General features: G+C 44.5%; 3 gene segments (V, D, J or C); all 3 read left to right on the top strand.

The window, feature by feature from the left end:
• The first annotated feature begins 8,853 nt into the window (after positions 1-8,853).
• On the top strand, positions 8,854-19,325 carry LOC121580043. The segment is given in 3 exon segments: positions 8,854-8,940; positions 15,229-15,541; positions 19,237-19,325. Coding segments are annotated over 3 exon segments (489 nt in total).
• A 3,478-nt stretch (positions 19,326-22,803) lies between these two features.
• Positions 22,804-38,823, top strand: LOC121580045. The segment is given in 3 exon segments: positions 22,804-22,945; positions 37,479-37,577; positions 38,275-38,823. Coding segments are annotated over 3 exon segments (558 nt in total).
• A 27,432-nt stretch (positions 38,824-66,255) lies between these two features.
• Positions 66,256-66,552, top strand: LOC121579034. The segment is given in 1 exon segment: positions 66,256-66,552. A coding segment is annotated over 1 exon segment (243 nt).
• Positions 66,553-68,924: the final 2,372 nt, after the last annotated feature.

Raw genomic sequence — 68,924 nt, 5'->3', positions numbered from 1 at the left:
ACTGTTAACCTGGGAAAAAGAGAAAAAGCAAGTGTCCAGATGAAGATGGGCGATAAAAGTGATGGATGTTGTTGGTTCTGTTGATGTTCTGTTGTTTACAGTCTCCTGAGAGTGGCGCAGTGGTTGCAAGGCACTGCACACGCGGCGCTAACCGGTCCACTCAGAGATCCTGGTTCGACTCCAGGCTCTGCCGCAGCCGGGCCGTGACCGGGAGACCCATGGGCGGCGACACACCGGGGCTCGAGCGCCGGCCCAGGGTAGGGGAGGGAAATGGCCGGCAGGGATGTAGCTCAGTTGGTAGGAGACATGAGCGCAGTTTGCAACGCCAGGCCTGGGGGTTGGATCCACGGGGGCCAGTGATAAAAAAAAAAAAAATATGTATTCACTAACTGTAAGTCGCTCTGGATAAGAAAGCTCTGCAAATGACTAAAATGTAAAATGTAAATGTAAGGACAGCTCTCAGTCATGGAGAGTTTAACCCACAGGGATATAAATACTCCCAGACCACTGAAGCAAGTGCTACCACATACAAAGTGTCTTATATGTAAATATTATTCTAGGACAGTCAGACTTTATTAGTAAATGTTGTGTGATGTGACGACAGAAACATGATATCTATGTAATCACTGCATCATTTCTGATGAAGTCGAATGGGGACTGAGTATATTGCTTCCTCAAGCTCTTCCAAAAGTTCTGTGTGATCAATCCATTGCATATTTACTCTTTAACATATTCCATGTCCATCCTTTTTTTCTAGTCCATCATCTTCAATCTTCACCGGGGATCTTCCAGAAGATAGCTCAATTCGTAGAGCACGGCGCTTGTAACGCCGTGCGCTTGTAATCGCCAGGGTAGCGGGTTCGGAGACTAAAAATGTACGCACACATGACTGTAAGTCGCTGATAAAAGCGCCTGCAAGTAAATGGCATATTATATTATTATTATATTATTATAATCCTCACTATATATTTATTCAGAATATGTTTCCCTTTCTTTCTTTTTTCTCTTGTCCTCCATCTTCCCATCCGACAGACTGTCAACTCCCCTTCCTCCACACTCGCTCAAAAAACTGGGAGTTGAAGGCGATCTGTGTGAACAGAAGCATTTTAAAGGTTGAGGCTGGATTGTCAGCCAATGGCCTTGATTGGTTAACGAAAGCCTCATCTGGGATCAATCAAATGCTGGGAAGGTTCTGGAAAGTTCCAATCAGTCTTTTGTTGAATAGTCTTCCTGGAAATCGCGACGTATTACATAAATATTGTGTGGAGTGATGTAGATTCACGAGAGCTATGTAATCACTGATATCGTTTCTGGATATAAGTGATGAATGGGACTGATATAATGATTATAGGTAATCTACAAATGGAGCATATTGTTACTAATGTGTTATTAGACCAGGCAGTTTGTTTTTGTTCCAGTGGCTCAGGGCCAGTAACTGCAGTCTGTGAGTGGACCGCGTCATGCCACTGAATGACAGCTCCAAAGGGGAGATCTTCAGATCTTGACGTCTCCAGTCTCTTGCTTGGCCTGCTGCTCTCTGAAACTACCACAGTGGTGTGAGGGAGGACGTATGGGTAATGGTTTGTGGTCTATATTGTATGTGTTTGAATCATGCTAGCTAAATTCTAGCTATTCAAAACACAGTCATCTTAGGGGTTTTACTGATTGCACATCATCTCTATTCAGATTGGAATGATGGTTTTCCTTGAGTTACTCAACAGAGTCAACATGTAGTTAATGGTCAGGAGAAACATTTCGTGATCAGTTACGATCTAAGGCCTTCTAGACAGAGCTCTAGTTTGACTCTATTGTTGTTCAGCTCACCTACACACTGTGTCATTGTACTGGATCATCTCCTCCCCTCAGCACCTGCAGTAGGTCCCAGCTGTAGCACGTACAGTCACTGTGTGCAGTCTGACTGAGGGGGAGGTTTTTGCACGGGGTCTGTATCACTGTGTGAAACACCCGGACACTGCTGATGTAGTGCCCACTCTGACAGTAGTGGTCTCTGCATCTTTCATCTGGACTCCACTGGATGGTCAGAGTGAAGTCACTATGAGCTCCACACACACTGAATCTAGATGGAGTCCCAGACTGAAGTGTTTTAGCTAAGTATATAAGGAGTTTGTAGGAGTTCCTCCAGGTTTCTGTTGGTACCAGGCTAGGGACGGGGAGTAGAGGTTCAGACTGCATTATTCATATCACTGCTGGTTTTACAGTTCAGGGAGAATTGTCTGTCCTGAGAGAACAGACTTTCACTGTAGGGGTCTGAGTTACAGTGACTTGCCTGTGGATTCTGGAAACAGAGATGGTATGTAGAAATAGCAATTCAATTGTAATATGTTTTTCCCATATAGCATATGAAATTAAACTGTAATGAGGTTATAATAGCGTAATATTGCAATAGTCCGGGTTATTTTCGTAAAATATATTACCTTGGAGACAGAGGGCAAATATCCAGATGAATATGGTGGATAAAGGTCAGTGGTTGTTGTGGGTTTGTTGTCTGGAAGGACAGCTCTCAGTCAAAGGAAGTGTTAAACTCACAGGGCTATAAACACTCCAAGACCACATGAAGCATGTGCTGTCTATCCAGAGCATCACCAGACATGCAAATAATCTTCTGGTCTTCTCCCCATCCACCATGTTTCAGCAACGTGTCCTGGCATGTAAGTAGTCTTCCTGGACAGAGACTGATGTGATGTAGAAACATGATAGCTAGTGTAATCACTGATATTGTTTCTGAGTATAAAGTGTGAATGGGGACTGATATGAATGACTTTAGACACCTACAAATGGAGCATAACGTTATTACTGTTTTATTAGAGAGCAGATAGGTATCTGCTTTCTGTCTCCCTCAGTGTTCAGGATTAGTGACTGCAGTCTAATGTGTTGAATATGTGATGCTGCTGATTGGCTGTGCTCTAAAGGGAGATTCCACAGATCATACGCCTCCAGTAACCTGCTTCACCTGGTGCTTCTGGAACTACTACAGTGGTGTGAGGGAGGATGTGTGGGTAATGTTTAAGTGGTGATATTGTGTGTGTTGAATCATGTTGATTAAATTATAGCGTATTCAAAACACAGTTCATCTTTAGGGGTTTTGATCATTGCACACCATCTCTAGTCAGATTGGATGATGTGTCATTGACTGGATCATCTACCCTCCCCTCAGCACCTGCAGGGGTAGGTCCCAGCTGTGGCAGCACAGTCACTGTGCAAGCCTGGACTGAGGGAGGTTTTTGTATGGTTCTGTATCACTGTGTGAACACATATTTACTATTTGGATAGTGGAAACTGACAGCAGTAATCTCCTGTATCTTCAGCCTGGACTCCACTGATTCAGAGTGAAGTCACCCCAGATCCACTACCACTGAATCGAGATGGAGTCCCAGACTGAAGTGTTTTTTTGAGCATAGTAAATAAGGAGTTTATTATTATACTCTATTGTATAATACAGACTTATTACCATCAGTCCCTATTGTATTATACTAGTACTTTTTATTACCATCAGTCCCTATTGAAATATACTAGTAATTTCCAGTACTATCAGTCCCATTTATGTTGACTATGATGTCCTTGCCAGATGGAGAGGTGGGTTGGCCTCTCCGGTCCAATTCTAAATTGGTTTAGGACCTATTTAACCGCCGAGAGTTTGACACTGTGAACAGATAAAAAATACAAATCCAGTTGGCATCCACAAGGCTGGATTTTGGTCCGACATTGTTCAGTTTACATATGTTACCACATGGAACCGTTATCAGAAAGCACAGCATTGATTTTCACTGCTGCGCAGACGATACTCAACTTTACACTTCTGTGTCACCAGAGGATTTCAACTTCATGGATAAATTATTAGACTGTATTAGTTATTTAAATACTTGGATGGCTCACAACTTGGGCTCTCGAAGTGGTGCAGTGGTCCTGGCACTGCATTCTGTGCTACTGAGGCGTCACTACAGATCCTTGTTCGATTCCAGCCTGATCACAACCGGCCGTGATTGGGAGTCCCAAGGAATCAGCGCACACCGCCCAGCGTCGTCTGGGTTTGGCCTGTTAGGCTGTGCATTGTGAAGAGTTTGTTCAACTGACTTGCCTAGTTAAATAAAGGTAAAATGTGTGTTATTTTTTATTTATTAAAAAATAACTTCCTCCAGCTAAATCAAGACAAGACAGAGGTACTTATTGTTGGACCCAAAGCACAGAGAGAGAATCTAGCCAAACATTTTAATTCACGGTGTCAGAGCGGGCGTAGGTGTAGTGTAGGAATCAGATGCAGAACGCAGATGCTAGTCCAAAAATACTTTACTAAAGTCCACAGAATGAACGGCTACAAACAGAGCCGGAGGCACGAGAAAAATAACGCACACAGCGTATAAATGCAAAACACGCACAACAAGTGCGGACTCTCTATCTAAAACAGAAATAGAGCACAAAACTGACTGGAAACACCTGCAGACAAGGAACAACTACACACAACCACAAGACAGAAACAACGAGAAACTTAGAGGACACATAATCAAGACAAAATGAGAAACAGGAGTACCAAAACAGACCAAACCAAACAAACACAGAAACAACGAACGGTGGCAGCTAGTACTCCGGACGACACCGGAGCCTGCCCGAACAAGGAGAAGGAGCAGCTTCGCAGAAAACCGTGACACACGGGCAATAAAGATAAAACACCAGGTAAAAAAACCTAGGTGTTATTTTAGATTCAGAACAAAATTTCGAATCACACATTAGAATGTGACCAAAATAGCTTTTTACAACCTGAGGAACATTTCCAAGATGCGTCGCTTTCCCTCTCAGGCTGATACAGAGAGACTCATCAATGCTTTCATTACAAGCGGTTGACTGCTGTGATGCTCTCCTGTTGGTCTACCCATGAAAGCCATTGGTCAACTGCAAAACATACAGAATGCTGCAGCACGGGTACTGACAAAGACCAGAGTAGAGTACACATTACAGCGCTTTAAAGATCTCTGCACTGGCTGCCTGTGAGTTTTAGAATTAATTTGAAGATTGGTTTTTAAATCAATCCACGATTGTGCACCCCTAATACATGCCAGACTGCTTTTAAGTAATGTTCCTAGTAGGTCCAGGTCCTCTGGCACTGGCCTTATCTATCCCAAAGCCTAGACCAAGAGGCATGGAGAGGCAGCCTTTAGTTATTATGCCCACGGGCCTTGGAATAGCCTGCCAGAGAACCTGAGGGGGTCGAAAACTGTGGAAATATTTAAAAGAGATTTAAAACACATATTTTACCTTTGCTTTCCTTAGGTTCTTTTTAGGTTGTTCAGTTTTTGTCATTCTTTGGTTTTTATCTTATGTTTGTTGAGTATAAATATTTCAGCAATTATTTTCATTGTTTTTAATTAGTTTCTTCCTAAAGCACTTTTTCTTGTATTCCATGTTGAAATGTGCTGTATAAATTTGATTTGATTATACTAGTATTTCAGTACTATCAGAGCCTATTATATTATACGAATACTTCGGTATTCAGGGTGGTACTGCGAGTGATTGTCAGATCGTTGGATCAGCAAGAGGACAAGCCAGGCGTGTTGAGTCGAACACACTAACAGTAAAGTGCACACACGAATACAAAACAATAAACGATACGTAACGCCCCAGACAATGACTGACAAGGAACAAAAACCCACAACCACAAAGGTAGAACACAGACAGTTTAAGATGGTTCCCAATCAGAGAGATAACGAGCCAAACAGCTGACACTTACCTCTGATTGGGAGTCACTCACCAAACAAAGAAATACAACCAACAGAACAACCCAACCAAACAGAACACAACGAAACGAACACACCCCGGCTCAACATACAAAGTCCCGGAGCCAGAGCGAAGCGACAGTACTCCCCCAAAGGCGCGGGACTCACCCCGCCAATAAGGGCCAAACAAGGAGGCTGGGTGGGCATACCTCCTCGGCGGTGGTTTGGTCGCCTTGATCCCCACCACCAAGTACCTGGTCCTGTCCACCCCGCTGGGGAGCCGACTGACGACACGCGCCCTTGGCTTGGTGCGCGGAACAGGAACGGGCCTCACCGGACGACGACACTTCTGGCTTGGCCAGTAGGCAGGAACGGGCTGGACCATGACCACTCCCATCCCTGGTTTGGCGCCCAGTAGCAGGAACGGGCTGGACCAGGGAGCTGACGCACTCGCACCCTGGCTTGGCGCGAGTAGCAGGAACGTGGTTGGACCAGCTGGCGACTCGCACCCTGGTTGGAGCGAGTGGCAGAACAGGCCGGGTCGGGCTGGCGACGCGACACCGTAGGCTTTGTGCGCGATCGGGAACAGGCCGGGCTGGTCTGGCGACGCACACCGTAGGCTTCGGCGCGTGGAGCAGGGACAGGCCGGGTGGGCTGGCGACGCACACCGTAGGGCTTTGTGCGTGGAGCAGGGACAGGCCGGGCTGGATCTGGCGACGCACCCCGTAGGCTTGGTGCGTGGAGCAGGACAGGCCGGGCTGGGCTGCGACGCACACCACTGATTGGGAATGGTAGGAAGCAGGCCGGTGGGTGTGACGCACACCACTGACTTGGTGGGAATGGCAAACAGGCCGGGCTGGGCTGACGACGCGCACCACTGACTTGGTGGGAAATGGCAGGAAAGGCCGGGGGGCTGCGACGCGCAAGCCACTGCCTTGGTGGGAATGGATAAACAGGCCGGACCGTGCTGGACACACACCCACTGGCCCCACGCAGGGATCAGGAACGGGCCGGACCGACGGTAACACACCCCAGTACCTCGCGGCCTCCACACTTTCCCTCTCCTCTGCCCAGTGGCCCCCCAACCTGGCGGCCTTCTCTGCCAACGCTTTGCACCGCTCTAACCCGGTACTGCTGCCCCGACGCCGTGAGCCCCCCTAAAAACTTCCTGGGGCTCTCTCTCCCGTGGCCAAGGCCTCTCTCCCTCTTGCCAAACTCGCAATCTTCTCCTCCCACGCCCATCCTCTCTCCCTCGCCACGCGAAGTTGATCCAGTCGAGGCTGCACGCGATCTGCCGCGAGGCTCTCGAAACACGCTGCGTTGGTCCGTTAATGTGGGTTCTGTCACGATCGGCTAGAGAGGATAAGGCAAGAGCAGCTAGGTGAGCGAAATACTTTAATAGAAAGCGCACACCGAATACAAAACAAAACGATACGTAACGCCCTCAGACAATGACTGAGGCAAGGAACAAAAACCCACAACCACAAAGAGTGAATACAGACAGTTTAAATATGGCTCTCAATCAGAGATAACGAGCCAAACAGCTGACACACTACTTGATTGGGAGTCACTCATCCAAACAAAGAAATACAAACCACAGAACAAACCCAACCAAACAGAACACAACGAAACGAACACACCCTGGCTCAACATACAAAGTCCCGGAGCCAGAGCGTGACAGTGATCTATCTGTGTGTCACAACGGGCGTAGGTGTGGTGTGGGAAATCAAATGCAGGATGCAGATGCAGGTCCAAAATACTTTAATAAAGTCCACAGAATGAACGGCTACAAACAGAGCCGGAGGCACAAGAAAAATAACGCACTCAGCGAAAAAATACAACATACGCACAACAGTGCGGACTCTCAACGAGAATAGAGCACAAACAGACTGGCAACACCTGTGACACGGAACAACTACACACAACCACGAGACAGAAACAAAATAAAGGACACATAATCAAGACAAAATGAGAAACAGGTTACCCAAAACAGACCAAACCAATCAATACACAGTAAACAACCCAACGGTGGCAGCTAGCACTCCGAGGGACCGAACGACCGCCGAAGCCCGCCCGAACAAGGCAGAAGAGCAGCCCCGGCAGAAACCGTGACAGCACTTCCCCGCGTCGCGGCTCCAGCCGTGGGCCGACTCCCCTGCCTCGGGGGACGCACCAGGAGGACGGCGAAAGGAGCAGGGGCTCGTGAGACCACGATGGAACTACCAGAAGGGACGGCTCTAAGATATTATCCTCTCGGCACTCCAGCACCGCTCCTCCGGACCGCGACTCCTCCCACTCCACGAGATATAAGACCCCCATCCGGTGTCTCGGAATCCAGGATGGACTGACAGGATGTTGCGCGGAGCCCCTTGATGTCCAACGGGCCGGGGGAGTCTCTGCCAAGGTCCGTCCCGGGGACAAGCTACCACCGCCCGAGGAGAGACACATGGAAACGAGGGGTTAATATTCTTATAATCACAAGGAAGCTGTAATCTGCGACACACCTCGCTCAACCTCCTCAGGACTTTAAAAGCCCCCACAAACCGCCGACCCAGCTTCCCGGCAGGGGCAGGCGGAGGGGCAGGTTTCTGGCCGAGAGCCAGACTTCGATCTCCCGTGCAAGGGTACACCGCTCCAGCACTGCGGTGGAGATCGGCGCTGTGTCGACAGATGGCCCGGCCAGCAGATGTAGTGAGCAGCGTTCCACGCTCCTCCGAGCACCGGCACCCACTCATCCACCGCAGGGGCCCCTCGATGGCTGATGCCAAGGTGCCAGACCGGCTGTACCCTAATACACACTGGAAAGGGGAGGGGAGTCTGGTGGAGGAGTGGCGTTTGGGCCATCCGGCTCAGGGAACATACTCGCCCACCCTCCGGCCGCCTGGAGCAATACGACCCCAGAAACCACCCACATTCTGGTTTACCTGTCAACCTGCCCATTGACTTCCGAGTGGCACCCCGAGGTAAGCCTCACCGAGACCCCCGGGCACCCATGAACGCTCTCCAGACCCCCGAGAGGTAAACTGGGGGCCTCAATCAGACACTATATCCTCGGGAAACCCTGCAACGCCGGAAGACGTGAGCGAAATAGAGCTCAGGCGTGTCTGTAGGGCAGGGGAGACCCGGCATGGGGAAGGAGACGACAGGCCTTCGAGAACGGTTCCACAACGACTGGGATGGTGGGGATTCCCTGGGAGGGGGGATCTCACCGAGGGTGAGGTGGAACGGCAGGGTTGCTTACCCCGGGGCAGGTGGGTGTGCCTATACTGGGCACACACCGAGCAGGGGAGGAAATATAACCTCCTCACATCCCTGCAACGTTGGCCACCGGTACTTAGTGCTAAGGCATGCACCGGCCGCCAATCCCTGGATGTCCAGAGGAGGGTGACGCTTTGAGCCCAATATATGTTTCGATCTCAACCTCGAGCGGAACGGACTCCACCCACAGGCACTTGGAGGGCTAGGCAGATCGTGCACGCAACGCCCGGAAGCCGATTTCGAATCGACTCCCCACCACCGGTGCCACCAGGCAAGACGAACGGGAGTATGGGCGTGGGCGCACCACCGGGCCTCTCCTCTGTCATGACCGCCGGGAGGCAGGGCATCTGCCTACTGCTGGGACCCAGGGATGTACGTATTTAAAAACGAAGGGCCAGAAACATGCTCCACCCAACCATCCCCCTCACACACAACAGCGGAGTCGCTCACCACCTTCTGGAGACATTTGAAACCCCACCTCTTTAAGGAATACCTGGGAGAGGAGAAGGCAATCCTTCTACCCCAAAAAAATAATAATGTAAGTGCAGATATCCCACTGGCTATAGGGGTGAATGTATCAATTTGTGAGTGCCACTAGAGCGGCTGCTAAAATGACGCAAATGTGCCTTGAGCAAGGCACTTAACCCTAATTGAGCTCGAAAGTACCCTGGATAAGAGCCGCCTGCTAAATGATAAAATTAAAAATGTAAAATGTAAGCCTGGCGAGGGTTCAGTCTCCTATGCTGCCCGGATGTACTCCAGTGTAGGTTTGGTGGTCAGTCAGAATGAGGAAAGGGCTCAGCCAATGCCTCCACACCAGGCTGGACCACGGCCAGCAGCTCCCTGTCCCCCCACGTTATACCCCGGCCCCGCCGGACTGAGCTTTTAGAGTAAAAAGCACAGGGGCGGAGCCAAGGGCGGTAAGCCAGATCGTTCCGGAGCACGCCCCTATACCAGCTTCAGACGCGTCTACTCTCGACCCGGAATGGTAGCCGGGATCCGATGCGCACAGGCACCGGCGCCAGGTGAACAGGTCCCAGTCTCCCAAAGCCCTGTCAGCCTCGGCAGACCACCGTGCAAGCGCAGACCGCACCTCCCTTTAGAAGAGACGTCATGGGAGCTGCCACCGCCCAAAACCCCCGGGATAAACTCCTGTATCGCAAAGCCTAAGAACTGCTGCAACCTTTCACAGAGTGGTTGAGTGTGCCACACTACGCACGCCGGCCACACGTCAACCTCCATTTTACCCCGACGAGACAACTGATAACCCAAAAAGGAGACAGACTCCTGGAAAAACAGACACTTCAGCCTTGACAGGTCATGCTCCAACAAACTCCTCAACACTCGGACCAGGCCTACATGTCGGCGTAGAAGAATACACCAGAATGTCAGCCAATGCACACGATCACTCCTTGCCCCTGCATATCCCGGAAGATCTCATCTACGAAGGATTGGAAGACTGAAGGAGCATTCACTAACCGCATGGCATGACGCAGATACCGTAATGACCCGAGGTGGTACTAAATGCTGCCCTCCACGCCCCTCCCACACGCACTAAGCTGTATGCGGCCCCGAGGTCCACTTTGTGAAGAACTGCCCCACGTAAAGACTCCGCCAGAAGCCGCAATCAGAGGAAGTGGGATAACTGTATTTCACAGTAACCTCACTGAGACTGCGGTAATCAATACACGGGCGCAAACCATCTTTCATCACAAAAAAGAAACTCGAGGGACGCGGGGGCGGTGGAGGGCCGGATGTGATCCTGTCCGGAGGCGCTTTTCTTCTTGAGACAAAGGCAGATACACATGGCTCCAGCGAACGCAGCTCCCACCTGGAGGTCCATCGCACAACCCTGTTATGTGGGTGGCAACGCGCGCCTATCCTTACTAAACACAAGTGCTAAATCCTCACACTGGGGAATCTGGGCAGACGGGCACTTCGCTTGGACTTCCACCGAGGTCGCTCACAGAAACGCCCCAAACATCGCCCTGCACACTGGGCAGACCACTCTTAAGAGCCCTCTGTTGCCACGAAACAGAGGGATTTGGAATCCACCAGGGAAGCCCCCAGCACCACCGGACACGCAGGAGAGTCAATAAGATAGCTGAATAGTCTCCTCATGACCTCCCGGCCCCCATCCAAGTGGAGCTCTGACCTCCCGAATCAACCCGATCCCAAAGGGACGGCTATCTAGAGCATGTAGGGAAAAGGATTGATGACAGGAAGGAGGGAATCCTAACTCTACACAAAATCTATTGATCAATAAAATTGTAGTTGTTGTTGTTGTTGTTGTGTAGTAGTAGTAGCCTCGTCTTGCCTCGTCTCTGTCTCCTCTCTCTAATATAGAGTTGTAGTTGTGATTCTTTCCTCTCCTCTCCTCTCCCTCTCCTTTCTCTCCTCTCCCTCTCCTCTCCTCTCCTCCTCTCTCCTCTCTCTCCTCTCTCTCCTCTCCTAAATAGAGTTGTAGTAGCTGACCCGCCTCTCTCTCTCTCCTCTCCTCTCCTCTCCTCTCTCCTCCTCTCCTCTCCTCTCCTCTCCTCTCCTCTCCTCTCCTCTCCTCTCCTCTCCTAATATAGGGTTGTGTAGCTGACCCGCCACTCTCCCTCTCTCCTCCAGCTAGTCCCTCTGTCAAGCCTACGGTGTCTCTGCTCCATCCTGTCCTCGAGCAGTTCTCTGGGCTGATCACACCGGCCTGCCTGCTGAGCGGCTACTTCTCAGCAGCACTCTGACCCCTGAGCAACGCACGCGGGAAGAGGACAGTACACCTGCAGGGTCGTCCCACAACAACAATCCATTTCAATCAGACATTTGGTTGAGGTCCATTTGGGGACTTGGTCTGGGGGGCTGAAGTGATTGTAACGTTGAAGTAACGCTGAAGTAATGTTGAGGTCATAAAACCTTTTGTTTTACTTCTTACTTTGCATATGGAGAGGTATTGTGTTTTCAAAACCCACAAATAACTTTTAGATGATCTTTAAGGTCATGACAAATATAACGAGTTACAACCATGATGATGATGATGATGATGATGATGATGGAGAACATGTGATATGAATTATGCTTTCTATCCTTATTCAAGGTTTCTCGCTGATCAGTGTTCGTCACTGTCTCTTCCCCTCAGCACCAGTGGTCCCAGCTGTAGTAGTACAGTCACTGTGCAGTCTGACTGAGGGAGGTTTTCTTGCACGGCTCTGTTCTTACTGAAGTGTTGTAGCCGTGTAAATAAGGAGTTATGAGCTCCTCCAGGTTTCTGTTGGTACCAGGCTAGGTAGGTGGCTACTAAGCACTGCTGGTTTTACAGTCAATAATGACGGTCTGTTCTGGGAGAACAGCTATCACTGCAGGAGTCTGAGTCACAGTGACCTGTCCTCTGGATTCTGAAAAATAGAATTACAAATATTATATGAATAAATTGTTACATATAGTAATCAATAGTTCTGAAAGAAATCATTGATATACATTTCCATGGTGTAGATTTAATTAATTTCAACAGTAAATTCTGAAAGTGTCCAGATGAGGATGATGATAAAATACATGGGTTGTTGTGGGTTCTGTTGTCATGAAGGACAGCTCTCAGTCATGAGGTGTTAAACTCACAGGGATATAAACACTACCAGAGCAGTGGAGCAGATGGTTATGCAAATGAGTGTTTCAAATCTATTTCAGTTTCCAAGTAGGCTCCCATCAGTACAATATATTTTGTCCTGCATGAGTTTGTTTTTACTAATAATAGTAAAGGTGGGTACGCATATTTGTCCTATTTCACGCGTGTATTATCGGGAATTAGAAAAAAATTGGGGGATATCCCAACTCCACCTGAGACATCCTCGGAGAGTGGGGTCACATACAGCATCTTTCATTATAAACAGAGACCCTGGAGCAATTAGGGTTAAGTGCCTTGCTAAAGGCATCGACAGATGTTTCACAGTGTCGGCCTGGGGATTTGAACTACAACCAGTTTGGCTACTAGGCCAACGCTCCTAACCGCTAGCTACCTGCCTTCCCTTTAATAATATCAAACATCAAATGTTTACTCAAATAACTAATATATGGCAACTTTTATGTCACACCATCATTTATTTTTATTCTGATGATGATCAGGGACATAATGAACTGTCTGTTCACTCATGGGTCTCTTACGTAAGTTCTCTAATCATTTAGGAACAACTTCTAAGCTAAAGCCCCCGTAGGATTTCTCTGGTAGTGTTGTCTGTCCTCTGTGACTTCACCACAACTGTTAAATCTGAGATCAACATCTTTAATAAAGGAATATACAACATGGATCACTATCACTACTGCTGCTGCTGTTGTCTTTCATATGGACAATATGGAGGAATACTAGCAACACTGGATCTAATGTTGGACTGTACCTACAGACTGGGAGAACATCTGATACACAGAAGAAGGAAGAAAAAATACTAATATCTGGATTTAAGATGCAATTCATATTTGCATTATCTAGAAACAGCTTATTTGAAGTGTTTGTTCTACCTGGAAGATGTTAAAGTGTATTTGTGTTGAATGTGATTCTGTATGAGTGATCTTTACTGTCAAACAGCTGCAGCATCACAACACAGAGAGGTTTTGTACCAGCAGTAATAGGGATTGTATCACTGTGGTGGACTTTTTGGTATGGCACCAAACTTGATGTTGAGCGAAGTAAACAACAAAATTAACTGTTTTTATTCAGCTTTTGATGTTATGTTTCAATATCTCTATAAATCTAGCCTCGATATTGAGGATTTTTTAACGATTTTTTTACATGATTTTGGGGGAATAATACAAAACCTACACATAATATGGCCAATTTTAATTAGTAATGTCATTACATCTACTTAAATTTGACCTGCCTTTAAACGATAAGAGTGATTAGCCTACATTTGATTAGGTGTATGAATAAACATACTGTACCTTGTAGGAAATGTTCAATAAACAGGTTTTGCAATTTTGGGGGCAAAACAAAACAAAAAATACTTCATTTCAAATGAACAAGATAAAATCATCTTTGGCAAGTATTCATAACATATTGGAGTCAATTATTTAAACCACAGTACAAAGAATTTCAGCTTGGCCAATGTTCAGGAGGTTTTTGTACCAGCAGTAATAGGAATTGTTGTGACACTCTGGCTCCATGGACGTTGATATTTGAGCCAGGGTTGTTCATTTTCATTGTTTGGGTGTATTTCTATGTTGGGGATTTCTGGTTGTTCATTTCTATGTTTGGGGTTAATTGTTCTTTATTAGTCATATGACTCCCAATCGGAGGTAACGAGTGTCAGCTGTCGGCTCGTTATCTCTGATTGGGAGCCATATTTAAACTGTGTGTTTTCACATTGTATTTGTGGGTTTTTGTTCCATGTTTCTGTCAGTGTTACAGAGGACTTCACTATCGTCATTTGTTGTTTTTCGTGGTTGCTTTATTAAATAAAGTCATCATGTTCACTCGCAACGCTGCGCCTTGGTCTCCTGTTTTAGACGATCGTGACAATTGTATCACTGTGAGTCACTTTCGGTAGCGGCACCAGACTAGATGTTGGAAGTAAGTAACAAGCTCACTTGATATTTCTTTCTGATTACACTTATTAAGTATGTTATTCTTACACTCTGTCTCTATGAGAATATTGTGATTTTAGATTTTCTAAATGTTTTAATTGCTTTTTACTGAGCCTTCTTTCAAATAACATTTTTAAAAATCAAAATGTTAAATTGCTGGTTTATTTGTATGTCTGATTTGTATGATTGCAGAATATAACTCTTAATTCTGGTATGATGACTATTTAATAGCATTGGATATAGTAGTCATTATTGATGCATTAAGTTCATGGTAGCCTTCACTGTTAGTGTGAAGACAAAGGGTCTCAGTTATGTTTGTAACCAACTTCATGAACTAACATGGTTGATATGTGATTAAAACTAATCTATGCTCAAATTCTGCAAATACTATGAATATGGCAAGGCTATTCTGATCAGATCCATTCCTAAACAATATCTGTATGACATGTATAACTGACGCTGTATGACTTGTAACTCTACTTATTTAATACTTGTTCGGTTCATTAATCTGCTTTATCATATTACAGTTTGTGTTTATCCACATCTTTACCAATCTAACTTTTGCATTAATATTTAGAGGCATTTCAATTCACTTCATTTTTGATGTGTACTTTGCTGAATATAATTTCTTACTGCAACTGTACTTGATGTAGTTACTTAGTTGATGTGTTCTGTTTGTTCCAGGTAACAGTTCCCCCACCCTCACCGTCCGCCCTCTAGTGAGGAGCTGTCCAGTACAACAACAGCCACACTGACGTGTCTGGCCAACAAGGGCTTCCCCTCAGACTGGACCATGAGCTGGAAAGTGGACGGGACCAGCAAGAAGCAGGAGGCCAGTCCCGGGGTCCTGGAGAAGGACGGCCTGTACAGCTGGAGCAGCACACTGACTCTCACTGCCCAGGAGTGGACCAAGGCAGGAGAGGTGACCTGTGAAGCCCAGCAGAAATCCCAGACGCCAGTCACCAAGACCCTGAGGAGGGCTGACTGTTCTGGGAGGACCCTCAGTCACACACCCCTGTGGAGAGAGGATACTGGTTCCTCTGCTTTGACTTGCTCGTTTCAAAAATCAGTCGCTCTTCAATATAGTGGTCACTCTGGTGTAGACTAACAGGGGGCTTGGCTTGAGTTCATGTGTCAATCCATTCTGTAGATTGAAATGTTGTTAGTTTTAGATTTGATGTGATCTGCTTTTATTCACTATCATGTTTGCTTTGATGCTTCGATTGTGTGATAATGGATTAAAATAAAGATTTCTTTTTGGAATGCATATTGTTGTTTTTATTAATAAACTGGACAATAGATACTGTATATTTGCAATATTCTGGAAAAATATGTATTCAGTAAGGCTGATTAATGGCGTCTTTAAAAACCGTCAAGTCTAAAACTCACTCTAACATCATAATGGACCAGTATTTAATACTATCACAATATACTATGATATAATAGAAGAGGTTCTGCCATGGTAGTAGTTGACTGTCTTCATTCATCAGGATACTGAGTCTGTGTCAGACGTGTTTGACTTGACAGACTTTATAGTAGTATAATAAGAACTATCAAACAGTCAATCGATATCTTGGACTCTCACGTGTGTTATAGGCTTTGATTTGAAGCTAAAATTAAAAATTACAAGTGGCACTACTTCAAGATATAGCAGCGTTTCCCATACTCGGTCCTCAAGGGGTACACATTTAGTTTTTTGTCCTAACACTACACAGCTGATTCAAATTATCATAACTTGATGATTAGTTGATTATTTGAATCAGGTGTGTAGTGCTAGAGCAAAAACCAAAACGTGCACCCCTTGGGGTCCAGAGGACCGAGTTTGGGAAACGCTGTTATATAGTGTAGTATACGTCAATCGTAGGTGTTATCATCAATTAAAAGAGTCTGCTTAGACTGGATCGTGTTCAAAGGCCTTTATTCAAACCACGAGGTTCCAGCGTAAGTACAGACACAATGTCCGGAGAACCAGACCCAATTAAATCTTGCTGCATTCTAACTCTCCGTCGTTGCTCCCCCCTTTATATAGCCTTCCAAGAGTTGAATAGCTCCCTCTACTGTTCAATCCCCGTATCTTCCCACCCACTTCCTGTTTGTCATATGTGACGTCACGCTAAAACCTTCCCTCTTAATAGCAATAATCAACCTTCCATTTCTTCATGAAAAACCGTTAACAAAGACATAATTTTAATATACTACAATAGTGTAGTGACAGTCTTCTCTACCTCCAACCCCCTGGGGACAGAGTGAACATCTGGTGACAGTGCTGCTCTATTCTGGGACAAGCAGAACCACCCAACCCTGTCTATGTAAATCTCAGTTTCACTCCCACAGATACCAGTCTAGCAGTTGAACAGTTTCACTGCCTGAAATACCCTGGACTGGGCCAGATGTGAGGGAGTGGACTGGTTTTACTGTAACCTCAATTGTGGATTCAAGGAGGGGGACTTTCTTACAATGAATAAACCACCATTTAATAGATGACATAAAATATGGGTATTACTAAATATAGGTATTGACAGTTACTGACATCACATTCTAATTCCTAATTCTATGGTTACGGAGATGTTTGTAATGTCTGAGCTCAAAATCTTTTTCCTCAAAGCAGAGGGCAAGTGTCCAGATGAGGATGGTGATAAAAGTCATGTTTTTGTGGGTTCTGTTGTCATGAAGGACAGCTCTCAGTCATGAAGTGTTCAACTCACAGGGATATAAACACTCCCAGACTTCTGAAGCATGTGCTGTCAATGCAAAGTGTTCTCTCTAACCAAACAGACTTTCATGGTCCCACAGAGAAACTGTAGTTGAAGAGATCTTCTTCTTTGGTATAATAGTGTTCGCAACAATTATGTGTATTCCGCCACCTACTTTACATGTGGATAATAAGGATCCAAAAAGGAAAAAAATGTGGGGTAAAAAATAAATAAATACATATATTTTTTAAAATCCATACAAACTATCTGTAATGAAATGTTAATTAAACTAAATCAAAACGAAATGTGTTTTAATCAGGTCCCTACACAGGCTCAGAAGGATCCTGTGATGGTAGGTCATTTCCTGGCGACAATAGTCCTTGCAGTGCTTCTGCTGTTTAAGTCTTCTCATTTACATTTACATGTACATTTACGTCTTATAGCAGACGCTCTTATCCAGAGCGACTGGATTGGTGCAAATTGGTGCATTCCCCTTATAGCCAGTGGGATAACCACATAGCCAGTGGGATAACCACTCGGCTGCAGATATAATGATGTCCAGCTTCTTAGACACTTGTGCAGTACAATTAATAACTGTGGCTATAAATGCTACAAAATACACCTTTTTCACAATAAGTGTATCCAGATTACTTGATTGAAGTATAACATTTGCAACTGGTTGTGGTGCATCCACCACCATATCTTCTTCAGAACTGAGGCCTCTTGCCCCTTCAATGCTCTTCACCACCTCCACATAGGAGATTTGCTGTACAGCCCTGATCCTTGACAACTCAACCTCTTTCACCCTAACAGAACACTCAGGGTATTCAGAATTATGATCCCCGCCACAGTTGAAACATTTGACATTCACAGACTCTTCAATAACATATTCCTTCCATCTGCAAACACTTGACACATGGCCAAACGTTTTACACTTTTTGCATTGCTTCGGGTTTTGCACGAATGCTCTTACAGCGTATCTTATATCCCAACTTTACATAGGGTGGTAAATACTCATCAAACATCAATAATACAGATAAACTTTGCTCCTTTTTCCCATTCTCCATACGGGTCAAGCGACGTGCATTAACTACTCCTGGAATTTTTTGCCTAAGATATTGATTATCAATGTCCAACGGACGCCAGAAATAACACCATTTACCGGTTTCCTGCTCCAAAAACCAAAGCTGTTCACTTCATGCTCGATATTTTACGCGAGCCACAATGCACATTCATTTTGCTCTTTAGATACACACCATATCAACACCATCCTGGTTACTATGATATCAACACCATACCACTCCTGGTTACTATGATATCAACACCATACCACTCCTGGTTACTATGATATCAACACCATACCACTCCTGGTTACTATGATATCAACACCATACCACTCCTGGTTACTATGATATCAACACCATACCACTCCTGGTTACTATGATATCAACACCATACCACTCCTGGTTACTTTGACTGCATCCACATTTCCCAATGCCTTCTTCACCATCCTCTGACTTCAAAAGGGTTTCCCAAATAAACATCTTTATCCAAAAAATGTACTCCAACAAGGAACTGTCACACCCTGACGTATGAAACTCTAGTATGTTGAGTCAGGGTGTGGAGTTCTATGTTGTATTTTCTATGTTCTCAGTCTAGGTGTTGTATTTCTATATCGCTCGTTGTCTCTGATTGGCTCTGATTGGGGATCATACTTAGGCAGCCTGTTTACAATCATTAGTTGTGGGATCTTGTTCCGTGTTAGAGGCTTGTATTGTCTTTAGCCTTAGGACTTCACATTTCGTTGTTTTGTTCGTGTGTTTATCGGTGAAATAAACATTTATGCCTTTCACGCTGCGCCTTGGTCTGACCCGTCCTTAAATGAACGTGACAGGAACGATCTTCAGACTCATTTTCCACAACAATTTTAGCCCTTTCTGTTCCATCCTTGGACTTCACTATTGTCCACTCATCTTTCTCACTAACTGTACTCAACGCGCTTTCAGCTTCAAACGACACTACTTCTTCTTCCACCATCTCTCCCCTCGTTGAAGAGATGTGTGAGCAGCTGACCTTTAAAAAGGTTGAGAGCTGATTGTCCAGCCAATCATGGCCTTGATTGGTAAATGAGCCTCAGCTGGAATCAATTAAAGACTGTGAAGGTGCTGGAAGATAGCAGGGCGTGGCAGGAACGAGGTGTTGTACTAACGATCAGGCGTTTAAGAAATATATAATTGATTTAGAGATTAAACCTGATGTGGCTTAGACCACATCTTGATTTGATTATTCCTGGTTATTGTTCAATCAGATCCGATAGATCAACTGGACAGGGTGGTATTTGTACTATGTTCATAAGAGAAGGTCTTGTATATCGCAATATACCTATCCCATATGAATATGAATGTGTGATGGTGGTAATATACATTGCAGGTAGTAATATTAAGTTGCACAATTTTTACAACTGTCTGTAGCGATGTTTGATGAAATATCAGGAGAAATGGGCTCTAGAGAGATATGGTGCGGCAACTTTAATGCACATAATAGTTTATGGGGAAGCACACATACTGATGCTGATGGTACTACTGTGGAAGATATGATGGAAACAAGAGCATATGTCTTAACGATGGATGTGGTACAAGAGTTTATGTTGTTAGAGGGGTTACTTCCTGCCTGGACCTCGCTGGCTTCTAACTCTATTGCATCTATGTGTGAATGGAATGGATGATTCTACTGTTGGAAGTGGTAATTTCCCAATTTCGTGTACCATGAACTTTGAACAAAGAAAGAGAGCTTGTGTACTTAGGGTCATTAAGTTTGTCAAGGGAAATGCATGGAGACAGTTCTGCTCTACAATGGGCAGGGGTACTGAGCTGGGGGATGTATGGTCTATGTTGAAGAAGATGACCGGAAGAAGCAAGTCCACTCGAATTCCAGTTTTGGTTGTGGGTCAAAAAATGATAAAGAAAAAGCTGACTTGTTGGGGAAGACATTTGCTAGTGTACATAGTGGGGTTACTTTGGATGAAGTACAAAAGCAACGTAGGTGTGAGATTTGAAATGCTCCTGTTAATGTGTATAAGAAAGGGATACTGTTGACTCTTCTTTGGATGCTGATTTTACCATACATGACATGCGTTCAGCCTTAATAGGCTGTGGATATACAACCCCAGGTCATGATCAGTCGTGCTTTGTAATGTTTAAGCATATACCTGATGAGGTAATGTAGTGTATCTGTTTACTGCATGTCTTTGTAGACTTAGGGGCAGTTTGCCAGACACATTAAGCTTAGTCCTGGACTGAAAAGCAAACTCAATTGGATAATCTTCATTGAAAGAGCTTTTAGTCTAGGACAATGCTTCATCTGTGTCCAGGAAACCCCCTCCTAGTGTTTTGTTGCTCTTGGTGTGCTAAACTGTAGAGCATGAATGTAACAAACATATTTCTGATGAATTATTTTGTCTAGAAATGTTTTCAGAGTTTATTTTTGTCTTTATCTTTATAGATTAAGTGTTTTGTTGTTGTCGGTTGTTCTCAGTACTGTAGCTAGTTGTTTATCCTGTGTGTATTACCTCCTCATCAATCAATCAATTTTTTCAATCAATTTTATTTTATATAGCCCTTCTTACATCAGCTAATATCTCGAAGTGCTGTACAGAAACCCAGCCTAAAACCCCAAACAGCTAGTAATGCAGGTGTAGAAGCACGGTGGCTAGGAAAAACTCCCTAGAAAGGCGAAAACCTAGGAAGAAACCTAGAGAGGAACCAGGCTATGAGGGTGGCCAGTCCTCTTCTGGCTGTGCCGGGTGAAGATTATAACCAGAACCATGCCAAGATGTTCAAAAATGTTCATAAGTGACAAGCATGGTCAAATAATAATCAGGAATAAATCTCAGTTGGCTTTTCATGGCCGATCATTAAGAGTTTGAAAACAGCAGGTCTGGGACAGGTAGGGGTTCCATAACCGGAGGCAGAACAGTTGAAACTGGAATAGCAGCAAAGGCCAGGCGGACTGGGGACAGCAAGGAGTCACCACGGCCGGTAGTCCCGACGTATGGTCCTAGGGCTCAGGTCTCTCAGTTGGCTTTTCATAGCCGATCATTAAGAGTTGAAAACAGCAGGTCTGGGACAGGTAGGGGTTTCAGCAACCGCAGGCAGAACAGTTGAAACTGGAATAGCAGCAAGGCCAGGCGGACTGGGGACAGCAAGGTGTCATCATGCCCGGTAGTCCTGACGTATGGTCCTAGGGCTCAGGTTCTCAGAGAGAAAGAGAGAACGAGAGAATTAGAGAGAGCATACTTAAATTCACACAGGACACTGGATAAGACAGGAGAAGTACTCCAGGTATAACCAACTAACCCCAGCCCCCGACACATAAACTACTGCAGCATAAATACTGGAGGCTGAGACAGGAGCGGTCCGGAGACACTGTGGCCCCATCCGAAGGAAAACCCCGGACAGGGCCAAACAGGAAGGATATAACCCCACCCACTCTGCCAAAAGCACAGCCCCGCACCACTAGAGAGGATATCCTCAACCACCAACTTACAATCCTGAGACAAGGCCGAGTATAGCCCACAGAGGTCTCCACCACAGCACAAACCAAGGGGGGCGCCAACCCAGACAGGAAGATCACGTCAGTAACTCAACCCACTCAAGTGACGCACCCCTCCCAGGGACGGCATGAAAGAGCACCAGCAAGCCAGTGACTCAGCCCCTGCAACAGGGTTAGAGGCAGAGAACCCCAGTGGAGAGGGGAACCGGCCCGGCAGAGACAGCAAGGGCTGTTCGTTGCTCCAGAGCCTTTCCCGTTCACCTTCACACTCCTGGGCCAGACTACACTCAATCATATGACCTACTGAAGAGATAAGTCTTCAGTAAAGACTTAAAGGTTGAGACCGAGGTCTGCGTCTCTCACATGGGTAGGCAGACTGTTCCATAAAAATTGAGATCTATAGGAGAAAGCCCTGCCTCCCGCTGTTTGCTTAGAAATTCTGGGGACAATTAGGAGGCCTGCGTCTTGTGACCGTAGCGTACGTATTGGTATGTACGGCAGGACCAACTCGGAAAGATAGGTAGGAGCAAGCCCATGTAACGCTTTATAGGTTAACAGTAAAACCTTGAAATCAGCCCTTGCCTTAACAGGAAGCCAGGTGTAGGGAAGCTAGCACTGGAGTAATATGATCAAATTTCTTGGTTCTAGTCAGGATTCTAGCAGCCGTATTTAGCACTAACTGAAGTTTATCTCCTCTCCTCTCCTCTCCCTCTCCTCTCCTCTCCTCTCCTCTCCTCTCCTCTCCTCTCCTCTCCTCTCTTCTCCTCTCCTCTCCTCTCCCTCTCCTCTCCTCTCCCTCTCCTCTCCTCTCCTCTCCTCTCCTCTCCTCTCCTCTCCTCTCCTAATATATTCCATTATACAATAGTAGTAGTAGCTGACTCTCCTCTATCATCTCTCCTCTTCTCCAGCTCTTCCCTCTGTCAGGCACACAGTGTCTCTGCTCCCTCCTGTCCTCTGAGTAACTCTCTGGGTGCTCGGCCAAACTGGCCTGCCTGCTGAGTGTCTACTCCCCCCAGGGGGCGATGGTGAGCTGGGAGGTGGACGGGGCGGAGGTCAAGGATGGGGTCCTGACCACCACAGAAGAAGAGAAGGGTGGACACTTCAGCCGCAGTAGCACCCTGACCCTGAGCAAGGCTCGCTGGGAAGATGGAGAGGTGTACACCTGCACGACGACGACACCAGTGATTCAGCCGCCTTCAGGAAAAGTCAATATAGTGTCTAGAGACCGGAGAAGCAATTGTAGCGTTCTAGAGAATACCCACATGGTGCTAGTTCTGGAAACATGAGTGTTTTAGAGCTGAATGTTACAGTATAATAGTGAATAATATCAGTAGTGCTGTGTGCTAAATGAACTATTTTGAGATTATGTTGTACATGTCTTCTTGCCTCTGAGTTCAAATGAAGCTTGCTTTGATTAGAAAATAATCCAATAATTGATTTAATCATCATTCCAGTGATCACTATCGCATGAATAGGCTGAACACTTCATACTAATTTAGATCAATCAGCTTCTTTTATAATTTCAGCATTGTAGCATATAGCTACTCTCATGTTTTCAAACATAATTAAAGGGCATCTGATCCAACAAATACTCTGCAATCATTTCTACAACTGAATAAACCTGTTATACTGTAGCACCAATACCAGTGATAATAATTAGTGATATTTGATAATAAACCTCTAAGATCTGCTCTCAGAACTCACACTACTAAACAGTTACTTTCCATAACATAAATATTTATGATGTTTAATTCCTAATATGATTTTATTAAATTAGATATTTTTACAATGGTTTTCAACAATGTGTGGTCTACACTTCTCCATTATATTTCCCCTGGTCTTCTCTACCTCCAACCCCCTGGGAACAGAGTGAATATCTGGTGACAGTGCTGCTCTATTCTGGGACAAGCAGAACCACCCAGCCCTGTCTATGCTGAATTAACATTACTTTTCTTTTTACTTCAGTAGATCTTACTCTGCAAATGGACTGGTAATGTGTTCCAAAAACTTCTAATACATTTTTATGTACACTTTCAGTTCATGACAATATAACAAGTTACAACCATGATGATGATGATGATGATGATGAGGACGTTGGAGAGCATGTGGAGAACATGTGATCTGAATGACACTTTCTAACCATTATCAAAGTTGACCTCCACTACTGATCAGTGTTCCATGTCACAGTGTCCCCCTCAGCACCTGCAGTAGGTCCCAGCTGTAGCAGTACAGTCTGACTGAGGGAGGTTTATGTATCTGTGAACACCCAGACACTGTTGGGGTAGTGGAAACTCTGACAGTAGTAATCTCCTGTATCTTCAGCCTGGACTCCACTGATGGTCAGAGTGAAGTCACTATGTGTTTTAGAATGGTAAATAAGGAGTTCATGAGTTCCTCCAGGTTTCTGTTGATACCAGGCAAGACGGGCATCAGAGTAACCTGCTTGATACACATTTCTGCTGGTTTTACAGTTCAGAGAGACTGTCTGTCCTGGGAGAACAGCTTTCTGTTACGGTCCGGCACTGTTGGTCCTGTTCCTGCTGGTTTTCCTTTCCCTTTTTCCCTGTGTGTGTTGTTTGTGTCTGTCTCCCCCTGCTGTGCAGTCCAGTCAGAGGATCTAGGTCAGGGGGCGTGGCCAGTCTCTCACAAGATCAGTTACCTCCAGCTGCAGCTCATTGTCAACAATCAACCAGCAGTTATCTACCCGGGCTGGACACCTCTCCAGCGCCAGTTCGTTCCTACACTACCTGTGATCTCGTCTGTTCCTGCTCCTGCCTGCCTGCCATTCCCACGCCGCAACCTGCTCTGTTGTCTGATATCCCTCGTCATCCAGCTCTCAGGACTACTGGCTCTCCACCCTACTCAGCTCCTACCCCGGCCTGAAGCTACTCCACCCTGTACTGCTTCTCTCTACCATAACACGCTGAATAAACTACATCATAATTCACCCTCTTTGTCCGTGTGTCCGTCTCTGCACCTGAGTCCCCCACCCAAGCCTAATAGAACAAACTGGCCAAACATGGACTCAGCAGAGATGCCACATGAAACAACGGGTGATGGCGTACAACGCGCCCTCCATTCACAGGGAATGCTATTGGGACAACACGACCAACTCATCCGGACTCTATTGGATAACAACCAGCAAAGTTGTTGGATCAAGTATCTCATCTCTCCTCTCAGGTAGCTAACCTGGAACACTCACTACCCTTCCTCCCTCTGCTTCTCCTCCGCCTGTTCCTCCTACAGTGGCTCCAGGTTCGGCTTCCGCTCCTGCCCTTCGGGGAACCCCCTACAACCTCACCAACCTTTCACCGGGGACCTGAACAAATGCCGTGGTTTCCTGCTTCAGTGCCGCTTGGTGTCTCCAACAGAAGCCCCTGTCTTTCTCCTGGAATCCTCAAAGGTACATTACGCACTGGGGTTAATGAGGGGAAAGCTTTGATTTGGGCAGAAGCGGCTTGTTCTACTCAGCAGATTGCCAGCCTGTCGTTTGACGATTTTTCCTCTCAATTGAAAGTTGTGTTTGATCACCCGGACCATGCCGGGACCAGCCACAAAGAGACTATTGAAGCTACGACGGGGTCACGGGTAGCGTGGCTGAATACGCCATTGATTTTTGGACCTTGGCAGCCGATTCCAAGTGGAATGACCGAAGCTCTTCAGGGAGCGTTTGTTAACGGTCTAAGTGACACGATTAAGAATGAACTAGCTGTTCGTGATGAGCCTGCTAACCTTCATGTTCTCGTTTCCCTTGCTGCACGAATAGACAACAGGCTACGGGAGAGGAGACAGGAGAGGGGCGGTCGGGTCCACACCACAGGCGGGGCCCCCTCGCTTTCTGCAGCCCGAGCTACACCACCACTCGGACACCGCCCACACACCTCAGCGGATCCCTCCCACGGAACTAGGCGAGCCCATGCAGCTGGGCCGTGCTCGTCTGTCCCCTGCCGAAAAGGAACGGCGCATGCGGGCTGGTGAGTGCATGTACTGTGGGGACCGCACTCATTTCTGGTTAACTGTCCGGTTCGCCCAAAAGACCAAGCTCGCAGGTAAAAGTGGGCGTGCTTGCGAGTGCTACGACCTGACTCAATGCCCACCGCACCCCGTCTAGTTATCCCAGCTACAGTCCAGTTCAGGAATCTATCTCTCCCACTAGCTGCTCTCATCGACTCTGGTGCTGAGGATAGTTTCCTTGACGTCAACCTGGTCACTCAGGCTGAGATCCCTGTTAAGCCCTGCCTAAGCCTATAACAGTAACCGCTATTGACGGCCATCAGTTTGCCAACATCACCCACCAAACTGTCCCCGTTTCTCTCATGCTGTCCGGCAATCACAAAGAAACTCATCCAGTTTAAAGTAGTCTCCTCTCGGCCTCCCCCCTTATCCTCGGTTTCCCTTGGCTTAGCCTTCACAACCCCCATATTGACTGGCAAAACCACAAGATACACAGTTGGAGCACCCACTGCCATTCTGTTTGCCTTGGGTGGCGGCTATTCCGCCCTCGGTCGGCTCCCCTGCTTCCCCTGTCAAAACCCCAGACCTCTCTTCAGTCCCTGAGGAGTACCTGGACCTGGCCGAGGTATTCAGTAAGTCCAAGGCACTTTCATTACCACCTCATAGGCCATACGATTGCGCTATTGAGTTACTGCCTGGAGCCCCTTTGCCGTCCAGTCGGCTTTTCAATCTGTCCCATCCTGAGAGAGAAGCTATGGGAAACCTACACAGGCGACTCCTAACCTCTCGGCATCATTCGTCCCTCATCTTCCGCTGTTGGAGCTGGGTTCTTTTTGTAGAGAAGAAGGACAAAACATTACGCCCCTGCATTGACTACAGAGGACTAAATAACATCACAGTCAGAAATACATACCCCCTGCCTCTCATCAACTCAGCATTTGAACCCCTTCATGGTGCCACTGTGTTTACCAAACTCGACCTACGTAACGCTTACCACCTCGTTAGGATCAGGCGGGGAGATGAATGGAAAACTGGGTTCAATACCCCCCTCTGGACACTTTGAATACCTAGTCATGCCATTCGGTCTCACTAACGCCCCAGCAGTGTTTCAGGCCATGGTTAACGATGTGTTGAGGGATTTTCTACACCGTTTTGTGTTTGTCTATTTGGATGACATTCTAATATTCTCTAAGTCACAGGATGAACACGTCTCCCACGTCCGTCTGGTTCTCCAACGCCTCATGGAAAACAAACTGTATGTGAAAGCAGAAAAATGTGAGTTCCACCGGCAGTCCGTCCTTTTTGGGCTTTATTATCGAGCGGGGACAAGTGTCACCAGACCCTGACAAGATCAGAGCGGTTGTGGAGTGGCCCACACCCACGTCTCGGAAGCAGCTATGCAACGCTTCCTGGGCTTCGCCAACTTCTACCGCCGCTTCATCAGGGGTTTCAGCCAGTGGTTGCCCCCTGACCAAGCTCACCTCCCCTAAGGTGCCATTCCTGTGGACGCCTGAGGCCGAGTCAGCCGTGAGTACATTGAAGGAACTGTTCACCACCTCACCTGTTCTTATTCATCCAGACACTAGTTTGCAGTTTATTGTGGAAGTGGACGCCTCTGATTCGGGGTGGGGGGCTGTCCTGTCACAACGTTCCCCCACGGACCAGAAGCTCCATCCTGTGGCCTTTTTCTCCAGGAGATTGACCCCTGCTGAGAAGAACTACGACGTGGGTAACCGGGAGTTGCTTGCTGTCAAGTTGGCGTTGGAGGAGTGGAGGCACTGGCTAGACGGAGCAGAGCAACCCTTCATAGTCTGGACAGACCACAAGAACCTGGGCTTACATCCAGTCGTCCAAGAGGCTGAACTCCCGTCCAGGCCAGATGGGCTCTGTTCTTCAGCAGGTTCAAGTTTATTTTAACATATCGTCCTGGCACACGTAATGTCAAGCCTGATGCTCTCTCTCGCCAGTTTACAGACAATGAAGACTCCAGCAATCCTGAATCTGTTCTGCCCGCTTCCTGTTTGGTGGCGGCGGTTCACTGGGAAATCGAGTCCCTCGTCCGATCGGCACAAGAGTTGGAACCTGGACGGCCGATGGCCCCCGACCTTCTCTATGTTCCCGCAGCCGTGCGGCCGTAAGTGCTCAACTGGATCCACACCTCACGCTTCTCCTGCCACCCTGGTATGAACCGTACACTGTCGCTACTGAAGAGGCACTTTTGGTGGCCATCCGCCGAGGCTGACGTCCGGAGTGCGTGGCGGCCTGTTCCATCTGTGCCCAAAATAAGGCTTCCCACAGGGCTCCTTCGGGCCTGCTCGGCCTCTCCCAGTCCCGAGTCGTCCTTGGTCTCACGTGGGCTTGGACTTCGTCACTGGACTTCCTATGTCTGAGGGTAATGACACCATACTCACCATCGTGGACAGATTCTCTAAATCTGCCCATTTTGTTGCATTACCAAAATTACCATCTGCCAGTGAGACAGCCGACCTCTTTGTCCTACATGTATTCCGTCCCCATGGAATACCTGTGGACATAGTGTCCGATAGAGGTCCACAGTTCATTTCTCGGGTATGGAAGGAGTTTTGTTCGGCTCTGGGTGCCACTGTCAGTCTCTCATCAGGTTTCCATCCCCAGTCCAATGGCCAGACTGAGAGGACCAATCAGGACCTGGAGGCTGCTCTACGCTGTGTGACATCCCAGAACCCGTCCACCTGGGCCAAACATCTCCCCGTGGGTCGAATATGCCCACAATTCCCTCACCTCATCTGCCACCGGCCTCTCACCATTTGAGGCGGCTTTGGGGTACCAACCGCGCATTGTTCCCGTCTCAGGAAAGGGAGTTAGCCGTCCCGTCAGTTCAGGATAACCTTCGTCGCTGCCGCAAGGTGTGGGTGGACACCCGTGAGGCTCTTCTACGGACAGCAGAGCGTAACAAGAGGGTGGCGGACAGGCACAGGGTAGTCGCTCCCCAGTTCCAGCCTGGTCAGCGAGTCTGGCTCTCCTCCAGCAACATCCCCTGCGCACTGACTCCCGTGAAGCTGTCGCCCGGTATTTGGGTCCTTTCGAGATCGACTCCATCATCAACCCTTCCGGCTGTTCGGTTGAAGCTTCCCCAGGCCATGAGAGTCCATCCTACATTTCACGTGTCCCAGCTGAAGCTGGTCTCCTCCAGCCCTTTGTGTCCGCCTGTGGATCCCCCCTCCGCCACCGCGTATTGTTGCGACCATCCAGCCTACACGGTGCGAGAGACTGCTGGACGTCCGGAGGCGTGGTAGAGGGTTTCAGTACCTGGTGGACTGGGAGGGATACGGTCCCGAGGAGAGGTCCTGGATTCCCCGACGATTTATACTGGATCCGCAGCTGGTGGCTGACTTCCTAGGGACCACCCTGACAAGCCGGGTGGGTGCGCCGGGTGGCGCCCGTTGAGGGGGTACTGTTACGGTCCGGCACTGTTGGTCCTGTTCCTGCTGGTTTTCCTTTCCCTTTTTCCCTGTGTGTGTTGTTTGTGTCTGTCTCCCCCTGCTGTGCAGTCCAGTCAGAGGATCTAGGTCAGGGGGCGTGGCCAGTCTCTCACAAGATCAGTTACCTCCAGCTGCAGCTCATTGTCAACAATCAACCAGCAGTTATCTACCCGGGCTGGACACCTCTCCAGCGCCAGTTCGTTCCTACACTACCTGTGATCTCGTCTGTTCCTGCTGCCTGCCTGCCTGCCATTCCCACGCCGCAACCTGCTCTGTTGTCTGATATCCTCGTCATCCAGCTCTCAGGACTACTGGCTCTCCACCCTACTCAGCTCCTACCCCGGCCTGAAGCTACTCCACCCTGTACTGCTTCTCTCTACCATAACACGCTGAATAAACTACATCATAATTCACCCTCTTTGTCCGTGTGTCCGTCTCTGCACCTGAGTCCCCCACCCAAGCCTAATACTTTCACTGCAGGGGTCTGAGTTACAGTTACCTGGCTTCTGGATTCTGAAACATAGAATAAAACATTTATATGAAACGAATATCACGTATATTAAGCAATTGTTATGAATAAAATATTTACATTAATATACATTATACTTTTGTGTAGATTAAATAATTGTTCAACAACAAATTCTGAAACTGTTAACCTTGAAAGCAGAAAGCAAGTGTCCAGATGAAGCTGGTGATAAAAGTGATGGTTGTTGTGGGTTCTGTTGTCATGAAGGACAGCTCTCAGTCATGAAGAGTTAAACTCACAGGGATATAAACACTCCCAGACCACTGAAGCATGTGCTGCCAATACAAAGTGTCTTATATGTAAATATTATTCTAGGACAGTCAGACTTTATTAGTAAATGTTGTGTGATGTGATGTAGAAACATGATACCTATGTAATCACTGCATCATTTCTGATATAAGTGCTGAATGGGGACTGATATATTGCTTCCTCAAGCTCTTCCAAAAGTTCTGTGTGATCCTCCATTGCATATTTACTCTTAACATATTCCATGTCCATCCTTTTTTTCTAGTCCATCATCTTCAACTTCACCAGATCTTCCAGAAGATAGCTCAATTGGTAGAGCACGGCGCTTGTAATCGTGCGCTTTATCGCTCAGGGTAGTGGGTTCGATACGTAAAAATGTATGCACACATGACTGTAAAGTCGCTTTGGATAAAAGCGTCTGCTAAATGGCATATTATATTATTATTATATTACTTATAATCCCTCACTATATATTTATTCAGAATATGTTTCCCTTTCTTCCTTTTTCTCTTGTCCTCCATCTTTCCCATCCGACAGAACTGTCAACCCCTCGTCCTCCCTCCCACACTCGTTCAAAAAAACTGGGAGTTGAAGGGATCTGTGTGAACAGAAGCATTTTAAAGGTTGAGGCTGATTGTCCAGCCAATCATGGCCTTGATTGGTTAACGAGCCTCATCTGGGATCAATCAAATGCTGGGAAGGTTCTGGAAAGTTCCAATCAGGCCTTTTGCTTGAATAGTCTTCCTGGAAATCAGACGTATTAATAAATCTTGTGTGAAGTGATGTAGATTCACGATAGCTATGTAATCACTGATATCGTTTCTGATATAAGTGATGAATGGGGACTGATATAATGATTATAGGCATCTACAAATGGAGCATATTGTTATTAATGTGTTATTAGACCAGGCAGTCTCTGTTTTCTGTCTCCCTCCAGTGGTCAGGGTCAGTAACTGCAGTCTGTGTGTGGACCGTGTGATGCCACTGAATGACAGCTCTAAAGGGGAGATCTCCAGAGCTCTGACGTCTCCAGTCTCTTGCTTCACCTGCTGCTCTCTGGAACTACCACAGTGGTGTGAGGGAGGATGTATGGGTAATGTTTGTGGTCTATATTGTATGTGTTTGAATCATGTTAATTAAATTCTAGCTATTCAAAACACAGGTCATCTTTAGGGGTTTTAATGATTGCACATCATCTCTATTCAGATTGGATGATGGTTTTCCTTGAGTTACTCAACAGAGTCAACATGTAGTTAATGGTCAGGAGAAACATTTCGTGATCAGTTATGATCTAAGGTCTTCTAGACATAGCTCGAGTTTGACTCTATTGTTGTTCAGCTCTACTACACACTGTGTCATTGTACTGGATCATCTCCTCCCCTCAGCACCTGCAGTAGGTCCCACTTGTAGCAGTACAGTCACTGTGCAGTCTGACTGAGGGAGGTTTTTGTATGGCTCTGTACCACTGTGTGAACACAGCTTTACTATTGGGATAGTGGAAACTCTGACAGTAGTAATCTCCTGCATCTTCAGCCTGGACTCCACTGATGGTCAGAGTGAAGTCACTATGAGTTCCACTACCACTGAATCTAGATGGAGTCCCAGACTGAAGTGTTTTAGCATAGTAAATAAGGAGTTTAGGAGCTTCCCCAGGTTTCTGTTGGTACCAGGCTAGGTGGGGATTAGAGCCTCCTGCACCATACACATCACTGCTGGTTTTACAGTTCAGAGAGACTGTCTGTCCTGGGATAACAGCTTTCACTGCAGGGGTCTGAGTTACAGTGACCTGGCCTCTGGATTCTGAAACAGAGATGGCATGTAGAAATAGCATTCAATTGTTAATATGTTTTTCCATATAGCATATGAAATTAAACTGTAATGAGGTTATATAGCCTGATATTGCAATTGTCCGGGTAGTTTTCTGTAAAATATATTACCTTGGAGACAGAGGGAAAATATCCAGATGAAGATGGTGATAAAAGTCATGGTTGTTGTGGGTTCTGTTGTCATGAAGGACAGCTCTCAGTCATGAAGTGTTAAACTCACAGGGCTATAAACACTCCCAGACCACTGAAGCATGTTCTGTCTATGCAGAGCATCATCACTATGCAAATAATGTTCTGGTCTTCTCCCCATCCACCATTATTCAGTAAAGTGTCCTACATGTAAGTAGTCTTCCTGGACAGTCAGACAGATATGATGTAGAAACATGATAGCTATGTAATCACTGAAATGGTTTCTGCTATAAGTGCTGAATGGGGACTGATATAATGACTATAGACATCTACAAGTGGAGCATAACGTTATTACTGCTTTTAGACCAGATAGTATCTGCTTTCTGTAGCAGTACAGTCACTGTGCAGTCTGACTGAGGGAGGTTTTTGTACAGCTCTGTATCACTGTGTGAACACAAATGTACTATTTGGATAGTGGAAACTCTGACAGTAGTAATCTCCTGCATCTTCAGCCTGGACTCCACTGATGGTCAGAGTGAAGTCACTATGATATCCACTACCACTGAATCTAGATGGAGTCCCAGACTGAAGTGTGGTAGCATAGTAAATAAGGAGTTTAGGAGCTCCTCCAGGTTTCTGTTGATACCAGGCTAGATAGTTTTTGCTATGACATCACTGCTGGTTTTACAGTTCAGAGATACTGTCTGTCCTGGGAGAACAGCTTTCACTGCAGGGGTCTGAGTTACAGTGACCTGGCCTCTCAATTCTGAAAAAAGAGATGTCATGTAGAAATAGCATTCAATTGTTAATATATTTTTCCATGTAGCATATGAAATTAAGCTGTAATGAGGTTATATAGCCTAATATTGCAATTGTCCCAGACTGAAGTGTTTTAGCATAGTAAATAAGGCGTTTACTAGTATTATACTCTATTGTATAATACTAGTGCTTTATTACCATCAGTCCCTATTGTATTTTACTAGTACTTCAATACTATCAGTCCCTATTGTATTATACTAGTACTTCAGTACTATCAGTCCCTATTGTACTGTTGACCATGATGTCCTTCTGGACAGACTGGAGAGGTGGGTTGGCCTCTCCGGTCCAGTTCTGAATTGGTTGAGGACCTATTTAACCTGTCGAGAGTTTTTAGACACCCTTGGTGACCATAATTAAGAGAAAATACAAATTTACATTTCTGTGGCACCAGAGGATTTCAACTCCATGGATAAAGTATTAGACTGTATTAGTTATTTAAATACTTGGATGGCTCACAACTTCCTCCAGCTAAATCAAGACAAGACGGAGTGTCACGTTCGTTGAGAGACGGGTCAGCTGCCCAATATAGATCTAAACATACTAGATCTCCACATAGAATGACACATTACATAGATACTCACACCCTGACCAAACCAACTAGCGAACTCTATGTCAGGGCTTGACAGTACCTCCCCCCCCCAAAGGTGCATACTCCGGCTGCACCAACCTGACTCATTAGGGGAGGGTCCGGGTGGGCATTCAGCCTCGGAGGCGGCTCCGGCTCCGGCTCCGGGCGTGATGACCTCTCCCTCTTTGCCTCCCCGTTGCACCCCTGGTCTGGTCTGGTCTGGACCTCGGCGCGAACCTTCCCCTCTCCTTCCTCCCACGATGCACCAAGCCCTGTCTGGACCCTGGTGTGGGAGGCCCCGAACCTGGAGAGGGGCTGACGTCTGGGCCTGGAGTGGAGCCGCTGACCGGAGCTGGACTAGGCACCGGTGGAGCGGACTACTCTGGCTCCGGAGTGGATCCGCTGACCGGAGCTGAACTGTACCCCGGTGGAGCGGACTGCTCTGGCTATGGACTGGAGCAGCTGATCAGAGCTGGACTGGGCCCCGGTGGAGCGGACTGCTCTGGCACTGGAGTGGAGAAGCTTACCGGGCTGCGGACACGCACCACTGGTCTGGTGCGAGGAACAGGCACGGGCCGCACCGGGCTGGGAACACGCACCACTGGTCTGGTGCGAGGAGCAGGCACGGGCCGTGCTGGACTGGAGACACGCACCACTGGTGTGGTGCGAGGAGCAGGCACAGGCTGTGCCGGACTGGGAACACGCACCACTGGTCTGGTGCGAGGAGCAGGCACGGGCGTACCGGGCTTGCGACACGCACCACTGGTTTGGTGCGAGGAGCAGGCCACGGGCTGTGCCGGACTGGATACAACGCACCACTGGTTTGGTGCAGGGAGCAGGTACGGGCTGTGCCGGACTGGGAACACGCACCACTGGTCTGGTGCGAGGAGCAGGTACGGGCCGTGCCGGACTGGATACACGCACCACTGGTTTGGTGCAGGGAGCAGGTACGGGTCGTACTGGACTGGATACGCGCACCACTGGTTTGGTGCGGGGAGCAGGTACGGGGCGTACCAGGCTGGGGAGGCGCACTGGTGACACATTGCGTAGAACCGGAGCAGGATATACTGGACCGTGGAGGCGTACTGGAGGTCTGGAGTGTACAGCTGGCACAACCCGTCCTGGCTGGATGCCCACATTCGCACGACACGTGCGGGGCACTGGCAAAGGACGCATTGGGCTGTGAATGCACACTGGTGACACAGTGTGTATCTCCGCATACCTTGGTTCCTCAATGAACACACACTCCTTTTTTTGCCTGACCAGCTCCTCTCTCCGTGCATCCACTACTTCCTTCTCCCTACGGGCCTCCTGCAGCGCCTCCTCTTGAATGGAGCTCTCCTGCTCTATTCTCATTATCAGCGCCCGTAATGTGGTGGCCTCTCTCTTAAACTGCAGATCCGCAGGTCTTGGAGGACCTCTAAAATAGCGGCCTCCTCCTCTGCAGTCAGCACTTTCACGGCCTCCTGCTACCTCGTCGTCCACCCCGTGTGCCCCCCAAAAATGTATTGGGGCTGCTTCTCAGGCTTTCTTCGTGACCAAGTCTTTTAAGTTGCCGTTTCTCCTCCCTTGCTGCCTTTGTCTGCTCCCAAGGAAGCGATCCATCCCAGCATGGATCTCTTCCCATGTCCATGAAACCTTACCATTTAATATCTCCTCCCAAGTCCATGATTTCTGCTTCTCCTGGGCATCGCTGCTTGGTCCTTGTTTGGTGGGATCTTCTGTTACGTTCATTGAGAGACGGGTCAGACCAAGGTGCAGCGTGGTATGCGTACATGTTTATTAGAACGAATAAACACTAGACAAAACAACAAAACAACGTAGCGAAGCTCAACAGTGGCTACACACAACAAGCCAAACACGAGTCAAGATCCCACAACTAAGGTAGGCAACCAGGCTACCTAGTATGATCCCCAATCAGAGACAATGATCGACAGCTGCCTCTGATTGGGAACCAACTCCCGGCCAATATAGATCTAAACATACTAGATCTCCACATAGAATTACACATTACATAGATACTCACACCCTGACCAAACCAACTAACAAACTCTATGTCAGGCGTGACACGGGAGGGGACTTATTGTTGGAGCCAAATAACAGAGAGAGAATCTAGTCACACATTTTAATTAAAGGGCAATAAAGATAAAACACCAGGTAAAAAACCTAGGTGTTATTTTAGATTCTGAATAAAATTTCGAATCACACATTAGGAATGTGACCAAAATAGCTTTTTACCACCTGAGGAACATTGCCAAGATGCGGCCGTTTCGCTCTCAGACTGATACAGAGAGACTCATCAATGCTTTCAATACAAGCAGGCTTGACTGCTGTGATGCTCTCCTGTCTGGTCTACCCATGAAAGCCATTGGTCAACTGCAAAACATACAGAATGCTGCAGCACGGGTACTGACCAAGACCTGACGTAGAGTACACATTACAGCGCTTTAAAGATCTCTGCACTGGCTGCCTGTGAGTTTTAGAATTAATTTTAAGATTGTTTTTTAAATCAATCCACGATTGTGCACCCCAATACATGTCAGACATGCTTTTAAGTTATGTTCCCAGTAGGTCCCTCAGGTCCTCTGGCAGTTGCCTTTTAACTATCCCAAAGCCTAGGACGAAGAGACATTGAGAGGCAGCCTTTAGTTATTATGCCCCCAGCCTCAGGTATAGACTGCCAGAGAACCCGAGGGGGCCGAAAATGTGGAAATATTTAAAAGAGATCTTAAAACATATCTAGTAGTAGTTGTTGTTGTTGTTGTAGTAGTAGTAGTAGTAGTAGTAGTAGTAATAGTAGTAGCTGACCCTCTCCTCTCTTCTTCTCCCCTCTCTTCTCCTCTCCTCCTCTCCTCAGTAGTTGTAGTAGTTGTAGTAGTAATAGTAGTAATAGTAGTAGTAGTTGTAGTAGTTGTTGTAGTAGTAGTAGTAGTAGTAGTAGTAGTAGTAGTAGTAGTAGTAGTAGTAGTAGTAGTAGTTGTTGTTGTTTTTGTTGTTGTAGTAGTAGTAGTAGTAATAGTAGTAGTTGATGACCCTCTCCACTCCTCTTCTCCCCTCTCCTCTCCTACTAAAGAGTTGTGGTAGCTGACCCGCCTCTCTCCTTCAGCTAGTCTCCCTGTCAGGAGGAGGAGGAGGAGTAGTAGTGCCACCTTGAAAGCAAGTGTCCAGATGGTGATAAAAGTCATGGTTGTTGTGGGTTCTGTTGTCATGAAGGACAGCTCTCAGTCATGAAGTGTTAAACTCACAGCGCTATAAACACTCTTAGAGCAGATGCATAATGCAAATGAGTGTTTCAAATCTATTTCAGTTTCCAAGTAGGCTCCCATCATAAGAATATAATTATCTTGCATAAGTTTGCTTTTCTAATAATAGTAATTAGGTGGGTGCTTATATTTCTCCTATTTCACACATGTGTATTATACAGGGATTGGATATGTTTTTTGGGGGGGATATCCCAACTCCCACTGAGACATCCTCAGAGAGTGGGGTCACGGCCAGCATCTGCCATTATAAAAGGCGACTCTGGAGCAATTAGGGTTAAGTGCCTTGCTAAAGGGCACATCGACAGATGTTTCGCCGTGTCGTCCTGGGGATTTGAACTAGCAGCCTTTTGGTAACTAGGCCAACGCTCTAACATCAAACAGCAACTTTTACTCAAATAACTTATGTATGGCAACTTTTATGTCACACCACCATTTATTTTTATTCTGATGATGATCAGACATAATTAACTGTCTGTTCACTCATGCTTGGTCTCTTATGTAAGTTCCTCTAATCAGTTAGTGAACACTTCTCTAAACTAAAGCTGGTAGGATTCCTCTGGTAGTGTTGTCTGTCTGTGACTTTACCACAACTGTTAAATCTGAGATCAACATCTTTAATAAAGGAATATACAACATGGATCACTATCAGTACAGCTGCTGCTGTTGTCTTTCATATGGACAATATGGAGGAATACTAGCAACACTGGATCTAATGCTGGACTGTACCTACAGACTAGGAGAACATCTGATACACAGAGGAAAAAATACTAATATCTGGTTTTAAGATACAAATCATATTTGTATTATCTAGAAACAGCTTAAATAAAGTGTTTGTTCTACCTGGCAGATGTTAAAGTGTATTTGTGTTGATTATGATTCTGTATGAGTGATCTTCACTGTAACAGCTGCAGCATCACAACACAGAGAGGTTTTTGTACGAGCAGTAATAGGGATTGTATCACTGTGGGACACTTTTGGTAGCGGCACCAGAATAGATGTTGGAAGTAAGTAACAAGCTCACTTGATATTTCTTTCTGATTACACTTATTAAGTATGTTATTCTTACACTCCGTCTATGAAAATATTGCGATTTTAGATTTTCAAAATGTTTTAATTGCTTTTGACTGACCCTTCGTTCTAATAAAATGTTATTGAATCGAAATGTTAAATTGTAGGTTTATTTTTGTCTGATTTGAATGATTGCAGAATATAACTCTTAATTTTGGTAGGATCACTATTTAATAGCATTGGATATAGTAGTCATTATTGTTGTATTGAGTTCATGGTAGCCTTCACTGTTAGTGTGAAGACAAAAGGTCTCAGTTATGTTTGTAACCAACTTCATGAACTAACATGGTTGATATGTGATTAAAACTAATTTATGCTCAGATTTTGCAAATACTATGAATATGAGAAGGCTATTCTGATCAGATCAATTCCTAAATAATATATGTATGACATGTATAACTGACGCTGTATGACTTGTAACTCTACTTACTTAATACTTCTTCGGTTCATTATTCTGCTTTATCATATTACAGTTTGTGTTTTATCCTAATCTTTTACCAATCTAACTTTTATATTCATATTTAGAAGGCATTTCCAAATCACTTTATTTTGATGTGTCCTTTGCTGAAGATAAGCTCTTACTGTAACTGTACTTGATGTAGTTACTTAGTTGATGTGTTCTGTTTGTTCCAGGTAACAGTTCCCCCACCCTCACCGTCCTGCCCCCCTCTAGTGAGGAACTGTCCAGGACAACAACAGCCACACTGACGTGTCTGGCCAACAAGGGCTTCCCCTCAGACTGGACCATGAGCTGGAAAGTGGACGGGACCAGCAAGAAGCAGGAGGCCAGTCCCGGGGTCCTGGAGAAGGACGGCCTGTACAGCTGGAGCAGCACCCTGACTCTCACTGCCCAGGAGTGGACCAAGGCAGGAGAGGTGACCTGTGAAGCCCAGCAGAAATCCCAGACTCCAGTCACAAAGACCCTGAGGAGGGCTGACTGTTCTGGGTAGGACCACTCAGTCACACCTCTGTTGAGAGAGGATGCTGGTTCCTCTGCTTTGACTTGCTTTTTTCTAAAATCAGTCGTTCTCTGATTTAGTGATCATGTGTCAATCCATTCTGTAGATTGAGATTTTGTTAGTTTTAGATTTAATGTGATCTACTTTTATTCACTATCATGTTTGCTTTGATGCTTCGATTTTGTGATAATGGATTTAAATAAAGATTTCTTTTTGTAATGCATATTTTTGTTGTTTTTATTAATAAACAGTATCATAGATACTGTATATTTGTAATTTTCTGGAAAAATATGTAATCAGTAAGGCTGATTAATGGTGTCTTTAAAAACTGTCAAGTCTAAAACTCACTCTAACATCATAATTGACCAATATTTAATACTATCACAATATACTATGATATAATAGAAGAGTTTCTGCCATGGTAGTAGTTGACTGTCTTCATTCATAAGGATACTGAGTCTGTGTCAGACATGTTTGACTTGACAGACTTTACAGTAATAAAGAAGAACTATCAAACAGTCAACCGATATCTTGGACTCTCACACGTGTGTTATAGGCTGTGATTCGACGCTAAATATATATATTTTTAAATTACAAATATTACAAGTGGTACTACTTCAATATGTAGCAGTGTTTTCCCAAACTCGGTCCTCGGGACCCCAAGGTGCACATGTAGTTTTTACCCTAACACTACACAGCTGATTCAAATTATCAAAGCTCGAATGATTAGCTTATAATTATTTATCAGCTGTGTAAACCTAGGGCAAAAACCAAAACGTGCACCCCTTGGGGTCCAGAGGACCGAGTTTGGGAAACGCTGCTATATTGTGTAGTGACAGTCTTCTCTACCTCCAACCCCCTGGGAACAGAGTGAACATCTGGTGACAGTGCTGCTCTATTCTGGGACAAGCAGAACCACTCAGCCTTGTCTATGGAAATCTCAGTTTCACTCCCACAGCTACCAGTCTAGTAGTTGAACAGTTTCACTGCCTGTAATACCCTGGACTGGGCCAGATGTGAGGGAGTGGACTGGTCTTAACCTCTATGGTGGATTCAGGGAGGGACTCATAACAGATATGCTACCATGTAATTAATTACAGATAAAATGGATATTATACTTTACATAGATAGTGTATGTAGTGTACATGTGTCTCATGTTTGAATCCAGCATCATGTCTCATTCACAGATCTAACAGTCAGTAACCTGCTCATGAAAACAGTTAATATAACGGTAGAAGATCACAATTTAAATCAGACACTTGGTTGAGGTCCATTTTGGGACTTGTTTTGGGGGGCAGAAGTGATTGTAACTTTGAAGTAATGTTGAGGTCAGAACACCTTTTGTTTTACATCTGTAGATCTTGCTTTACATATTGACAGGTAATGTGTTTCAAAACTTCAAATAAATGTTATACACACTTAAAGGCCATGACAAATATAACAAGTTAAAACCATGATGATGATGTTAATGATGATGATGATGGTCATGTGAACTGAACGATTGCTTTCTAACCATATTGTCACATGTCACAGTTGACCTCATCTAGTGTTCCATGTCACTGTCTCTTCCCCCTCAGCACCTGCAGTAGGTCCCAGCTGTAGCAGTACAGTCACTGTGCAGTCTGACTGAGGGAGGTTTTTGTACGGCTCTGTACCACTGTGTGAACACCCAGACACTGTTGAGGTTGTGTTCACTCTGACAGTAGTAATCTCCTGCATCTTCAGCCTGGACTCCACTGATGGTCAGAGTGAAGTCACTCCCAGATCCACTGCCACTGAATCTAGATGGAGTCCCAGACTGAAGTGTTGTAGCACCGTAAATAAGCATTTTAGGAGCTCCTCCAGGTTTCTGTTGATACCAGGCTAGATAGTTATTGTTATAGACATCACTGCTGGTTTTACAGTTCAGAGAGACTGTCTGTCCTGGGAGAACAGCTTTCACTGCAGGGGTCTGAGTTACAGTGACCTGGCCTCTGGATTCTGAAACAGAGATGGCATGTAGAAGTAGCATTCAATTGTTAATAAATTTTTCCATGTAGCATGTGAAATTAAACTGTAATGAGGTTATATAGCAATTATAATATAATATTGCAATTGTCCGGGTAATTTTCTGTAAAATATATTACCTTGGAGACAGAGGGCAAATATCCAGATGAAGATGGTGATAAAAGTCATGGTTGTTGTGGGTTCTGTTGTCATGAAGGACAGCTCTCAGTCATGAAGTGTTAAACTCACAGGGCTATAAACACTCCCAGACCACTGAAGCATGTTCTGTCTATGCAGAGCATCATCACTATGCAAATAATCTTCTGGTCTTCTCCCCATCCACCATTATTCAGTAAAGTGTCCTACATGTAAGTAGTCTTCCTGGACAGTCAGACTGATGTGATGTAGAAACATGATATCTATGTAATCACTGAAATGGTTTCTGATATAAGTGCTGAATGGGGACTGATATAATGACTATAGACATCTACAAGTGGAGCATAACGTTATTACTGCTTTTAGACCAGATAGTATCTACTTTCTGTAGCAGTACAGTCACTGTGCAGTCTGACTGAGGGAGGTTTTTGTACAGCTCTGTATCACTGTGTGAACACAAATGTACTATTTGGATAGTGGAAACTCTGACAGTAGTAATCTCCTGCATCTTCAGCCTGGACTCCACGAGGCTAGCTAACCCACTACCTGGACCAACAAAGCTAGCTAGCTAGCGGGTAGCTACTGGTAACTTTTAGCAACTGTGGATAGCTGTTTCCAATGTTATTTCACGCTTAAGAGTACCTGTAATTGGGCCAGCTAGCTACCTACCATTCAGCTGTTTTTCTAACCTCATTATTCGAGGCATTAACGTTAGGTGGTTGGTAGCTGCTGTACTTAATTACAGCTATTGATTGCAGTCTGCCACCCAGACAGCTGGCGTCGGGTAAGTTTGACTTATACACAGCTTGGGCTTTGTTTAGTAAGGCTTAAACTATGTATTTAGATGTGTAGTTAGGTATTATAGGTAGGCATCGTGGGCTGTATATTATTAGGTATTATAGGTAGGCATCGTTGGCTGTTGTGGGTAGTTATTGTAGGTTAGCATTGTATTCGGCAGTGCCGGGTGTAGCACTGGCTAGCTAGCTAGCTAACTCACCTCCTGGACTAGCTGGCGAGTAGCTATTAGCAACGGTAGCAACTAAATACAATATCCTTTTAGCCAGCTACATTTGTTCGCAGCGCGCCGTTATTCAAACAAAGTCAACACAGCAGCCATTGCTAGCTAGCCAACACGACCAGCTAACTGTACTGTAGCAGCTAAATACAATATATTTGTGCTAGCTAGCCAACGTTTAATTATTGCTGCGTTATGAAAGGAACTAGACACGGACATGAATTATCTGTTTAGTGTGTTAACACACTATTGGTAGTTTGTTGTAACCAAGTATTGGTGCTAAACTGTGTGTTATTGGATGCTAGCATGCTAGTTAGCTATAGCGTCATAGTTAGCTAGCTGAATAAAGTAAGTTGAGTCTATTCCTTGAAACATTGAACCGCTGTAGTTCACAACAATTCTAATTTCTAAAGTGGAAGTTGGGAGAGTTTTATTCGGGTGGTTCAGTGAAACAATTATAGTTTCTGAGGTGAAGTTGGGAGAGTTATATTTGGGAGTTTTGGTTTTCTTACTCCTTTCCCAGATGTTTAGTTCATTTCATTCCGATCTCCTCTGCATTATTGTAGCCATTTTCTACAGCCTGTCAACTATGCCTCTGCCTATCCCTTGTTCTCTCCTCTCCGCACAGGCTACACAAACGCCTCACACCGCGTGGCTGCTGCCTCTCTAACCTGGTGGTCCCTGCACGCACCCCACACCTGGAGTTCCAGGTCTCAGGCAGCCTCTGGAACTGCCGTTCTGCTGCCAACAAGGCTGACTTCATACCAGCCTATGCTACCCTCCAGTCCCTCGACTTCCTGGCGCTGACGGAAACATGGATTACCACTGAAAACACTGCTACTCCTACTGCTCTCCTCGTCTGACCATGTGTTCTCGCATACCCCGAGAGCATCTGGTCAGAGGGGTGGGGCACAGGAATCCTCATCTCTCCCAAGTGGACATTCTCAATGTTTCCCCTAACCCATCTGTCTATCTCCTCATTTGAATTCCATGCTGTCACAGTCACTAGCCCATTTAAGCTTAATATCCTTGTCATCTATCGCCCTCCAGGTTCCCTTGGAGAGTTCATCAATGAGCTTGACGCCTTGATAAGTTCCTTTCCTGAGGATGGCTCAACCCTCACAGTTTTGGGGGATTTCAACCTCCCCTACGTCTACATTTGACTCATTTCTCTCTGCCTCCTTCTTTCCACTCCTCTCCTCTTTTGACCTCACCCTCTCACCGTCCCCCTACTCACAAGGCAGGCAATACGCTTGACCTCATCTTTACTAGATGCTGCTCTTCTACTAATCTCACTGCAACTCCCCTCCATGTCTCCGACCACTACTTTGTATCCTTTTCTCTGCTCTCCTCCAACACTACTCACTCGCCTCTACACAGATGGTAATGCGCCGCCGCAACCTTCGCTCTCTCTCTCCCACTACTCTCTCCTCTTCCATCCTATCATCTCTTCCCTCTGCTCAATCCTTCTCCCTCCAATCTCCTGATTCTGCCTCCTCAACCCTCCCCTCTCCTCCCTTTCTGCATCCTTTGACTCTCTGTGTCCCCTATCCTCCCGGCCGGCTCGGTCCTCCCCTCCAGCTCCGTGGCTTGATGACTCATTGCGAAAGCTCACAGACAGAGCTCCGGCAGCGGAGCGAAATGGAAGAAAACTAAACTCCCTGCCGACCTGGCATCTTTTCCTCCCTCCCCTCTACATTTTCTTCATCTGTTTCTGCTGCTAAGGCCACTTTCTACCACTCTAAATTCCAAGCATCTGCCTCTAACCCTAGGAAGCTCTTTGCCACATTCTCCTCCCCTGCTGAATCCCCCCCTCTCTCTCTGTGGATGACTTGTCAACCACTTTGAAAAGAAGGTTGACGACATCCGATCCTCGTTTGTTAAGTCTAATGACACTGCTGGTCCTGCTCACACTGCCCTACCCTATGCTTTGACTTCTTTCTCCCCTCTCTCTCCAGATAAAATCTTCGCGACTTGTGACTGCAGGCCGCCCAACAACCTGCCCGCTTGACCCCATCCCTCCTCTCTTCTCCAGACCATCTCCGGTGACCTTCTCCCCTACCTCACCTCGCTTGATCAACTCATCCTTGACCGCTGGCTATGTCCCTTCCGTCTTCAAGAGAAGCGAGAGTTGCACCCTTCTCAAAAAAACAACACTCGATCCCACTGATGTCAACAACCACAGACCAGTATCCCTTCTTTCTTTTTCTTTCCAAAACTATTGGAGCGTGCCGTCTTTAGCCAACTCTCTTGCTATCTCTCTCAGAATGACCTTCTCTTGATCCAAAACCAGTCAGGTTTCAGGACTGGTCATTCAACTGAGACTGCTCTTCTCTGTGTCACGGAGGCTCTCCGCACTGCTAAAGCTAACTCTCTCTCCTCTGCTCTTGTCCTTCTAGACCTGTCTGCTGCCTTTGATACTGTGAACCATCAGATCCTCCTCTCCACCCTCTCCGAGCTGGGCATCTCCGGCGCGGCTCACTCCTGGATCGCGTCCTACCTGACCGGTTGCTCCTACCAAGTGGCGTGGCGAGAAGCTGTCTCCGCACCACATGCTCTCACCACTGGTGTCCCCCAGGGCTCAGTTCTAGGCCCTCTCCTATTCTCCCTATATACCAAGTCACTTGGCTCTGTCATATCCTCACATGGCCTCTCCTATCATTGCTACGCACAAGATACACAACTAATCTTCTCCTTTCCCCCTTCTGATAACCAGGTGGCGAATCGCATCTCTGCATGTCTGGCAGACATATCAGTATGGATGACGGATCACCACCTCAAGCTAAACCTTGGCAAGACGGAGCTGCTCTTCCTCCCAGGGTTAGGACTGCCCGTTCCATGATCTCGCCATCACGGTTGACAACTCCATTGTGTCCTCCTCCCCAGAGTGCGAAGAGCCTTGGCGTGACCCTGGACAACACCCTGTCGTTCTCCGCTCAACATCAAGGCGTGTGACCCGATCCTGCAGGTTCATGCTCTACAACATTCGAGAGTACGACCCTGCCTTACACAGGAAGCGGCACAGGTCCTAATCCAGCGCACTTGTCATGTCCCGTCTGGATTACTGCAACTCGCTGTTGGCTGGGCTCCCCCGCCCTGTGCCATTAAACCCCTACAACTCATCCAGAATGCCGCAGCCCGCCTGGTGTTCAACCTTCCCAAGATCTCTCACGTCACCCGCTCCTCCGCACACATCCACTGGCTTCCAGTTGAAGCTCGCATCTGTTACAAGACCATGGTGCTTGCCTATGGAGCTGTGAGGGGATCGGGCACCTCTGTACCTTCAGGCTCTGATCGGTCCCTACATCCAAACGAGGGCATTGCGTTCATCCACCTCTGGCCTGCTGGCTCCCCTTCCTCTCTGAAGCATAGTTCCCGCTCAGCCCAGTAAAAACTGTTCGCTGCTCTGGCACCTCAATGGTGGAACAAGCTCCCTCACGACGCCAGGACAGCGGAGTCACTCACCACCTTCCGGAGACATTTGAAACCACCTCTTTAAGGGAATACCTGGGATAGGATAAAGTAATCCTTCTACCCCCTAAAAATATATATATATATATATATATATATATATATATATATATATATATATATATATATTGTAAAGTGGTTATCCCACTGGCTATAGGGTGAATGCACCTATTTGTAAGTCGCTCTGGATAAGAGCGTCTGCTAAATGACGTAAATGTAAATGTAAATGTAATGGTCAGAGTGAAGTCACTATGATATCCACTACCACTGAATCTAGATGGAGTCCCAGACTGAAGTGTTGTAGCATAGTAAATAAGGAGTTTAGGAGCTCCTCCAGGTTTCTGTTGATACCAGGCTAGATAGTTTTTGCTATAGACATCACTGCTGGTTTTACAGTTCAGAGATACTGTCTGTCCTGGGAGAACAGCTTTCACTGCAGGGGTCTGAGTTACAGTGACCTGGCCTCTCAATTCTGAAAAAGAGATGTCATGTAGAAATAGCATTCAATTGTTAATACATTTTTCCATGTAGCATATGAAATTAAGCTGTAATGAGGTTATATAGCCTAATATTGCAATTGTCCCAGACTGAAGTGTTTTAGCATAGTAAATAAGGCGTTTACTAGTATTATACTCTATTGTATAATACTAGTGCTTTATTACCATCAGTCCCTATTGTATTTTACTAGTACTTCAATACTATCAGTCCCTATTGTATTATACTAGTACTTCAGTACTATCAGTCCCTATTGTACTGTTGACCATGATGTCCTTCTGGACAGACTGGAGAGGTGGGTTGGCCTCTCCGGTCCAGTTCTGAATTGGTTGAGGACCTATTTAACCTGTCGAGAGTTTTTAAACACCCTTGGGGACCATAATTAAGAGAAAATACAAATCACAGGTGGCATTCTACAAGGTTCGATTTTGGTTTCAGTACTGTTCAGTTTACATATGTTACCATATGGAACCGTTATCAGGAAGCACCACATTGATTTTCACTGCTGCGCAGCGATGCACAACTTTACATTTCTGTGTCACCAGAGGATTTCAACTCCATGGATAAATTATTAGACTGTATTAGTTATTTAAATACTTGGATGGCTCACAACTTCCTCCAACTAAATCAAGACAAGACGGAGTGTCACGTTCGTTGAGAGACGGGTCAGACCAAGGTGCAGCGTGGTATGCGTACATGTTTATTAGAATGAATAAACACTAGACAAAACAACAGCAACGTAACGCGAAGCTCAACAGTGGCTACACACAACAAGCCAAACACGAGTCAAGATCCCACAACTAAGGTAGGCAACCAGGCTACCTAAGTATGATCCCCAATCAGAGACAACGATCGACAGCTGCCTCTGATTGGGAACCACACCCGGCCAATATAGATCTAAACATACTAGATCTCCACATAGAATTACACATTACATAGATACTCACACCCTGACCAAACCAACTAACGAACTCTATGTCAGGGCGTGACACGGAGGTACTTATTGTTGGAGCCAAATAACAGAGAGAGAATCTAGCCAAACATTTTAATTAACGGGCAATAAAGATAAAACACCAGGTAAAAAAACCTAGGTGTTATTTTAGATTCTGAACAAAATTTCGATTCACACATTAGGAATGTGACCAAAATAGCTTTTTACCACCTGAGGAACATTGCCAAGATGCGGCCGTTTTGCTCTCAGACTGATACAGAGAGACTCATCAATGCTTTCATTACAAGCAGGCTTGACTGCTGTGATGCTCTCCTGTCTGGTCTACCCATGAAAGCCATTGGTCAACTGCAAAACATACAGAATGCTGCAGCATGGGTACTGATCAAGACCAGACGTAGAGTACACATTACAGCGCTTTAAAGATCTCTGCACTGGCTGCCTGTGAGTTTTAGAATTAATTTTAAGATTGTTTTTTAAATCAATCCACGATTGTGCACCCCAATACATGTCAGACATGCTTTTAAGTTATGTTCCCAGTAGGTCCCTCAGGTCCTCTGGCAGTGGCCTTTTAACTATCCCAAAGCCTAGGACGAAGAGACATTGAGAGGCAGCCTTTAGTTATTATGCCCCCAGCCTCAGGTATAGCCTGCCAGAGAACCCGAGGGGGCCGAAAATGTGGAAATATTTAAAAGAGATCTTAAAACATATCTAGTAGTAGTTGTTGTTGTAGTAGTAGTAGTAGTAGTAGTTGTTGTTGTTTTTGTTGTAGTAGTAGTAGTAGTAATAGTAGTAGCCGACCCTCTCCTCTCTTCTTCTCCCCTCTCTTCTCCTCTCCTCCTCTCCTCAGTAGTTGTAGTAGTTGTAGTAGTAATAGTAGTAATAGTAGTAGTAGTTGTAGTAGTTGTTGTAGTAGTAGTAGTAGTAGTTGTTGTTGTTGTAGTAGTAGTAGTAGTAGTAGTAGTAGTAGTAGTAGTAGTAGTAGTAGTAGTAGTTGTTGTTGTTTTTGTTGTTGTAGTAGTAGTAGTAGTAATAGTAGTAGTTGATGACCCTCTCCACTCCTCTTCTCCCCTCTCCTCTCCTACTATAGAGTTGTGGTAGCTGACCCGCCTCTCTCCTCCAGCTAGTCTCTCTCCCTGTCAGGAGGAGGAGGAGGAGGAGGAGGAGGAGGAGGAGGAGGAGTAGTAGTACCACCTTGAAAGCAAGTGTCCAGATGGTGATAAATGTCATGGTTGTTGTGGGTTCTGTTGTCATGAAGGACAGCTCTCAGTCATCAAGTGTTAAACTCACAGCGCTATAAACACTCTTAGAGCAGATGCATTATGCAAATGAGTGTTTCAAATCTATTTCAGTTTCCAAGTAGGCTCCCATCATAAGAATATAATTATCTTGCATAAGTTTGCTTTTCTAATAATAGTAATTAGGTGGGTGCTTATATTTGTCCTATTTCACACATGTGTATTATACGGGGATTGGATATGTTTTTGGGGGGGATATCCCAACTCCCCCTGACACATCCTCAGACAGTGGGGTCACGGCCAGCATCTGCCATTATAAACGGCGACCCTGGAGCAATTAGGGTTAAGTGCCTTGCTAAAGGGCACATCGACAGATGTTTCGCCGTGTCGTCCTGGGGATTTGAACTAGCAGCCTTTTGGTAACTAGGCCAACGCTCTAACATCAAACAGCAACTTTTACTCAAATAACTTATGTATGGCAACTTTTATGTCACACCACCATTTATTTTTATTCTGATGATGATCAGACATAATTAACTGTCTGTTCACTCATGCTTGGTTCACTCATGCTTGGTCTCTAAACTAAAGCTGGTAGGATTCCTCTGGTAGTGTTGTCTGTCTGTGACTTTACCACAACTGTTAAATCTGAGATCAACATCTTTAATAAAGGAATATAAAACATGGATCACTATCAGTACTGCTGCTGCTGTTGTCTTTCATTTGGACAATATGGAGGAATACTAGCAACACTGGAGCTAATGCTGGACAGTACTTACAGACTAGGAGAACATCTGATACACAGAGGAAGGAAAAATACTAATATCTGGTTTTAAGATACAAATCATATTTGTATTATCTAGAAACAGCTTATATAAAGTGTTTGTTCTACCTGGAAGATGTTAAAGTGTATTTGTGTTGATTATGATTCTGTATGAGTGATCTTCACTGTAACAGCTGCAGCATCACAACACAGAGAGGTTTTTGTACGATCAGTAATAGGGATTGTATCACTGTGGTACACTTTTGGTAGCGGCACCAGACTAGATGTTGGAAGTAAGTAACAAGCTCACTTGATATTTCTTTCTGATTACACTTATTAAGTATGTTATTCTTACACTCTGTCTATGAAAATATTGCGATTTTAGATTTTCAAAATGTTTTAATTGCTTTTGACTGACCCTTCGTTCTAATAAAATTTTATTGAATCGAAATGTTAAATTGTAGGTTTATTTTTGTCTGATTTGTATGATTGCAGACTATAACTCTTAATTTTGGTAGGATCACTATTTAATAGCATTGGATATAGTAGTCATTATTGTTGTATTGAGTTCATGGTACCCTTCACTGTTAGTGTGAAGACAAAAGGTCTCAGTTATGTTTGTAACCAACTTCATGAACTAACATGGTTGATATGTGATTAAAACTAATTGATGCTCAGATTTTGCAAATACTATGAATATGAGAAGGCTATTCTGATCAGATCAATTCCTAAATAATATATGTATGACATGTATAACTGACGCTGTATGACTTGTAACTCTACTTACTTAATACTTGTTCGGTTCATTATTCTGCTTTATCATATTACAGTTTGTGTTTTATCCACATCTTTTACCAATCTAACTTTTACATTAATATTTAGAAGGCATTTCCAAATCACTTTATTTTGATTTGTCCTTTGCTGAAGATAAGCTCTTACTGTAACTGTACTTGATGTAGTTACTTAGTTGATGTGTTCTGTTTGTTCCAGGTAACAGTTCCCCAACCCTCACCGTCCTGCCCCCTCTAGTGAGGAGCTGTCCAGTACAACAACTGCCACACTGACCGTGTCTGGCCAACAAGGGCTTCCCCTCAGACTGGACCATGAGCTGGAAAGTGGACGGGACCAGCAAGAAGCAGGAGGCCAGTCCCGGGGTCCATGAGAAGGACGGCCTGTACAGCTGGAGCAGCACCCTGACTCTCACTGCCCAGGAGTGGACCAAGGCAGGAGAGGTGACCTGTGAAGCCCAGCAGAAATCCCAGACTTCAGTCATCAAGACCCTGAGGAGGGCTGACTGTTCTGGGTAGGACCCCTCAGTCACACCTCTGTGGAGAGAGGATGCTGGTTCCTCTGCTTTGACTTGCTTTTTTCTAAAATCAGTCGTTCTCTGATTTAGTGATCACTCTGGTGTGGACTAACAGGGGGCTAGGCTTGAGTTCATGTGTCAATCCATTCGGTAGATTGAGATTTTGTTAGTTTTAGATTTAATGTGATCTGCTTTTATTCACTATCATGTTTGCTTTGATGCTTCAATTTTGTGATAATGGATTTAAATAAAGATTTCTTTTGGAATGCATATTTTTGTTGTTTTTATTAATAAACTGGATCATAGATACTGTATATTTGCAATATTCTGGAAAAATATGTATTCAGTAAGGCTGATTAATGGTGTCTTTAAAAACTGTCAAGTCTAAAACTCACTCTAACATCATAATTGACCAATATTTAATACTATCACAATATACTATGATATAATAGAAGAGTTTCTGCCATGGTAGTAGTTGACTGTCTTCATTCATAAGGATACTGAGTCTGTGTCAGACATGTTTGACTTGACAGACTTTACAGTAATAAAAGAAGAACTATCAAACAGTCAACCAATATCTTGGACTCTCACGTGTGTTATAGGCTGTGATTCGACGCTAAATATATATATTTTTAAATTACAAATATTACAAGTGGTACTACTTCAAGATGTAGCAGTGTTTCCCAAACTCGGTCCTCGGGACCCCAAGGGGTGCACATGTAGTTTTTTACCCTAACACTACACAGCTGAATCAAATTATCAAAGCTCGAATGATTAGCTTATAATTTTTTATCAGCTGTGTAAACCTAGGGCAAAAACCAAAACGTGCACCCCTTGGGGTCCAGAGGACCGAGTTTGGGAAACGCTGCTATATAGTGTAGTGACAGTCTTCTCTACCTCCAACCCCCTGGGAACAGAGTGAACATCTGGTGACAGTACTGCTCTATTCTGGGACAAGCAGAACCACCCAGCCCTGTCTATGGAAATCTCAGTTTCACTCCCACAGATACCAGTCTAGTAGTTGAACAGTTTCACTGCCTGTAATACCCTGGACTGGGCCAGATGTGAGGGAGTGGACTGGTCTTAACCTCTATGGTGGATTCAGGGAGCGACTCATAACAGATATGCTACCATGTAATTAATTACAGATAAAATGGATATTATACTTTACATAGATAGTGTATGTAGTGTACATGTGTCTCATGTTTGAATCCAGCATCATGTCTCATTCACAGATCTAACAGTCAGTAACCTGCTCATGAAAACAGTTAATATAACGGTAGAAGATCACAATTTAAATCAGACATTTGGTTGAAGTCCATTTTGGGACTTGTTTTGGGGGGCAGAAGTGATTGTAACTTTGAAGTAATGTTGAGGTCAGAACACCTTTTGTTTTACATCTGTAGATCTTGCTTTACATATTGACAGGTAATGTATTTCAAAACTTCAAATAAATGTTATACACACTTAAAGGCCATGACAAATATAACAAGTTAAAACCATGATGATGATGTTAATGATGATGATGATGGTCATGTGAACTGAACGATTGCTTTCTAACCATATTGTCACATGTCACAGTTGACTTCATCTAGTGTTCCATGTCACTGTCTCTTCCCCCTCAGCACCTGCAGTAGGTCCCAGCTGTAGTAGTACAGTCACTGTGGAGTCTGACTGAGGGAGGTTTTTGTACGGCTCTGTATCACTGTGTTAACACCCAGACACTATTGGGAATGTGTAAACTCTGACAGTAGTAATCTCCTGCATCTTCAGCCTGGACTCCACTGATGGTCAGAGTGAAGTCACTATGAGTTCCACTACCACTGAATCTAGATGGAGTCCCAGACTGAAGTGTTGTAGCTTGGTAAATAAGGATTTTAGGAGCTCCTCCAGGTTTCTGTTGATACCAGGCTAGATAGTTATTGTTATAGACATCACTGCTGGTTTTACAGTTCAGAGAGACTGTCTGTCCTGGGAGAACAGCTTTCACTGCAGGGGTCTGAGTTACAGTGACCTGGCCTCTGGATTCTGAAACAGAGATGGCATGTAGAAGTAGCATTCAATTGTTAATTCATTTTTCCATGTAGCATATGAAATTAAACTGTAATGAGGTTATATAGCGTAATATTGCAATTGTCCGGGTAATTGTCTGTAAAATTTATTACCTTGGAGACAGAGGGCAAATATCCAGATGAAGATGGTGATAAAAGTCATGGTTGTTGTGGGTTCTGTTGTCATGAAGGACAGCTCTCAGTCATGAAGTGTTAAACTCACAGGGCTATAAACACTCCCAGACCACTGAAGCATGTGCTGTCTATGCAGAGCATCATCACTATGCAAATAATCTTCTGGTCTTCTCCCCATCCACCATTATTCAGTAAAGTGTCCTACATGTAAGTAGTCTTCCTGGACAGTCAGACTGATTTGATGTAGAAACATGATATCTATGTAATCACTGAAATGGTTTCTGATATAAGTGCTGAATGGGGACTGATATAATGACTTTAGACATCTACAAGTGGATCATATTGTTATTACTGTGTTATTAGAGCAGATAGTATCTGCTTTCTGTCTCCCTCTAGTGTTCAGGGTTAGTAACTGCAGTCTATGTGTTGAATATGTGATGCTGCTGATTGGCTGTGGTCTACAGGGGCGATCTCCACAGATCATACGTCTCCAGTCTCCTGCTTCACCTGCTGCTCTCTGGAACTACCACAGTGGTGTGAAAGAGGATGTATGGGTAATGTTTAAGGGCTTCCTTGTATGTGTTTGAATCAAGTGTATTACATTCTAGCTATTCAAAACACAGGTCATCTTTAGGGTTTGATCATTGCACATCATCTCTATTCAGATTAGTTGATGGTTTTCCGTGAGTTACTCAACAGAGTCAACATGTAGTTAATGGTCAGGAGAAACATTTAGTGATCAGTTATGATCTAAGGTCTTCTAGACATAGCTCTAGTTTGACTCTATTGTTGTTCAGCTCTACTACACACTGTGTCATTGTACTGGATCATCTCCTCCCCTCAGCACCTGCAGTAGGTCCCAGCTGTAGCAGTACAGTCACTGTGCAGTCTGAATGAGGGAGGTTTTGTACGACTCTGTATCACTGTGTGAACACCCAGACACTGTTGGGGTAGTGTAAACTCTGACAGTAGTAATCTCCTGCATCTTCAGCCTGGACTCATTTTTATTTACATTTACGTCATTTAGCAGACGCTCTTATCCAGAGTGACTTACAAATTGGTGCATTCACCTTATAGCCAGTGGGATAACCACTTTACAATATGTTTTTTTTTTTTTCTTTGGGGTGGGGTAAGGGGGGGTAGAAGGATTACTTTATCCTATCCCAGGTATTCCTTAAAGAGGTGGGGTTTCAAATGTCTCCGGAAAGGTGGTGAGTGACTCCGCTGTCCTGGCGTCGTGAGGGAGCTTGTTCCACCATTGGGGTGCCAGAGCAGCGAACAGTTTTGACTAGGCTGAGCGGGAACTCTGCTTCCGCAGAGGTAGGGGGGCCAGCAGGCCAGAGGTGGATGAACGCAATGCCCTCGTTTGGGTGTAGGGACTGATCAGAGCCTGAAGGTACGGAGGTGCCGTTCCCCTCACAGCTCTGTAGGCAAGCACCATGGTCTTGTAACAGATGCGAGCTTCAACTGGAAGCCAGTGGAGTGCGCGGAGGAGCAGGGTGACGTGAGAGAACTTGGGAAGGTTGAACACCAGACAGGCTGCGGCATTCTGGATGAGTTGTAGGGGTTTAATGGCACAGGCAGGGAGCCCAGCCAACAGCGAGTTGCAGTAATCCAGACGGGAGATGACAAGTGCCTGGATTAGGACCTGTGCCACTTCCTGTGTAAGGCAGGGTCGTACTCTCCGAATGTTGTAGAGCATGAACCTACAGGATCGGCTCACCGCCTTGATGTTAGTGGAGAACGACAGGGTGTTGCCAAGGCTCTTTGCACTCTGGGAGGAGGACACAACGGAGTTGTCAACCGTGATGGTGAGATCATGGAACGGGCAGTCCTTCCCGGGAGGAAGAGCAGCTCAGTCTTGCCGAGGTTCAGCTTGAGGTGGTGATCCGTCATCCACACTGATATGTCTGCCAGACATGCAGAGATGCGATTCGCCACCTGGTTATCAGAAGGGGAAAGGAGAAGATTAGTTGTGTGTCGTCTGCGTAGCAATGATAGGAGAGGCCATGTGAGGACATGACAGAGCCAAGTGACTTGGTGATTAGCGAGAATAGGAGAGGGCCTAGAACTGAGCCCTGGGGGACACCAGTGGTGAGAGCACGTGGTGCGGAGACAGATTCTCGCCACGCCACTTGGTAGGAGCGACCTGTCAGGTAGGACGCAATCCAAGAGTGAGCCATCGCCGGAGATGCCCAACTCGGAGAGGGTGGAGAGGAGGATCTGATGGTTCACAGTATCAAAGGCAGCAGACAGGTCTAGAAGGACAAGAGCAGAGGAGAGAGAGTTAGCTTTAGCAGTGTGGAGAGCCTCCGTGACACAGAGAAGAGCAGTCTCAGTTGAATGACCAGTCTTGAAACCTGACTGGTTTGGATCAAGAAGGTCATTCTGAGAGAGATAGTAAGAGAGTTGGCTAAAGACGGCACGCTCAAGAGTTTTGGAGAGAAAATAAAGAAGGGATACTGGTCTGTAGTTGTTGACATCGGAGGGATTGAGTGTAGGTTTTTTGAGAAGGGGTGCAACTCTCGCTCTCTTGAAGACGGAAGGGACATAGCCAGCGGTCAAGGATGAGTTGATGAGCGAGGTGAGGTAAGGGAGAAGGTTTCCGGAAATGGTCTGGAGAAGAGAGGAGGGGATAGGGTCAAGCGGGCAGGTAATTGGGCGGCCGGCCGTCACAAGTCGCAAGATTTCATCTGGAGAGAGAGGGGAGAAAGAAGTCAAAGCATAGGGTAGGGCAGTGTGAGCAGGACCAGCAGTGTCATTTGACTTAACAAACGAGGATCAGATGTCGTCAACCTTCTTTTCAAAATGGTTGACAAAGTCATCCACAGAGAGGGAGGAGGGGGGGGAATGGGGAGGAGGTTTCAGCAGGGAGGAGAAGGTGGCAAAGAGCTTCCTAGGGTTAGAGGCAGATGCTTGGAATTTAGAGTGGTAGAAAGTGGCTTTAGCAGCAGAAACAGAGGAAGAAAATGTAGAGAGGAGGGAGTGAAAAGACGCCAGGTCCACAGGGAGTCTAGTTTTCCTCCATTTCCGCTCGGCTGCCCAGAGCCCTGTTCTGTGAGCTCGTAATGAGTCGTCAAGCCACGGAGCAGGAGGGGAGGACCGAGCCAGCCGGGAGGATAGGGGACATAGAGAGTCAAAGGATGCAGAAAGGGAGGAGAGGAGGGTTGAGGAGGCAGAATCAGGAGATTGGAGGGAGAAGGATTGAGCAGAGGGAAGAAAATGATGGTAGGATGGAAGAGGATGGGAGAGGAGAGAGTAGCGGGAGAGAGAGAGCGAAGGTTGTGACGGCGCATTACCATCTGAGTAGGGGCAGAGTGAGTAGTGTTGGAGGAGAGCGAGAGAGAAAAGGATACAAAGTAGTGGTCGGAGACATGGAGGGGAGTTGCAGTGAGATTAGTAGAAGAACAGCATCTAGTAAAGATGAGGTCAAGCGTATTGCCTGCCTTGTGAGTAGGGGGGATGGTGAGAGGGTGAGGTCAAAAGAGGAGAGGAGTGGAATGAAGGAGGCAGAGAGAAATGAGTCAAAGGTAGATGTAGGGAGGTTAAAGTCACCCAGAACTGTGAGGGTGAGCCATCCTCAGGAAAGGAACTTATCAAGGTGTCAAGCTCATTGATGAACTCTCCAAGGGAACCTGGAGGGCGATAAATGATAAGGATGTTAAGCTTGAATGGGCTAGTGACTGTGACAGCATGGAATTCAAATGAGGAGATAGACAGATGGGTCAGGGGAAAATAGAGAGAATGTCCACTTGGGAGAGATGAGGATTCCTGTGCCACCACCCCGCTGACCAGATGCTCTCGGGGTATGCGAGAACACATGGTCAGACGAGGAGAGAGCAGTAGGAGTAGCAGTGTTTTCAGTGGTAATCCATGTTTCCGTCAGCGCCAAGAAGTCGAGGGACTGGAGGGTAGCATAGGCTGAGATGAACTCTGCCTTGTTGGCCGCAGAACGGCAGTTCCAGAGGCTGCCGGAGACCTGGAACTCCACGTGGGTTGTGCGTGCAGGAACCACCAGGTTAGAGTGGTAGCAGCCACGCGGTGTGAGGCGTTTGTATAGCCTGTGCGGAGAGGAGAGAACATGGATAAACAGACGCATAGTTGACAGGCTACAGAAAATGGCTACAATAATGCAAAGGAGATCGGAATGAAATGAACTAAACATCTGGGAAAGCGAGAGAGTGGGGCCTCCCTCACTTACGTTTCACTGAAACACCCAAATATAACTCTCCCAACTTCCACCTCAGAAACTATAATTGTTGTAAACTACAGCGGTTCAATGTTTTCTAGGAATAGACTAACTTAGTTTGGACTCAACTGATGGTCAGAGTGAAGTTACTCCCAGATCCACTGCCACTGAATCTAGATGGAGTCCCAGACTGAATGGTTTTAGCCAAGTATATTAGGAGTTTAGGAGCTCCTCCAGGTTTCTGTTGGTACCAGGCCAACCACTGTCCATTGCTGTCACAGTCAAATATTTTACCTTGAATCCAGAGGGCAAATATCCAGATAGAGATGGTGATAAAAGTCATGGTTGTTGTGGAGTCTGTTGTCATGAAGGACAGCTCTCAGTCATGAAGTGTTAAACTCACAGGGATATCAACACTCCCAGACCACTGAAGCATGTGCTGCCAATGCAAAGTGTCCTCTCTAGAACAATTGAAGGGTTACTCCGTAGCAATGCAAATATCACGGTACAGCTATATGGACACTCAATCATTACGCTATTTTTTATTGGTAAATTTACAAACATATATAATGATAAATAGACTTGAAACTTGTATCTCATTATGGTGTATGGTGAAATAAGTATAGCCAGTTATAATTGTAATGGCTTAGCTGATAATAACAAAAGAAGAACAATATTTACATGGCTCAAAGAGAAGGAATATAATATCTATTGTATACAGGAAACTCATTCAACAATTCGAGATGAAGTAGCATGGAAAAAGAATGGGGGGGATATACAATTCTTTGACAATATATATAATAAATTATCAAGCCTGCAAGCAACTCAAGACAATATTATTATGGTGGGGGATTATAATACTGTTTTAAATAGCTCAATGGACCGTAAAGGAAATCACACCACAAACAATCACCCACATGCTCTTAAGGAAATTGTGAATGTCATGGATACATTAGAACTAGTAGATATATGGAGGCTTAAATATACTGATCTAGTGAGATATACATGGCGGAGACTGAATCAAGCTAGTCGTCTTGACTTCTTTCTTATCTCATTCTCGTTGGCACCAAAAGTAAAAAAAGTGTTGATAGGGGACAGAATGCGGTCGGACCATCATATAATAGGCATATACATTACTCTTACTGAATTTCCACGTGGGCGAGGATATTGGAAATTTAATCAAAGCCTATTGGATGATAATTTATTTATAATTAGAACAAAGGAATTTATAACTGACTTTTTCCAACATAACATAGGTACAGCGAATCCCCTTATTGTATGGGACACCTTTAAATGTGCCTTTAGAGGCCATGCAATTCAGTACTCATCTCGAAAACAAAAGCAATTTAGGTCAAAAGAGTTCATACTAAGAAAGGAAATAGAAAGTCTAACAGAACAGATAGATGGCAATGAAAACTGTAACATAGAGGCTCAGAATAAATTAGAGGAAAAACAAAAAGAAATGGAGAAACTTATTCAAGAAAGATCAAGTGTAATATATTATAAAAATAAAGCAAACTGGATGGAATATGGGGAAAAATGCACAAAATTATTTATTAATCTTCAACATAGGAATGCTACCAAAAAGAACTTAATGAAACTGGTTACAATTGACGGAGTCACCCATAATTCACCAAATGATATTTTGAAGGAAGAAACAAAGTACTTTAAGCATATGTTTTCTTTTCAGTCGCCTCCATCTCCTCTAACTGAAGCTAATTGTAGAGATTTTTTTCTATTGATAATGTCAAATTAACAGCCACACAGAAAGACTCATGTGAAGGTGAAATTACAGAGGAGGAACTTCTGGATGCAATTAAAGACTTTAAGTCTGGGAAAACTCCAGGGTTGGATGGCATACCAGTCGAGGTATACCAAACCTTTTTTGATATACTAAGAGGACCGTTATTAGCATGTTTTAACCACTCCTATGTAAATGGTAGATTATCTGACACTCAAGAAGAAGGACTGATCTCATTATTACTGAAACAGGATACAAGTGGAAAATATAAGGATCCAGTCCATTTACAAAATTGGAGGCCTATTACACTTCAGTATTGTGATGCAAAAATCCTAGCAAAATGTATAGCGCATAGAATTAAAAAGGTATTGTCGGATATTATTCATTCTAATCAGACAGGTTTTTTACATGGAAGATACATTGGAGATAATATAAGGCAAGTATTGGAAACTGTCATGAGCCCTCTCACTCCACCGGGTTACCACCTTAATTGGTTTCCACTATCTTCCACTCTGCTCACCTCCCTCTCTCTACTCAGCCTAACTAGCTCCACCTGTCCCTGCTCTGCTCGGCTCTAATTACTCTGCCAGCTGCGCTGCATTACCCACTAACCTCTCCCAGTATTTAAGGCCCTGTCTTTCAGCTCTCCGGTGTGAGATCGTCTGCAAAGCTCACACCCGGAACCTGTTTGCTCGCGCTTCTGGCTCACCCTGGTTTTGTGACCCCGGACCTGCCTGTTTATTGGATACCCTTCTGCCTTAGGAGATCCAGACCTGCTTCTGCCATTACGACTCCTGACTACTCTTCAATCCCGGTAACTCTGACCAGCCTTCTGCCTTGCTACTACGTATTTTGGATTCCCTTGAACTGTACTGCTGCCTGGTTTCATTCCGCCCTGTTGTGTCTGTGTCTCCCCCCCCCCCCCAGGACTTCTGGACCACCCACCACCGGCTTCATAGGACGCATCGCTGCCACTGGGGGGGGCACAGACCCAGCGCATTGGACGGGATCCCTGTTACCCCTGGAGCCTTCATTCACTCCCTACTTCCCTTTTCCCTTAAGTTTAATAAACTTTCTGGTGTGACGCAATTGTGGTCCTCTGGTCGTCTGTCTGAATCGTGACAGGAAACAATAGAACACTATGGAAAATATGGGAAACCAGGCCTGCTATTCATAGCAGACTTCGAAAAGGCATTTGATAAAGTTCGACTGGGGTTTATATATAAATGCCTGGAGCATTTCAATTTTGGAGAATCTCTTATAAAATGGGTCAAAATCATGTATAGTAACCCTAGGTGTAAAATAGTAAATAATGGCTATTTCTCAGAAAGTTTTAAACTGTCAAGAGGAGTGAAACAAGGTTGTCCACTATCGGCATATCTATTTATTGTGGCCATCGAGATGTTAGCTATTAAAATCAGATCCAATAATAATATCAGAGGATTAGAAATACAGGGCTTAAAAACAAAGGTGTCATTGTACGCTGATGATTCATGTTTTCTTTTAAATCCACAACTAGAATCCCTCCACAGCCTCATAGAGGATCTAGATACATTTTTTTAACCTCTCTGGATTACAACGAAATTATGACAAATGTACTATATTACGTATTGGATCACTAAAAAATAAAAATTTTACATTACCATGTAGTTTACCAATAAAATGGTCTGATGGTGATGTGGATATACTCGGAATACATATCCCAAAGGAAATAAATGATCTCACTTCAATAAATTTTAATAGAAAGTTAGCAAAAATAGATAAGATCTTACTACCATGGAAAGGAAAATACCTGTCAATTTGTGGAAAAATCACACTGATTAACTCTTTAGTATTATCCCAGTTTACCTATTTGCTTATGGTCTTGCCTACGCCTAGCGAACAGTTTTTTAAATTATATGAGAAAAGAATATTCAATTTGATTTGGAACGGCAAGCCAGACAAAATTAAAAGAGCATATTTATATAATGAATATGAATTCGGAGGACAGAAATTATTAAATATTAAAGCATTAGACCTATCACTAAAAGCTTCAGTCATACAAAAGTTATGCTTAAATCCGAACTGGTTCTCAAGCAAATTAGTAAGATTGTCTCACCCAATGTTCAAGAAAGGCCTTTTTCCCTTTATTCAGATTACAATCTCTCACTTTCAGTTATTTGAAAAGGAAATAATCTCCCAAATGTCACTATTTCTAAAACAAGCTATAGAAAGTTGGTTGCAATTTCAATTTAATCCTCCAGAAACGACAGAACAAATAATGCAACAAATATTGTGGTTAAATTCAACTATACTAATTAACAAAAAACCTTTATTTTTTGACAGAATGTTTAAAAAAGGTATAATCTTCGTAAATGATATCATCGGTAGGACTGGTGGAGTTATGACGCACATGCAGCTAACAAAAACATATGGAAATGTCTGCTCTACCCAAAATTACAACCAAATAATTGCAGCCTTACCGCAAAAGTGGAAGAGGAAAGTGGAAGGGGGAGAAAGTAAGGAACTTGTCTGTCGGCCTTGCATTAAAGAACATAATTGGTTAAGGAAAACTGTGATAAATAAAAAAGTATATCAGTTTCACTTAAGGACCAAAGGATTGACAGCCGTCCCATATAGATTGCAAAATAGTTGGGAAGAGATTTTTGACGTACCGATCCCATGGCATAGTGTTTATGAACTGACACGTAAAACGACACGGATTCAAAAATTAGAATCTTTCAATTTAAATTATTATATAAAATTCTTGCTACCAATAGAATATTATTTATATGGGGGATACAATCTTCCCAGCTCTGCAGATTTTGCTGTGAAGAGACAGAATCATTAGATCATTTGTTTTGGTTCTGTCCATTTGTAGCTTGTTTTTGGACACAGGTCCAGGAATGGCTAAAGGATTGCAATATTTACCTGGAACTAACCTTGCAGATAGCATTACTGGGTGATCTGAAAAGTCATAGTCAATCAATCAATAATATAATAATACTTTTAGCAAAAATGTTTATTTTTAATTCACAATCTGTAGAAGCAATGAGAATAGAAAGGTTCAGAACTTTTTGTAAAACATCACAGTACGGTTGAAATATATATGGCAAATAGAAATCCTATATGGATGGTGTTAAGAGATAGATGGGAGGTATTGAATAGAGTTGAAGGATGGGACTAATAACAAATAACAACAAATAATAACAAAGATAGCTAATAATGTAAGCATAATGTGTCCATAATAAGTATATAGGTTGTATGTTGGGAGCTTTTGGGAAAGAGCACAGTTAGAAAGATATGGCATATAGAAGCAAACCGGATGGACATCATTTGCTTTATCTTGGCCAGGTCGCAGTTGTAAATGAGAACTTGTTCTCAACTGGTTTACCTGGTTAAATAAAGGTGAAATAAAATAAAAAAAATAAAATGAAAATGATCGGAGAGGTTGAGAGTAGAAGAAGTTCAGGAGCAAAAAAAAAAAAAAAAGAAATATATATATATATATATATATAATAGAATTATTGTAAAATTAACTCTGTCCATAAGGTGTAGATAGTAAGTATAGATCGGAAGTAGAGGCCTGGGCATTGTTGTTCACTAATTTATTCCAAGTAGGGAAAGGATGGTGGGGTTGAAAAGTAATAAAGGGGAGTATATATATTAAAAAATTAAAATTAAAAAATTAAAAAAACATGGGGGATTGGAAGTGATGCAGACAATTACATTGATAGAAGATACAATCTATCTGCAATATTAAGCTGATCCATTCCCCCCCCCAAAAAATGAAAATAAAATAAAATAAAATATTAAAATAAATAAATAAATAAAATTATTATTATTAATTTTTTTATTTTTATATAAAGTGTCCTCTCTATGCAAATGGGACTCCTGGAGCAAGGCAGATAACGTATGCCTCATTTGGTAATATATGGGATACACACTGAGTGTCCAAGACATTAGGAACGCCTTCCTAATATTGAGTTCCACCCCCTTTTGCCCTCAGAGCAGACTCAATTTGTCGGGTCATGGACTCTATAAGGTGTCGAAAGTGTTCCTTCCACAGGGATGCTGGCCCATGTTGACTCCAATGCTTCCCACAGCCATGAAGGGATGCACCTGATTGGCAATTTAAACGTTGCTCCACTTTTATCAAGGGCCCAATGTGTGCCATGAAAACACGCCCCACACTACCACACCACCAACGTTGACACACAGCTTTTTGGATGCATGTACTCATGTGGTTTTGTCCATACCCTAGTCCTCCCATCAGCGTGAAACAGCAGGAACAGGGATTCATCAGATCAAGCAATATTTTTCCAATTCTCCAGTGTCCAGTATTTCCGTTCCATAGCCCACTGCAAACTCAGTTTCTTGTTTTTTTGCTGAAAGAAGTGTAACTTTGTAAGGATGTCGGCTGCCATACCCCATTCGTGTCAAGGTACGATGAGTTGTGCATTCTTTTATGGGTCTTTGGTCACAAATGTTGTACTAGTCTGTCAGTTGACTAACTGTAGCCCGTCTGTTGCTCTGCACAATTCATGTCAGGCTCCTTTGTCCTCTTCCATCAATTACCCGTTTTCGACCACTGGCCTGCCGTTGGCTGAATGTCCTTTGGGTGGTGGACCATTCTTGATACACATGGGAAACTGTTGACTGTGAAAAACCCAGCAGCGTTGCAGTTCTTGACACACAAACCGGTGCGCCTGGCACCTACTACCATACCCCGTTAAAAGGCACTTCAATATTTTGTCTTGCCCATTCACTCTCTGAATGGCACACATACACAATCCATGTCTTAATTGTCTCAATGCTTAGAAATCATTCTATAACCTGTCTCCTCCCCTTCATCTACACTGATTGAAGTGGATTTATCAAGTGACATCAATAAGCGATGACAGCTTTCACCTGGATTCACCTTGTCAGTATGTCATGGAATGTTCCTAATGTTTTGTGCACTCAGTGTATATCATCCATTGTGTGACTGTTTTCATTTTGAGGTGTTGGTCGGTCAAATAATAAAGGGAACCTATGATACTCTAGACTGTAGTCCTCGACACCAACACTGGTCTAGTCCTCAACACTATCATTGGTCTAGACCCGAACACTATCACTGGTCTAGTCCCTAACACTAGCACTGGTCTAGTCCCTATCACTATCACTGGTCTAGTCCTGAACACTATCACTGGTCTAGTCCTCAACACTATCACTGGTCTAGTCCTGAACACTATAACTGGTCTAGTCCTGAACACTATCACTGGTCTAGTCCTCAATACTATCACTGGTCTAGTCCTCAACACTATCACTGGTCTAGTCCTGAACGCTATCACTGTTCTAGTCCTGAACACTATCACTGGTCTAGTCCTCAACACTATCACTGGTCTAGTCCTCAACACTATCACTGGTCTAGTCCCTAACACTATCACTGGTCTAGTCATGAACACTATCAATGGTCTATTCCTCAACACTATCACTGGTCTAGTCCTCAACACTATCACTGGTCTAGTCCCTAACACTATCACTGGTCTAGTCATGAACACTATCAATGGTCTAGTCCTCAACTCTATCACTGTTCTAGTCCCTAACACTATCACTGGTCTAGTCCTGAACACTATCACTGGTCTAGTCCTCAGTACTATCACTGGTCTAGTCCTCAACACTATCACTGGTCTAGTCCTGAACACTATCCCTGGTCTAGTCTTGAACACTATCCCTGGTCTAGTCCTGAACACTATAACTGGTCTAGTCCTGAACACTATCACTGGTCTAGTCCTCAACACTATCACTGGTCTAATCCTCTGTACTATCACTGGTCTAGTCCTGAACACTATCACTGGTCTAGTCCTCAACACAATCACTGGTCTAGTCCTCAGTACTATCACTGATCTAGTCCTCAACACTATCACTGGTCTAGTCCCTAACACTATCACTGGTCTAGTCTTCAGTACTATCACTGGTCTAGTCCTCAGTACTATCACTGGTCTAGTCCTCAGTACTATCACTGATCTAGTCCTCAACACTATCACTGGTCTAGTCCTCAACACTATCACTGGTCTAGTCCTCAACACTATCACTGGTCTAGTCCTGAACACTATCACTGGTCTAGTCCTCAGTACTATCACTGGTCTAGTCCTGAACACTATCACTGGTCTAGTCCTCAGTACTATCACTGGTCTAGTCCTCAACACTATCACTGGTCTAGTCCCTAACACTATCACTGGTCTAGTCCTCCTCCACAGCACCTGCAGCTAAGACTGTCTGAGAGTTGTCTGAGTGGGGGAGGGGAAAATGGAAAACTAGCTGTTATTGGCAGAGAGATTTGGAACTCTCTTTGTTATTGGTCTATTAACTAATTTGCTACATGGTAATGTCACCATGGAAAGCCGAACCTCCCTCAAATGCAAACGTGCTAATTAGAAGGTCCTATGTACAGTACATCATATTTTCAACTAGGAACATTCATGAAATAACACTGATCCATTTTTTTCATACTTTTACAGTGTTAGTTTCATCAGCTGTTGTACAATATTATATAAAACACAAGAAAAACTGAATTTTGCCTGCACAGAGCCTTTAATGGATTACTGCTGGTTTTACAGCAGTGGAGAGTAACTGCAGTATGTGACCTGAAAGGACAGCTTTCACTGCAGGATCTGAGTCACAGTGATCTGCCCTCGGGATACTGAGAAAAGAATAACACATTGTCAAGATCAGATTCCATTTAAGATCAGTTTTCTTTAACATAATATGCTTTAGAATTCAACAGCAACTTCAACTTGAAAGCAAATGACAAGGATCAAGATGAAGGGGTCTATTCAATCCGTATTGCTGAAGTTCAGCGTTACAGCGTGATTGGAATTTAAAGGCAATGTTCCTGTGTTAGCGGAGACTGCATTCACAGTAAACGCTGCATATGGGGTGGCAGGTAGCCTAGCGGTTAAGAGGTCGCTAGTTCGAATCCCTGAGCCGACAAGGTGAAAAATCTGTCGATGTGCCCTTTAGTAAGGCCCTTATTGCTCCTGTAAGTCCCTCTGGATAAGAGCATCTGCTAAGTGAAGTAAATGTAATATGTCAGCTCAATCAAAAATTATCTTGACATTTCTATCCGGCAATCTGTAACACTTCAACAATACAACTTTTATTTCAGATGAAGGGCTCTATTCAATCCGTATTGCTGAAGTTCAGCGCTAAAGCCCAATTGAAATGTAAAGGCTTCAGCGATACAGATTGAATACAGCCCTAACTGTCACTTCACTCATGCTTGGACTCTTATGAAAGTTTCTCAAATCAGTTACTGAACATTTCTCTAAAATATTTGGGTTTGTTTTATACCTTTCTATTTTATAATAAAACTATAATGTTTTTCATTTAATCAAAAAACTATTTCAAATGAAGAATGTAACATTATATTTGGCCAGTATTCATATGTGCTCATGATTTATACCACAGTCTAAAAAAAAATAAGTATTCAGCTTGCCCAATGGTCAGGAGGTTTTTGTACCAGCAGTTATAGGGGTTATATCACTGTGGTACACTTTTCGTAGTGGCACCAGACTTGATGTTGGAAGTAAGTTTCTTGATGTTTGTCTGATTCCATTTTTTTCTTAAACTCTTTAATCTCTATTAAAACATTTAGATTTGAGATACTTAACTTTCCAAAAATATTGTTATATATTGATTTTGAAAGAGCCTTCTTTAACAGTTTATTTAATCAAAATGTTAAATTGCGGGCATTTTTTTGTATGTTTTATTTGTATGATTGCAGACTATATAACTCTTATTCTGGTATGATAACTATAACATTTGTTATTGTAGTCATCAGTGCATTGTGTTCATGATAGCCAGAAAGGGTCTCAGTTATTTGTATCCAACCTCTTGGATTCTGCAAATTGTGATGAGAAACGATCCTAAAAAAATATATGTATGACAAAGTAATGCTAAAGTTAAACACGTCATACTTGTATGCTTTCTGCTTGTATACTTTATACTTGTAATCTGCTTTCCTATTAAACTAATGTTTGTGTTTTCTTCATGTCTTTTGGCAATCTAATATATTTTCATATAACGTTTTAGAAGTCAATTCCAAAGTACTTTGTTTTGATATAGTTGATGTGTTGTGTTTCTTCCAGGTAACAGTTCCCAAACCCGTCCAGCAACCCTCTAGTGAGGAGCTGTCCAGTAAGTCAACAGCCACGCTGATGTGTCTGGCCAACAAGGGCTTCCCCTCAGACTGGACCATGAGCTGGAAAGTGGACGGGACCAGCAAGAAGCAGGAGGCCAGTCCCGGGGTCCAGGAGAAGGACGGCCTGTACAGCTGGAGCAGCACACTGACTCTCACTGCCCAGGAGTGGACCAAGGCAGGAGAGGTGACCTGTGAAGCCCAGCAGAAATCCCAGACTCCAGTCACAAAGACCCTGAGGAGGGCTGACTGTTCTGGGTAGGACCCCTCAGTCACACAGCCCTGTGGAGAGAGGATGCTGGTTCCTCTGCTTTGACTAGCTTTGTTCTAAAATCAGTTGTTCTCTGATTTAGTGATCACCCTGGTGTAGACTAATAGGGGGCTTGGCTTGAGTTCATGTGTCAATCCATTCTGTAGATTGAGATTTTGTTAGTTTTAGATTTGATGTGATCTGCTTTTATTCACTATCATGTTTCCTTTGATGCTTCGATTGTGTGATAATGGTTTAAAATAAATATTACTTTTTGAAATGCATATTTTTGTTGTTTCTATTATTAAACAGTATCATAGATACTGTATATTTGTAATATTCTGGAAAAATATTTATTCAGTAAGGCTGATTAATGGTGTCTTTAAAAACTGTCAAGTCTAAAACTCACTCTAACATCATAATGGACCAGTATTTAATACTATCACAATATACTATGATATAATAGAAGAGGTTCTGCCATGGTAGTAGTTGACTGTCTTCATTCATCAGGATACTGAGTCTGTGTCAGACCTGTTTGACTTGACAGACTTCACAGTAATAAAAGAAGAACTATCAAACAGTTGTCGTATCGGGTGAATGGTGGCAATTATTGCTGTCAATCAAGGAGTCCGCTTAGGCTGCACCGTGTTAGAGGCTTTTATTAAAATCACGAGGTTACAGCATAAGTTACAGACCCGCGGTGTCTGGAGGAGCACCGTCCAAAATAATCTGAATGCTCCTGACTCTTCTTCGTTTTTCCCCCAGTATATATAAACTCCCCAAGATGTGGGTGGCTCCCTCTACTGTCCAATCCCCTGTCTACAACACACTTCCTGTCTGTTGTATGTGACGTTACACTAAAAGATTCCCTCTTGATACTAAAATCAACATTCTTTCAGTTCCACTTAAAAACATTTAACAACGTCATAATCTCAATACACGACATATCCCCCCTTCGAGACGAACAGTCTCGAAAACAAACAGAATAGGATTATGACAAGTAACAATTTATCTTATTGAGTATCTTTAACATTAAACCAAAAACATTCTTCTCTACAGTGTAAATACCTTTCTATGAAATAACTGTTTATGAAGTGTGAATACATTACTATGAAATATGAACAAATCTCTATGGAGTGTAAGAGCGAAAAACTGTCCGGCAACCTTTGTTCCAAATCCATCCATCAATCAAGACAGTAAAATTCTCTCACGGTCCCTCTGCCCCAGGCAACCACCTTCGGTACTCCAGATAAACTCATAAACCATGCAAATGCATTTGAAACTATGATGCAATTAAATACACATGTAAGCCCCTGCAAACAAAATCCTATCCAAAAAATATCCACTCTAAGGCTGGTCAACCCATTGGACCCTATAGCGAAACTCTCCCTGCCTAGACTCCCTGTCCCTAAACATCACCGAAATAAACAAAAACATCTAAGATCCTCACATGTATTCAATAACATCAAACATCACTCTACAAAACGTAATACCTAAGAATATGACACAATTATGTATTACACATCAAATATGTCTATATTTCATTGCAGACACTGGAATGTAGTCCACTACACTTCATCTCCCCGTAGTCTCCTCTCCTCTTTCCACACCCTCCTTGTTTCATCTCCTCCAGTCATATTGTCCTTTCACATTGTCCTTGTTTGAGTATTTCAATCTCCATATGTTCCCCAAATGCTTCTGGAAGAAAAGGAAAAACCAAACAGTATCTTTTGCAAAACAACACTTTCAAATTAAACATCAATATCAACTAAGAATATAAAAATGATATATAAATGATATCAACTAAGAATATAAAAATTATATATAAATGATGTATGAATCACATTATCCTCTTCCCCCCCCTTGATTCATAAAATCATACTAAAAATCACACTAATATTTAAAAAAAATAATAATAATTGAAAAATCATCAACTCATAAAAAATTATATTGATCCATTCAGTTCCACTTGTCCATCTTCATCCAGATCAGGAACAGTCAACAACGGCATCTGAGTGTTGTCTCCAGGCATCACTCTCCAACCTATCTCAATATCATAGCTTTCTCAAAGGTCAGTAACAAATTACAAACCTCACACACAGTGCTATCAAAGCTGCAACTAAAATCTGAACCATCACTGCCCCTACTGGCCTACCTGATCTTGCAACCAAGTCTTCGCTGACTTCTGCTCCTTCAGATCTACCAAATGCATCCCTTATATTCTTCAATGCATATATATCCCTAGTGATAATATCTGAACTATCTGGACTCAAAGTATACCTAATATTATCCATATGATCTTCCCAAATGTTACACCATACCATGGAAAAAGTCCCCCCTTCTCCGTTAGATTTATCCTTCAATGATAGGCTTGAAAACTATGACATGTCTCCATGTCTCTTCTCATCCAATTTCAAACCT

Source organism: Coregonus clupeaformis, unplaced genomic scaffold (genome assembly GCF_020615455.1).
Source record: "Coregonus clupeaformis isolate EN_2021a unplaced genomic scaffold, ASM2061545v1 scaf1606, whole genome shotgun sequence".
In the NCBI taxonomy this organism is placed as follows: Eukaryota; Metazoa; Chordata; class Actinopteri; order Salmoniformes; family Salmonidae; genus Coregonus; species Coregonus clupeaformis.
This window is presented reverse-complemented; position numbering and strand designations above follow the sequence as displayed.